The sequence below is a fragment of the Juglans microcarpa x Juglans regia genome, chromosome 1S (genome assembly GCF_004785595.1).
Source record: "Juglans microcarpa x Juglans regia isolate MS1-56 chromosome 1S, Jm3101_v1.0, whole genome shotgun sequence".
Classification (NCBI taxonomy): domain Eukaryota; kingdom Viridiplantae; phylum Streptophyta; class Magnoliopsida; order Fagales; family Juglandaceae; genus Juglans; species Juglans microcarpa x Juglans regia.
In genome coordinates, this window is record NC_054595.1 from 21,425,797 (window position 1) to 21,497,885 (window position 72,089).

Sequence of the window (72,089 nt, forward strand, 5' to 3'; positions counted from 1 at the left end):
TAAAGTAACTGTAGATGTTTTGTTCATGAGAGAACAGCGTTTTTAAATTTTCACACCGAAAATCTCATTCTTTTCCCAAATAATAATAAAAATATCAAATTTCGTCGTTGTATATTGCCTATATTAATTCGAGAACGAATATATTCCAAAATAAAAAATAAAAAAGAGTTTGAGCTTTGAACGCCATATATGCGTGTTTTAAGAGTTGCCCCGTGAAACCGCAATATACATCCGATCGAAGGACGATGCTACTCACAGTTACTTACCACAAGGTTTTTGTTTGGTGACTTGGGGTCGAAAGTTTTGTTTTCCATATATATATATATATATAGATGCTGCCTAACATGAGGGAGGTTATAAGTAAGACTTTCAGTTGAGTTTATATGTGTGTGTGTGTGTGTGTCATACATACATATAAGAGACAAACATTGGTGCGTATATGACGTAGTATTTCAAAATGTAAGAAGAAGAAGAAGAAGAAGATCGAAGACAATTAATGTAGTATTTGTGGAGCTAGGCCATATTTTGACGTTGTATATTTGCTTGGTTTCAGAAAGGAGAACAGATGAAACACATGGCTCAGGCCGCAGTAGACAGCGTGAAGAGCACTCTCGGAGTGGGTGACAAGTAATGTTGATAATAGAAGATCCAACATCTACATATCATAGTCCGTTGTTGTGATAGTATATCGTTTAACATTCTGGGTCGCTTGTAAAAAACCTTCTCCTTTTTTGTTTTTTGTTCTGTTTTGCATTTTCGATTCATATATAGCCATAGCGGGAGATGTAATAAAGGCTTAATTACAATATTAATGCAAATAAGAAGCTTTAATTTGTCTCACCTTCTTTATATCTGATCTAGCTTTCTCTAGATGCATAGCCATAGCTACTTAATTTGCCCTGCAAACACCAGTTTATGTAGCATCTATTATATATTGTTGATTGGAAAACAAACGCATGCATGCACCTAATCGAATGAGGAATTTATTAATTACCAGCCACTCCAAAGTAGGTGTGATAGACATCCACAGCATCATCTGGCCTATCAGAACTACCCCCATTTTCTGTATCCTTAGATTTTGAAAACTACAACATCTTAGAGAAATTTAAAATCCTTCAAACTAACAATGCATAACTAAAATACAGGATCAGCACCCCAGAATTTGTAATAAGAATAATCTGAATCTACAGAGTAGCTCGTTCAGACCTGGCAGTCTAAGATGAACTTAACAAGCTTTTCCTTGCTGATCCAATGAACCCTGTCTATCATGATCAAGCTAGAAAGAACCCACCATGAGTAGCAAACCTGAAGTGATGTAACAAAATTAGTGAGGAAGACTGCAAACATGGAGTGGAAGACCAAGTCTCAAGTTTCTATATACACCTACATCAGGAAGTTTCTCAGGACGGCCATTAAGACCCCTTGCTTTAACTTGCCGCTTGCATAACCACCACCCAAGAAGGTCCTTGTCAATATGATGCAATGATCCCGTTATAGCAAGTGCACCCACACAACAGAAAACTGCGGAGGACATAAGATTTTCACTAGATTCCAAGTCTAGATTTGACATGGAGAGAACTAAAAAGGCATAAATTGTTCACAGGATCTTGAGAAACTATATCACAGAGTTTGTGAATGTAACTGTTGGGTTCAACATGCAGACAACCAAAAGCAATATTTTCAGGTCGAAATTTGATATCCAGATCACACAAGGGCGTAATTGTTCAAATATTTTTTTGATAGATGGTTCTTCAAATATTAATTCTGTAGGTGAACACTAATATCTACCACTAATAATCAGATTCACCTTGAATTGATTTATATTCAACACTGTTAAATCAACTTACTAGTTCAAATAGCTTAAGATTTCCCATTTTGTAAAATGGCATGAAGTGCTTCAAGCATTTTGAGTGACTCGCAAATTTCTAACATTAGCGAAAAGTTAGGCACTTCACAAGGAAAACGGAAAAAGGCTACAAAACAAACAAAGCTACTCAAACTTCATACAATATTAGCTTGGTAGGGAGCACTCAGGTAACTTAAGAATAAGACTTAATTTTTACTCTTGAAAAGTTGAACCAGTCAAGCTCAACTAGGACCCAGCTCAAGAAGCAGCTTGCTCAACGTTGCATATGAGATAAACAAGTGAGCTTGAGCAGGCCTGTTACTCAACTCATTTGCTGAATGCAAGCCTAAGCAACCTCCACTTCAATGTATTGAGAGAAACAAAAGAAATGGGAGGGAGGTGGGGAGCTTCTATCTAACATGGAGGTTTGGTCAACCAAGAGGCAAATTGCAAAATTCACAGTTGATAGACAACAGTTGAATCTAAGAAATGAGCAAGACTTCTGAGAAAAAGCTCAATGCATTTTTTATCAGATGCAAAACCTGAACATATTTTTCACCAGATAAAGATAACAATTAACAAAGAAATAAAGAAGACAATGGAAGTAAAACACACACTTGATTTATAATGTACAAGTCAAATAGAAAACTTCATAATTAGACTGTTAAGTTAAATGTCTAACATATTTTCCACCATCCAAATTTTTGCAACCGACGATGTATCCCACTGCCTTCTCCACATTGATTTTATTCAAATGATGTAATATTGAGGGACAACTGATACGAATATTGAAGGGTCCATGATATCACGTAGAAGAAGCACAAGAACCAGCAAACTAAATGTCAAGTTGGCAGACTACGTTGTTTGATGCGTGGGACTTGATCTTTATTATCATTTACTACTTTATTTGTTATTATTAGACTTTTCCTTGATTGGGTGTTTTCTTCTATTGGTTAATGTTTTTCATTATTATGGACTTGTTTTTGAGGTTGTAAATGGTCGCCTATATGGAACCATGTGACGTTTTGGAATGGGGATGGAATCAGTTTGCAAACTAGTGTTTGGTATTCTCAATACCGTGAATTGAGAAAAGGGTCGGTTCTGCACCGTGAGCAGAGCAACGAGTGTTCTTACCTATCAATTGGTATAAGAGACACTACGATTCATTCCCTTCCGCTGTCAATGGGTGATCAAGTAAAAACCAACAAGGCTCTTTTGGAGCAACTTGAAGGAGCTGTTTCCGATTTCCTTCGCACTATGCAAGAAATGAGTGTAACTAATCAGTCCATTCTTCAGGAGTTGGCTAAATCCAATACTCGTTCATCAAGTCGGGATGAACATCGTCATCGTAAGGGTTCTTCCCATAATTAAGTCTCCTAAAAAGTCGCGATTGTCGTCCTCGAGTTTAGAGGATTCCGAGCCCGTTGATTCTGTTGAGGGTGAGAGTGAAATGTCTTTTTCCTCTCAAGCGTCCGACACAAGTTCAAAAGGTGATAACACCAGGGAGAAAGAGAAGAATCCTACCTTACGATTGCATTCTCGGGTGAAACTTGATTTTCCACGATTTACAGGTGAAGACCCCACTGTTTGGCTCGATTGCGCGAAATAGTATTTTTCTACTCAGGAGATTCAAGGTAAGAAGAAGGTGGTATTAGCTTCCTTTCACTTAGAAGGTGAGGCAAATCAATGGTGGCAATGGTACAACCGCTCCTACCATGGAAAGACCATTTCGTGGCATCAGTTTGAAAAAGGAATCCTTCGTCGTTTTGGACCAACAGATTTTGAAGATTATGACGAAGCACTTAGTAAGATTTCACAAACTGGTTCTTTTCGGGCTTATTTGCAAGAATTTGAAAAGTTGGCTAACCGGGTGACGGGGTGGCCAAAGAAAGCCCTACTTGGTGCTTTTATAGGGGGTTGAAGGATGAAATTGCAGTTGAGGTGCGTATGTTTAGACCAAAGAGTTTACAAAGAGCCATTGATTTGGCCAAACGTCAAGATGAGAAGTTGCAACAAACTAAAAGAGCTGCAGGCAATTCTTGTTCCACCAATCGTACTACGGGGTCTACCACTTTAACTACTCCCAATTCTGCACCCGTTCATATAAAGCCTCTACCAGTTTCGACAATGAAGCGATTATCATTTGAGGAGATGCGATTGAAGCGTGAGAAAAATCTCTGTTTTAATTGTGATGAAAAATTCACCCCTGGTCATAAGTGTCAAGCTCAGACATGTTTGATTGAGGCTGAAGTTCCGATGGCACTAGAAGCTGCAAAGGAAGAAGACTTGGAGCCTATAGACTCTCCAACCGATCCTCTTATTTCTTTGCATGCCCTGTTGGGAAGTTTGGGTAATCGTACCATGCGAGTTCGAGCTGTGATTCATCACCAAGAACTTAATGCGCTGATCGATAGTGGTTCAAGCCATAATTTTATCAACCAATCGGTGGTCAATCGATTAAATCTGGTGGTTACTCCTATTACTCCATTTTGTGTTCGTATTGCTAGTGGCGAAAAATTAGAGTGTCATGCGAGATTTGATAAGGTCCCCATTTCAATCCAAGGATTCAATTTTGAAACTACTTTATTTGGACTTCCTATCCGGGGTTTGGATCTCGTCTTGGGTTATCAGTGGCTTGAAGGGCTGGGATATGTGGGGCATAATTATGCACAACAGTCAAAGCAATTTGTCGTGGACAATCAACAATATCTCATTAAGGCCGAATCAGTTGGGCCTTCTAGGGTGGTTGATGCTAATTCTTTATTTCACGAATGGAAACAGGGTGCCGAGATGTTTTGTTTAATGGCTATTGAGGATGAATTGACATTTCAACACTCTAGTACACCACTTGTTGCTGATGAAATTAAGCATTTGTTAACAGAGTATTCCCAAGTTTTGGCGACACCAAAAACCTTGCCCCCCGTGCACGAGTATGATCATCGTATTTTGTTGAAGGATGAATCTACTCCTGTAAATGTGACCCCTTTATCGATACGCCCACTTCCAAAAGAATGAGATCGAACGACATGTTGAGGAAATGTTAGCAATCGGTTTGATTTGTCCGAGTACGAGTCCTTTTTCTTCACCAGTTTTGTTAGTAAAAAAAAAAAGGATTGTACATGGCGATTTTGTACAGATTATCGAGCTTTAAACGAGGCGACTATCAATGATCGTTTTCCTATTCCGACCATTGAGGATATGTTGGATGAATTGTTTGGTGCGGCTTATTTTTCCAAACTTGACTTACGAGCGGGCTACCACCAAATTCGTGTTCATTCCGATGATGTTCACAAAACGGCGTTCCGGACTCATCATGGCCATTTCGAATATTTGGTAATGCCTTTCGGATTGTGCAATGACCCTTCGACCTTCCAAGCTGTTATGAATTCAATTTTTAAGGTGCATTTACCTCGCTTTATTCTCTCTTTTTTTATGATATTGTAATTTATAGTAAATCTTGGGCGGACGACCTTGTACATCTTCGGATTACATTAGATATACTGGTTGCACAATCTTTTTACATAAAGCCTTCAAAATGTATTTTTGGCCAAAACAAAGTGGAGTACCTTGGACATATTATTACCACGAAGGGGGTGAGAGTTGATCAGCAAAAAATAGAAGCTATGACTCATTGGCCACGACCAAAAATAGTTACTGCACTATGGGGTTTTCTTGGCCTCACTGGATATTATTGCAAGTTTGTGCGCCATTATGGTCTTATTGCTCAACCATTAACTCAATTGCTTAAAAAGGGGCAGGTCACATGGACTGATGAAGCCGAAGATGTTTTCCACAATTTGAAAAGTGCTATGACTTCTACACTAGTTTTGGCACTTCCTAATTTTTTGGAAGAATTTCTAATTGAAACAGATGCTTCTAGATTGGGTGTAGGCGTGGTGCTCTCTCAGAAGGGGAAACCGATTGCTTTTCTTAGCAAGGCAATTGGTCTTGCAAAAAAGACATGGTCTACGTATGAAAAAGAAATGTTGGCTATTTTGGAGGCAGTTAAGTTATGGAGACCATACTTGTTGGGAAGGAAGTTTAAAATTTGCACTGATCGACGGAGTTTATGTTATCTACTTGAGCAGCGCATCGCTACTTCTGAGCAACAAAAATGGATTGCTAAACTTTTAGGATTTGATTATGAGATTATTTATAAACCGGGAAGAGAAAATAATGTGGCCGATGCATTATCTCGTAGTGGGTGGGATTCTGAATTATCTGCTATATCGGGTCCTATTTGGGAAGTTTGGCGTGCATTAAGGGTTGCCACTGAACGTGATTCAATTTTGGGTCCCATTACGCAGCAGTTGAAAGTTGATCCATTATCTGTAGAAGACCATGTGTTGAAGGATGGGTGTATTATGCGTGCAGGTCGAATCTTAGTACCTGACTCTCCAGCTCTTAAGAAATCTCTTCTCCATGAGTTTCATGACAGTCAAGTGGGCGGGCATGCTGGCCTTCTTCGTACCTATGAACGTTTGTCTCTTCTTTTTTATTGGCGTGGCATGAAACAAGATGTTCGATTACATGTCCAGCAATGTGATTCTTGTCAACGTAATAAATATGATACCCGCTCCCCTGTCGGCCTCCTCGAACCATTGGGTCTTCCTTTGGGTGTATGGACTGATGTGTCCATGGATTTTATAGTTGATCTTCCCAAGTCAGCCGGTAAGGATACTATTTTTGTAGTCGTCGACTGCCTTATAAAGTATGCCCATTTTATTGCTCTTGCCCATCCTTACAGCGTCAGGGATGTTGCTGATATTTTTGTTAGAAATATTGTTAAACTCCATGGTATTCCTACATCAATAGTCTGTGATCGTGATCAGATTTTCATGAGTCATTTTTGGCGAGAACTCTTCCGATTGCAGGGTACAACATTGCGCACTAGTTCGGCTTATCATCCTGAGACCGACGGTCAGACCAAAGTTGTCAATCGGTGCTTGGAACAATATCGCTGTTGCTTTGTCCATGCAACACCAAAACGTTGGGAAGCTTATCTTGCTTGGGTTGAATTCTCGTATAATACTTCCTTTCACAGTTCCATCCACATGACACCCTTTGAAGCGTTATATGGTCGCCCACCACCCATCTTGAATTCATATGTTCCTGGCATTATTGCCGTAGCTGAGGTTGATAGCACTCTACTTTCTTGAGATGGTATTCTTCGTCAACTGAAAGTTAACTTGGAAATTACTCGTAATCGAATGAAGCAACAGGCTGATAAAGGTCGACGTGAAGAAGTTTTTTCAGTAGGAGACTGGGTTTATTTAAAATTACAGCCGTATCACCAACATTCTGTTCTTAAGCGTCCGTATCAAAAGTTGGCTAGCAAGTTCTTTGGCCCATATCAAATTCTTGAACGGATTGGTAATGTGGCTTACCGTCTTCAATTGCCTGCTGATGCAAAAATTCATCCTATTTTTCATGTTGCTCTCTTGAAGCGTTGAATTGGGGACCATGGGGTTGTGCAACCAACTTTACCTCCATATGCTGATGATGGCTTACCATTGTTACAACCTAATGCTGTTTTGGGTGAACGTTGGGTTCAAAGTGCGAGTGGTCGCATAGGGGAGGCTTTGATTCGTTGGAATATATTATCTGAAGAGGATGCTACCTGGGAGCCTATTTCTACTATTGAAGAGCAGTTTCCAGACTACAACCTTGAGAACAAGGTTATTCTCGCAGGAGGGGCGAATGATACGAATATTGAAGGGTCCACGATATCACATAGAAGAAGCACAAGAACCAGCAAACCAAATGTCAAGTTGGCAGACTACGTTGTTTGATGCGTGGGACTTGATCTTTATTATCATTTACTACTTTATTTGTTATTATTAGACTTTTCCTTGATTGGGTGTTTTCTTCTATTGGTTAATGCTTTTCATTATTATAGACTTGTTTCCAAGGTTGTAAATGGTTGCCTATATGGAAACATGTGACGTTTTGGAATGGGGATGGAATTAGTTTGCAAACTAGTGTTTGGTATTCTCAATACTGTGAATTGAGAAAAGGGTCGGTTCTGAACCTTGAGCAGAGCAACGAGTGTTCTTACCTATCAACAACATATTCAACCAAAGATGCTACCATCCAAAACCATGAGATGGCAAATAATAAAGCAGCAATGGAAAGAATACCGTGTATCAACTTCACCCCATTCATCCCCTGAAAATGATCCATCTTCATTTTGCAATCCAGCAATATCTGAATTAAATATTTAGCACGAAGAAAACGAAGATACATGCCATTTTACAACACCCAACATGGAATGTCAACATGATACACAACTTTAGACTAGAAGTTAACTAGCTTGAATTAACTGGCTTGGATACCTGAATGTAGAAAAAATTGCAATCGTTGTAATAATTGTAGCTACAGCAAATTTTGAGAAAAAAAAAAGTATTGTTTGATATGATATCATGTGGAAAGAATTTATCAGAAAATCCAGCGCTTAGAGTATACAGTATGTGAGGGTCATGCCCAATGTTACCACCAAACCCACCTGCAAAACCGAATGTATTATCATCTACCCCATTACTATAGTCATCTCCATATTTCTTTCTTTTATTTTTATTTATTTGTAATGTAAATCATTACTTAGTCTTGGGTTATAACCATCCGAAAAATCAAATACATCAAAGAGACGTTTTTTTTTTTTTTTTCTAGTTTGAGGGGGTGGGGAGGCATCACCCAACAGTTTTTCACTCATAATATACATAGCAGAATGCAACTTGACAATGCATTTGATGAAGTAAGAAAAGTAAGCATCTATGAAAACCTGATTCGTGCTGGCATTTCATGATCCATGAGACAACCTCATCCACATCTACAGCATCAAGCTTCCCTAGAAGATCTAGAGTGGTCAATCCCCAGTATGCCCCATTCATTCTCAGATATTCCATTGCAACAGATATAAAGTCATCTTTCCTCTTGAGTGCATTTTTGGTATAAATGACAACAGAATCATGTCAGTAGCTGAAGATGTACTTAGGTAACATAAAAAAGGTACATAAACGAGAGATATGTTAAAAATGAAACAAGAATAACAAGAACTTGAAATGAATTTTCAATATGGAGAAAAACAGATTCTCATTTCCTTAAGTTAAGTTGATACACGGTTCTGCTACATATATATATATATATATATATACACATTACAGAAGGAAAAACCAAAGGATCCGAAAGGAAGAGTCCTAAAGTTAACTTTTTATTTTCTACTGTTTTACAAGAAATCTGCTGCAGTCAGTTTCTTTGATATTGTTTTTCATCACTTTATTTGCTTTTGTGTGTAATCAGTGCAGCCTTTAAGGTTGACCTGTCATGCCATGCTTTCCTTTTGTTGTTTTACTTTTCTGTGCTAGTGCTTTACACTTTTCATCTACTGCATTGTGCTTTTCATCAACTTGCTTGTTGCATGGTGTTCTCTGCATGCTGTGGTGTACTTGTGCAGTGTCTTCATGCTTCTTTTCCTTGCATTCATTTTCTGCTTCGTGAGACTCCCTCTCAAGATGGGCATAGATATTGAGTATTCCCATCTTGGACAATAAGAACTGAAAAAAGAAACTGTCAAGGCCTTAGTGAAGATGTCTGCTAGTTGAAATTTTGAGGCAACGTGGATAGGTGTGATGACTCCTGCCAAAACCTTTTCTCTAACAAAATGGCAATCCAGTTCTATATGTTTAGTTTTCTCATGGAAGATAGGGTTCTTTATGATATGGATGGCTGCTTGGTTATCACAGAGCAAAAGAGTAGGTTGTGTATGGTCAATGCTGAGTTCCTTTAGCAGACCAAGGAGCCAAACAATTTCACAACTTGTAGAGGCTAATGCTCTATATTATGCTTCTGCTGAGGATCTAGAATAGTCACTTGTTTCTTTGATTTCCAACTTACCAATGAGTCCCCAATAAAAATACAAAAACCTGTGACTGATCTCCTAGTTTCAAGACAAGCAGCCCAATCAGAATCACTATAGGCTTTCAAGTGTAGAGATGATTTTGATGACAGAAAAATGCCCTGGCCTATAGAACCTTTTAGATACCTGAGGACGCTATAAGCTGAATGTAGGTGAGCTTGTGATGGTCTGTCCATAAACTGGCTCAGCACATTTACTACATATGTAATGTCTGGCCTGGTAATGGTCAGATAGATGAGCCTTCCAATGAGTCTTCTATAGATTGTAGGGTCTTGTAGGATCTCATCTGTGGTATGACTCAATTTGTGATTTAACTTCATAGGTGTGGAGATAGGTTTGGTGCCAAGTAACCCTGAGTCTTTCAATATTTTGAGGGTGTACTTCCTTTGACAAACATTTATTCCAGCTGATGATCTTGCAACCTCTAGTCCTAGAAAGTATTTGAGGGGTCCAAGTTCCTTGATTTTGAATTTTCCATAGAGGTGAGCTTTGAGCAGATCAAGTTCCTTTTGAGAATTGCCTCCTATTATGATGTCATCCACATAGACTAAGAGTGCTGTGAAGGCTCCTTTTTTATTCCCTTTGGTGAATAAAGAGTAGTCAGATTTGGATTGACTAAAACCAATGGCAGTGAGTGAATCGGAGAATTTCGAAAACCATTGCCTTGATGCTTGTTTAAGTCCATAGATGGACTTATTCAGCTTGCATACCAGTTTCTCCCCCTCAAGCTGCTCTCTGTGAATGTGGTAACCAGGCGGTAGATCCATATAAATTTCCTCATCAAGATCCCCATGGAAAAAGGCATTGTGAACATCCATTTGAGATAAAAACCAGTTTTGTATGGAGGCCAAGGCAAGAAATACTCGAACTGTGGTGAGCTTGGCCACTGGACTGAAGGTTTCTTGGAAATCAAAACCTTCCCTTTGAGTGTATCCCTTTGCTACAAGCCTTGCTTTGTGTCTTTCAAGTGAGCCATCAGATTGGAGCTTGACTTTGAAGACATATTTGCAACCAATTGCTGCTTTGTTAGGAGGAAGAGAAGTAACAGTCCAAGTGTTGTTCTCTTCTAAGGCACTGAGTTCAGTGCTTATGGCATCCTGCCAATGCTTGAATTTAACAGCTTCACTATAGGAGGATGGTTCAGAAAATAATGAAAGGGAAGCAGAAAAAGACTGGTGGGATGAGGAGAGGTGTTTGTAGGTCAAGTGATGGTGGAGTGGGTGAAGAGTTGAAGGGGATGTGGAGGCTGCTGTTTGACAGTGATATTGATGGAGATATGCAGGTTGATGTCTTTCTCTGGTGGATCTTCGAAGGGATGGGGTGATAGGCAGCTCATGTTGTTGGGGTGAAGGAGGAGGTGAATCAAGGGAGGTAAGGGGCTGAGGTGTTTCAGATTGTGAGATGGATTGTGTCATGTGATTAGGTGGAGGTGAGTCATCTGTTGGGACAAGTTGTGACATGGAAATGGGTGAGAATGTGTCATCTGGTAGTGCAGGTGAGAGTACCAGATTTTGAGGGAATGAGAAAGGAGGAATGAAGGTAGGAGATTGGAATGGGAAGACAGATTCATGAAATATGACATTTTTGGAACTGAATGTGGAATGAGTTTCCATGTCATAAAGCTTATAACCCTTGACATTTGCAGGGTATCCTAGAAAAATGCAGGGTTTAGCACGTGGCTCAAACTTAGTTCTGTGGTGCTTGTTAGTGCTAGCATAACTCAAGCATCCAAAGACTCTAAGGTGAGAATATGAAGGTGGTGAGGAAAAGAGTACTTCATAGGGAGATTTATTTGAAAGAAGAGGTGTGGGTATTCTGTTGATAATGTATGCAGCTGTTAGGACTGCATCTCCCCAGAATTGAGTGGGTAATGCAGCTTGGAAGAGAAGAGCTCGGGCCACATTTAAAATATGTTGGTGTTTCCTCTCAACAACACCATTTTGTTTAGGGGTATACATACAAGACTTTTGGTGGACAATGCCATGATCTTTATAAAAGTTAGCCATATCAAACTCAAGACCATTGTCAGTCCTGATTTTCTTTACTTTCTTATTGAATTGAGTGTCTATGAGTTGGAAAAATGATTGTAAAATGGATCTTGTATATGATTTTAGTTTCATCAGGAAAATCCAAGTCACTCTAGAAAAGTCATCCACAATAGTTAGAAAGTAATGAAAACCTTGAAGTGAGGCTTGAGAATATGGTCCCCATATATCACAGTGTATTAAGTCAAAAGGGAGTGAACTACATGATACACTTGAAGGAAAAGAAAGATGTCTTTGCTTGGCCAAATGACAGATTTTGCAATGAGAATGATCCTTGGACTTTACATTAGGAATATGAGATTAAATTAAACTCATCCTTTGTGAAGATAAATGACCTAATCTAAAGTGTCATAGATCAAAATCTTGTTGTGTGGCAGCTTGATTGACTCGAGTTTGATTTGAGAGATTTGAAGGAGGGTTGATGTTGCTGTCATGAGGACGATGCAGCAGGTAATATAGGCCAGCATGGACTTTAGCAAGTCCAATCGTCATCCATGAAGAGAGGGCCTGAATGAAGCACAAATTATTTGAGAAAAATAAGCATATATTTGGTTTCTGAGTGAGCTTACTGACTGAGATCAAATTAAAAGTAAACGAGGGTACACATAGGACATCAGTCAGGATTAATGATTGTGAAAGTTTGACTGTTCCTATGTGTGTAACTTGAGCCTTTGTACCATTAGGGAGTTGCACAAAGGCTTGTATGCAAGGAGAGGGTTTGTCAAAAAATGAGGTGGAGCACACCATGTGATCAGTGGCTCCTGTATCCTTGATCCATGGTGTGTTATAAACATCAGATTGTTCATTTTGAGAAGGTGAGTTGTGTTTGCAGTAGTTTATGGAATGGAATTGTTTAACAGGTAATGAGAGAGTGGTGAGGCAGTGATAATTACCTGCTAAGTTTGAGTAGGGTGTGTTTGAAGAGCTAGTTTCAGTAGTGTCTGGTTTGGCAGAAGCAGGAGTAGGCAGAATTGGTTTGGCTTGTCCCATGTTTAGCTGAGGAAATTGAGCATTGACAAGAGCCATGAGATGTTGTGCTTGTGCCTGAGAAAGATTCAACTGAGAAGCAGCTGGAACAAGTACTTCCTGAGGTGATGAGACAACCTGTGCAGCAACTTGATTTGTAGAATATGATGCAGTAGGATTACTTCCAAATTTAGTTTTTGTAAATTTAAAATTTGGTGGGAATCCTACTAATTTATAGCACTTATCCTTCCTGTGTCCAACCTTACCACAATGGTGACAAATCAGGTCTGATTTTTTCCTTTTCTTTGGAAGATTTTGGTAGGCTAAAAGAGTAGAAGACTCTGAGATGGGTAGTGCTGTATTTCTAGCCTGCCTTTGTCTTTCTTCTTGCAAAATCAGTGAAAAGGTCTTGTCTAATGAGGGTAAGGGACTTAGTAAAATGATTCGCCGCCTCATAGAATCATAGCTATCATTTAAGCCCATTAAAAACTTAAAAACATAATCTCCTTGTTGGACCTCACCAACAGTTTTTAAAGCATCACAAGCACAGTTTTAAATTTCGTACCGTACCGGACGGTACGGTCGAAATTTTTCGTACAGGCCGTCCGGCCGGTACAAGTACTATACCCGTTTCGTACCGGCTAAAATACCGGCCGTACTCGTCGGTACCGGCCTCAATTTCAGCCTGTACCAACCTGTACCGGCCTAAATTTCGACCTGTGTTTTTTTTTTTTCATTTTTTCAAACTACAAGCATATCTTTTAGCCCCCAATTCAGACTAGACTATTTATAATTTATATATATGTATTTATATATAATTTATTTATATATAGACTATTATTTTGGAATATAATTTTTATATATATTTATATATATAATTTATTTATATATCGACTATCCCGAAACGTTATCCCGAAATGCTATCCCGAAACGGTAACGGTATCGAAATATTTCGTTCCAGTGCCTTGACCGGTACGGCGTCCGGTACGGTATTCAAAACATTGATCACAAGTGCACTTTCCACAAGAACAGCAAGGAAGTGGTCTGTAACTGTGTAATTCTTCCCAAATAGCATTAAGTTGTGTGAAGTAATCACTTACAGAGAGGTGCCCTTGAACAATGCTATTGAGCTTGTGTTGGAGGTGATAAATTCGAGCTTCATCAGTTTAAGCAAATCTTTCTTTGAGTTTGTCCCAAACTTGCTTGGCTGAGGTCATGAAAAATACATTAGAACTAATATCCTTTGAAATAGAATTTAGGATCCAAGCCAAAAAAATGTTGTTGCATGTCAGTCATGACACATATGAGGGATCTGACAACTCAGGAGTGTCAATGGTGCCATCAAGGAAGCCCAGTTTGTTTTTAATTGAGATGGAGAGCAGAAATGACCTGCTCCAAGATATATAATTCCAGCCAGTTAATGGGGGTGACACAATGACAATATTGGCATTGTCACTGTGATGTAGGAAGAATGGACTACTTGGGTCCTCAACAATGGAAACAGGAGAAGAGGAAGAGGAAGATGTCATGGCTTAAGAGATTAAATTTGTTTGCAGATTTAAGCAAACACAGCAGGACAAATAGCCTGCTTTGATACCATGTTAAAAATGAAACAAGAATAACAAGAACTTGAAATGAATTTTCAATATGGAGAAAAACAGATTCTCATTTCCTTAAGTTAAGTTGATACACGGTTCTGCTACATATATATATATATATACACATTACAGAAGGAAAAAACAAAGGATTCAAAAGGAAGAGTCCTAAAGTTAACTTTTTATTTTCTACTGTATTACAAGAAATCTACTGCAGTCAGTTTCTTTCATATTGCTTTTCATCACTTTATTTGCTTTTGTGTGTAATCAGTGCAGCCTTTAAGGTTGACCTGTCGTGCCATGCTTTCCTTTTGCTGTTTTACTTTTCTATGCTAGTGCTTTACAATTTTCATCTGCTGCATTGTGCTTTTCATCAACTTGCTTGTTGCATGGTGTTCTCTGCATGCTGTGGTGTACTTGTGCAGTGTCTTCATGCTTCTTTTCCTTGCATTCATTTTCTGCTTCGTGAGAAGATACCTTTTCAACTGACAAAATGTATTGGACATGCTTCTCAGTTGCAAGCTCCCCCATCTGCCAATTACTAAGCACATCAATCTAGGAATTTGCAGTTGGAAACATTAAGAATGTATAAGTTATTAGAAACTTAACATCTCTTGAAAAATGTAGAGTTGGGTTTTTTATCTGTTCTTGTCTCATACAAAACCACTCAAACCATTACTTATACATTCAAATTGACTGTTAAAGCACTAGAATTGACAACAAATATAAGCGATCTGGAACTTTTACTTTCAAAGGTAAAATCTTCAAGTGATAAATATTGCATTAAAAAGAAGCTAAGGCAAGCTATCCAGCCGCTGGAAACTGCTTAACAATTCCAAGGCTCAGCTCACACTGCGAATTTCAGTCACAATTTTAACATCGAGAAAAGTTTATTGCATAAAAAACTATGAACTTCAAGGGAAAGGAGATAATTGCTTTCAAAGCAAATTGAAAATGTAAGACAAGATTTTCTACAAAGCTTCACACTTAAAAATTCCATTCGAATATTAAAGAGCCCCCGGTTTACATGCTCCAGTAGAATGCCAATTGAAGACATGATGAGCAATCAACGTAGCATGACAAAATAATGAAGCTATCACACAAACAAATATTTTTTCCCCTGAAAATTCCAGAGTAACTGTTTCCAATCAAAACAAACACACCCAAATATATGGTATCCGAGTATACATGTTAAGCATATATATATATACATCGAATGCCACAAAACACTCAATCAAAGAATAATGTAGAAAGAAAGACCAAAGATAAGAGTACAAGATATAATTATACATACATATCTGATAAAAGAACATGATACAAAAGCAGGACTTGCATGAGATGTATTATAGCAGGTGAATGACAGTGATCTCTTTCAGGGAGTTAAAGTTGTGTTATCGAATAGTTTTCCTAATGTAATGGCATCTAGGGGCTCTGACAGAGGGGCTTTAAGACTATGAGTTGATAGCTTGTGAGAGATCTGTTGCATGCTTGGCCTGGATTGTGGGCGGGGGTTGAGGCATGCAAATGCTAGCTTAGCAATGGTGACCACTTCCTCAGTTACTCGACCTCTAGGAGGTGAGAGGCGCTGGTCCAACACTTCCTGCAGTGTTATATTCTAGATAGTTGTTGTCGTTGATGATGATGATAATAAGGAGATGAAACTGCCCAGATGCCTTGCCATCATCACTTCCAATGTTACCATCCCAAAGCTGTATACATCACATTTCTCATTCGATTCCATAGTGTAAGCAAGCTCTGCAAAGAAAATATCAGCACATCTATATGTGTTATATACTTTGATCATAAAATAAGATTTTAATTCTCTATATGTAGAAATTTGAACATGGTTCATTCCCACTAGCTTTTGGTTTGGGATAAAAGAGCAGCAACAGCTTGTCCATTCACCTATGCAATATTCATGGGTGAGTCCATGATCACAAGTAATTGAAAAGCTTACCTGGAGCCGAATACCCAAAGGTGCCTGCACATGATGTCCAATTGGGTGAGTTAGGCTTCAAAATCCTGGTTGTGCCGAAGTCGGAGATGTGATCTTCATATTCCAAATCCAACGGAATGTTGTTACTTGATATATCTCGATGAATAATTGGAGGTGAGCAGTCGTGGTGCATGTAGGATAAAGCTTTGGCAACACCTCTTACCACGTTAACCCTCTTGATCCAATCGAACTGCATTGCTTTCACCTCACTACTTATACTCTTTCCCAAGCTTCCCCCTTCTAAGTACTCATACACAAGGTATGAGTATCTTGCATGTGAACAAAAACCATAAAGCTTTACAATATTCCTGTGTCTCACTTCTGCTAAAGCAGTAATCTCACTTGTAAAGGCTCGGTTGGCCACTTCTCCATCCTCAGATTGGTGAAGTTTCTTCACTGCAAAAACTTGACCCGTTGACACCTCTACTTTATAAACATTTACAGATCCTCCCTCTCCAATGCAATGTCTTGGGTTGAATTTTTCTGTCGCTTCAACAATGCTTTGATGTGCCATTTTCCCATCATAACTCCAAATCTCAAACAGAGTTTCATCTTCTGCATCCCTTGGCTCATGATCTGGCTTTCTCATATTCTGGAAGCAAGCACAGTAGATTGTTGTTATGATATAAAAAATAATAACAGTGCCAAATAGAATAACAGTGATCAAAATAACAACTCGGAGACTTATCTTTCCATGAGGTCTTTTGCTCGACAACGAGGGGCAAGCCTTCAGAGCAGTGTTGTTGCCGCACTTACCTCTATTATGTTCTAGAGCTCTCATTGGCACCTTGCTGAAAGCTTTGTTGTCAGGAAGAGGACCCTCCAATCTATTGTATGATATATCCACCCATGTCAAGCTTAACATTTCACTAAAAGTTGATGGTATCGAGGCAGACAGATAGTTGTGGGAGAGGTTTAATAATTCTAAGTAGTGTAATCGTCCAAGCTCCCGTGGAAGCTCTCCTGTGAGCAAGTTTTGGCTAAGATCAAGATACATGAGAGAGCATATACTGCCAATCTGGGGGGTAATACTTTCCCAAAATCGGTTCATGCTCAAATTCAAGTCCAAGAGTTTTGAGCACTGTGCTAATTGCTTGGGTATTGATCCACTTAAATTGTTAGCTGCTAGGTTGAGTTGAGTAAGCCCGGATTGTCTTCCTATTTCCTTTGGAATACTGCCTGAAAGTTTATTTTCATTCAGTTTAAGAGTGAGCAGTAATTTCAAGGCCCCCAATTCCTTTGGAATTTTTCCTACGAACTGATTTCGGGACATGTCAAGATATCCAAGTTGACTTACTTTATAAAGATCATCTGGGATTGTACTTGAAATTCTATTTTCTGAGATCTTCAAGCTTGTTAGGTTTTTGCTTTGCCCCCAATTGATTGACAGCTTACCATACAACTTGTTATGACTCAGATCAATGTAAACCAAACGTGGGCATATGCCAAAATATTCTGATATGTCACCTTTCAGTTGATTTCTTTGGACCTGAAACCTGATTAAGTTGGTACAGTTTCCTAAACTTTTTGGAATGGGACCAACGAAGTTGTTTCCACTGGCAGCGAAGTGTTCCAGTAACCCATTAGCGCATATGTTTGGTGGTAAATAGCCAGACAAGTTGTTCTCGGCCACTAGAAAACCAAGCAGAGATGTAAGATTATTCATTTCTCTAGGAATGGAGCCACTGAGTTTATTCATAAAGAGACATAAGCCAGAAAGGGAATTAAGTTTTCCGAGTTCTGGAGGAATATGACCAGATAAATGATTCACACACAGCATCAACTTTGTGAGGTTGTTCAAGTTCCCTAGTACTGGAGGGATGTTTCCTGAAAATTGATTCTCTGCAAGATCCAAATAGTAAGCTTGGTCAAATTTCCTACTTCCAGAGTTATGCTGCCAGATAGATGATTATCATCAAGTTCCAGAACTATGAGCTTTGTCAAGTTTCCTATAGAATTTGGGATTGACCCTATAAGATTATTTTTTTGCAAATTCAGCTCAGTTAGAGAACTAAGCTTTCCTATTCCTTGTGGTATAGATCCATTTATCTGATTCTCACCCAAATAAAGGTGTTGAAGACTGGTCAGCAGACACATTTCAGGCGGAATATTTCCAGAGAAACGATTAAGAATCATGTCTAGATGAGTGACTTTTGAAAGATTTCTGAGATGGGAAGGAATAGCTCCATAAAGGGAGTTGTTAGAAAGTTCAAGGCTGGTAAGATTCGGAAAGGACGAGAAGCTGAGATGTTGAAGTGTACCTCTCAAACCTGTGTTTGCGATGTTTATATGCGCGACAGTTCCAGCCTCATCGCATTCGATTCCAACCCACTTGCAGGGGAGCATTAGAAGAAAAAAAAAGTAGGAAGATGAAGTAAAATTCCGGGGAGGAAGACTAGTCCAGGAAGGAAGGAGCATTTGAGTTGACATGTCAAGGCTGTTTTTCCATGTTAGAAGAGCCTCTGCTTGTTCTTTTCTTGGAGTCGCAGAGGAAGAATCTAGTGCAGAAGCAACTCGGAAAAAAAAGATCAAGATGATGAGGATGATGTGGGTTGAGGACGACGAGAACTTGAACGGAATAAGCAGGTTAGAAAGCGGTTGTTTAAGCTGCAAAACTGACATGATTTTGGCTCTGGGGCTCTCAATTAATTGGTTTGCTGAAGCACAAGTGATGAAAAGGCTTGACGTCGTATATGGGGTACTTAGATACAAAACCAACTTAAAAGTTGCGGTTTGGATAGTGAATTGATCTTAGAATTGAATGTTGAATAAAATATTATTATAATATTAATTTTTTAATAATATTATTATTTTAAAATTTTAAAAAAATAAATTTTTATTATATTTTATATAAAAATTTAAAAAAATTATAATAATCAAATGAAATCACACACTTATATATTATATCCAAACGTGTCGTCGGGATGACTTTCCAAACACTAGAGGTCTCACTCGTGCTTGTGAAAACGAGAAAAACCCTCTTATCAAACGTTTCCTACCATTCGTGTACCTTGACCAGGGACTAGGCTAGAAATTTAATTTAGGGGCTAAGGTATATGTAAGAATTTGTATAAAAAGCATGACATAACTCTTATATATAATAAAAAAAATACATGTTTTTTATGTACAAATTTGAATGTATAAAATAAAATAAAAATAAACTATAAGCAGTTATGTTAATTGAGCTCGTCAATCTTTCATTGAGTAACATTTATCAATTATAACATTGGTGTTAAATCTTTCAAACAATTTTTAATTGATTTACATTTAAAAGAATAAAATGTTAAACAATAAAGTTTAATATAACAAAAAAAGTGCGGTGAAATATATATTTAGGCACTGGTGAAAGAAAATATAATGTTAAAGGGTTCCACAGTCCGCACTGTAGGGGCACTTGTTTTTATCTTCCTTCATTTTACTCCTAATTTTGATCATTCATACATTTAAATTTTTTTAATTATTAATCAAAAAAATAACTATTAGTGTATTAATATTTTTTTATTTTTTAAAAATATTTAAACATATTTTAAAAATATTTAAAATAAAAATTTAAAAAAAATATAATTTACATTAGGAGCACACCAAATAAGCAGATTGAGTGGGTTTTTATTTTGAGAAATGCTTGGGTCCCATTTTGGGTCCCATGCATTTATAGCGATACCTTTAAGTAATTAAATAAGTATTTTTTTATTGAAATTGTAATTTTTTAAAAATATTTTAAAATATAAAAAACAATACATTAAAAAAAAAAAAAAAAAAAAAAAGACATTCAGCCTTCTAAGTGGGCAGTGCTAGAGCCTGCCCTTTTAATTTTTATGTTTTTTAGAATACTTGTTTTTAAAATTTTGTTCGTAAAAGTTTTAAATTTTGTATGTAAAAGTTGGACCCATTTTATTTTTAGTATTGTTTAGATAGTGAGTTGAGTTGAGATGAGATGAATTGAGATAAAATTAAATAAAATATTTTTAGAATATTAATTTTTAATATTATTATTATTTTGAGAATTAAATAAATTAAATTATTTATTATATTTTTAATAAAAATTTAAAAAAATTATAATAATAAAATAAAATGAGATAAAATATTTTTATTGTACAAAAAGTCCTAACACGACGTTTAGAGTTGAGTGCCACATGTACTCATACGCAAGGCAAATGATTTTGGGCAATGTCAGAGTTTCAAATGACAAAGAAATAATTGCATCATGAGTCTGAGTGGAATTAATGGCCCGGTGCGTATCAAGCTTCTGCCTTCATCGAAATTAAAGAATCTTTGAAAAAAGCAGTAATCATTGAAGATTAAGAGGCGGTTACATGTTGGGTTGAGTTAAAGCTTTTATGAATAGTAATAAATTAAAATAATTGAATGAGTTTTATAAATTAATTTAAGATGAATTTAAATATATTTAAATATTAAGATAAATTTAGATATATTTATAAAAAATTGTAAATAAATATTGTTACATTTATAGATAGTTTTTACCGAAATTCTCTACAGATAAGTTAAAAATTTTTCTTTTTATTTTTTTACTTTTTCTTTCACATTTTTTTAAACTGTTTAAATATTTTTTAAAATAAAAAAATCACATATTTGTTTTAAAATACTTATTTAACTATTAAGTAAAAAAATTTTAAAAAATTTCGGTGGATCCTCTGTGAAACTAGTGTTTGCCGATTGTTTGTAAAAACATGAGACCCATCTAACATGATATGTCAGAGCTAGCACAACAGGTAAATAAAAAATAAAAATAAAACCACGCAGCTGCGTTTCATTTTTTCACATTTATGTGGCGTACAAAGACACACAAGTATCTAAAAAGGACCACGGAAGTTCGGAACCCTTTTTTTTATTATTTGGGGGGCTTACGATACCAGCATTGTTGAAAGGGACACTTTCTTGCCTTCTTTTATATTCTGATTGATTGGATAGCAATCTTATAGGCACGTGCATGGCATTGGAGAGTTTCAAACCTGTCTCCTGTAGAAGGGAGGCGTGTGTCGATCCATTTGACTAAACTTGAGTCTTGATCGTTGAATGAAATCTGATTCTGTTTAATTGAGTTGAGTTGATTCATAAGTTAAATTAAGATTATAAAATATTATTTTTATTATTATTTTAAAATTTAAAAAAATTAAATTATTTATTATATTTTATATTAAATTTTTAAAAAATTATAATGATAAATTAAGATGTATTTTAGTCTAAAAATACCTCTTTAAACTAATAACTATTAATTCAAAAGTTATAAGTAATGGGTTGTGATCTTTTATAAAGTACCATTTCATTCTATATATAATGATATCACTTCCCAAACATGGCCATGATCTTTCCAAATTTATACGTGTTTGTATATAAACATATTATTAATTATAAATATTAAAAAAACCAAAAATATAAATATTTGTTATACTAGTTACCATGTTTATAAATGGGTAAATAGACGGGTTTTTTTTTAATTACTAGTCTGCTTAATGGGTAAATAAATGATTTTATTTTCATTGAAAAAATTATAGTTGATGATCAAATGTGTTGGGCAGTTCATAAGAGAGTTACAGTTACGGCAAGTGCAAGCGTTGTAGTGTTTTCTAATGGTACTGACACAAAGGGACCACAGTCAGCGCGGGTGATCGGACGCAATGCGTCACCGTTCTTGTTTTAGGCGTTTTCCTCCTCCCCTCGTGTCTCCCAACTCTCCCCTCCTCTCCTTCCACTCTCTCTCTCATATATATATTTGTTGAGAACACTAGCAATTACAAAGAAGTTGGAATTCCATTCATAGATTCTTGAACTATCTAGCCATGACGCATTTTCAAGCCTTCACCAAGAGCTTTGCTCGTGCCTGCTGCAGGAATTACCATGTCCAAACAATATTACCACACCCACACCAGGTGTTCATAAACCACCGGGGGCCCGATACCAGAAGAAACATTTCTGGTTTACTCTACGACAACCTTCTCCGACTTGGGCATAGGCCTTTCCTCGACTACCGAAACATGAAAGCCGGTGAGAAGTTGCAGGAAATTATTAATACCGCCATTCGAGATTGTAAAGTTGGTGTTGCAGTGTTTTCGCCCAGATACTGTGAGTCCTTCTATTGTCTCCATGAATTGGCTCTTCTAATGGAATACAAGAAAAGAGTTGTTCCCATCTTTTATAATGTCAAACCGTCCCGGCTTCGGGTTGGGGATATATACAATGGAACTGGCCGCCGTGTTTCAGAGAAAGACCTTGAGAGATTCAGCAGAGCACTTGAAGAAGCTAAAGATATTGTTGGACTTCGTTTCGATTCATCAAGAGGGTCTGTTTATAATTTTTCTCCCTTTTCCTTATTTTGAATGCTCATTTTAATGACCGAACAAATAGTTCATATACATATCTAGACATATTTTTGTTATCTGGTTCGTAGAATAGAATGTGATCTCTAATTTTGTTCGATCATTGTCTTTTCGGTTTTCAGATATTGGTCAGAGTTCATACGAAGTGCTTCCGATGCCATCATAGAGCAGATTGATAAAAATGATGACGAAAGGATTTGAAGGAAGCGCAAGGACTACCGAGTCCCATCAAGAATGTCCACATAACTCTGTCTTGTTTGGTTGAAACTCTTTTAAGATTATTATTTGTCCAGCTAGCTTTGTCCAGACAAAGTTATCTGGACAAACTCTTCTTGCTTGATGGGACAGATTATATATTATTTGTCCAGATAACTTTGTCCTTTCAGAGACCAAATCTTTTGGTCTCAAAAGATGTCTCAAAAAGTTTCGCTTGTTTCGTTCCAAAAAAACAAAATAGAATTTTAGGGATGAAATCTGGCCGAACTGTTCGAATGAAAATTTCTTTTTGGAGACGATACAATTTTTTTCCAAAACGAAGTTCGAACGGTCGGTTAGCTATTCGAACGTTCAAATTTACTTCAAACGAAGCGAATTTATATGATCATGTTTGATCGTCTTTAAAATAATTATGAATGATTAGTCTAAATACAAACTAATTATAAATTATATAATTATTTAATAAATTTGTTTTCTAATTCTTATTACCAAGTACAATTTTTAATGTGATCTTTCTAACTACTAATATATAATCTGTATAACCAAACCTCCATTGAAAGTAGATACGAACAATATTTAACTTATATTTATACCAATTATAAATCAAGAACTGTCGACAGACCAATAATAAAAAAGATAATTAAAACTAATTAATGTACACTGTCGTCAACAGGCACTTAATCACCCACTATCAAATAATCATTTAGTACCATTAGGGCACAATATCACTAGGAAAAAGCAAACTGGACAGAGCCGGGCGCCCACATGCATGACAAGCTAGCTAGGAGTAGTCAGACATAAACGAAACAATTCTTATATTCAAATATTTTAAGTATTTCAGAACATAAAAGGAAATCATATATGTTCCTGACTAATATTATGCTAGTTGCTTGAATCCTTATTATATAATTATTCGTATATTTATATAGAAATTATATAAAGAGACTGACAAAATTAAAGTCAAAACTACTTATTTGTCAAAATTTGTAAACAAAATTATAAGATACAATAAGAATTATATATATATATGTATATATAATCTATTTTTCAATCGGAAGGACTTTATAAACATTTGAACGAACTGCACGGCCAGCGCCATTTTGAGACCGAAGCATGACATGAACACAGAGATCATGATCTCTCGCGTTTTTCGATGTTTCTCTTTCCCAATATAATTAAATAGATTTGTTTCGTTCTCAAAAAATAAAAAATAAAAAATAATCCAATATTATAATTATAAAATAGATTTGTTTCATTCTATGGTACCTGCAAAATGTACAGAACCATGTTTCCCGGCCCCGACCATGGAGATTATAAGTGACTTAGATCAATTCTATACCTTAATTTATGAGTTTAATCTGACAAATGCATGCACTGGAAGGCATACCAAGCAAGCCTCCGTAGTATGGTCTGTATTTTTAAGATTTTTGTCTAAAACTATAAGGCCTTGTTTGTTTTCGAAAAACATCTCATCTCATCTCACCTCATTATTACAACTTTCTCAAATCTCCACAAAAAATAAAATAAAAAATTTAACTTTTTCAAATCCCAAAACAAAAATAATATTAAAAAATATATTCTAATATTATTTTATTCAACTTTTTAACTTTAATCTCATCTTATCTCATTTCATCTCTGAAAATAAACGGGCCCTAAGAATCTTATATGTCCTTATTTTTCTACAGCAATCACATATATGGTTCAAGTTTTGAGGGATTATATATATACACGATGTGTGGTTTTTAAGGTATATTCACGATCGTTAGGATATGTAGGTAGAAAATTTTAATAATTAAATGAGATGAATTTAAAAAAATTATAAAAATAAACGAGAAATTAATTATTTCCATGCAGGAATGATGACAGTGATACGTTATATCATCAATGGCGGCAGCTAGCGTAATAACAAATCCTTCATTAGCAATTAATGAGATTAGGTCACACTCGCGTGAACATATGTATTCCCTTTTCCACACCGAAGCTTCCGATCCATAATATATTACAGGGCAATGCAACTCTGCCGTCAGCATTTATCCGCCCAGTTTTTTTTTTTTTATATTTTTTTAATATATTTAAATATTTTTAAAAAATAAAAAAATGTATACCAATATATTTAAAAATACTTTCTTAATTACTAAATAAAAAAAAAATTTATCAAACAATCGAAAGGAGCATTCAAGTTGAAACGGCATACTACGTTTTCTTATATTATATATATATATATATATATATATATAACTCCTGCCCTAATCGGTGTTCACTGACGATGTAAGGCACACGTGAACACATTGTGCCGACAATAGGCTTTTTTTTTTTTTTTACTTAATAATTATAAAATGATTTTTTTAAATTATTTAAGAGAATTAAAAAATAAAAGTACACTTATGAGACACCTCATCGGGACAATATGTTGACCGTTGACCACCCACGTTAAAAAGCCAGTCAATTTCTGGGATCAGCTCCAAGGTATTTTGGGAGAAAGAGAAAAGTCTTCGCCCCAGGCTTCTTTCTTTGAAAAAAATCTTGACAACTTCTTAATATTCTACACTCTATATTTTTTTTAATTTTTTTTATCAATTATTTATTATATAAATAATAAATAAAAAATTTGAAATAATTTAAAAAGAATAAACTCAAAAAAAATATTAAAAAATTTAAAAATTTAAAAAAAATAGAATGTGGAGTGTGGTGCACTACAAGAAAAAGCTATTTTTGCTGCCAAAAACAATTGAGGCGAGGCATTTGTCGTCGTAATAGACTATGATATACTGTAGCGGCATTTTTCTGCTGGCGAAAGGAATGTTCGCCATAAGATGCATCTTTTTGCGGCGACATGAATTTTTTCGGCGATATTATGTCGCCGCAAATAAACTCCCGTGAAATTTTTATCCCCCGCTGAGCGTAAAGCGTGCGAGTCGACGGAAAACCCTAAACCTCTCTCCGCAAAACTACATTCCACTTTTCACCGCAATTGTACCTTCCTCTAGATCTCTGTCTTCTCTGTGACACAGATCAACTTCCCCTCCGGAAACCATCCATTTGCTGCACGCCGTCGCCTCCTCGCGGTCGTCGGTAAGTCTCCTCTGTCTCTCCTTATCTTTCACCGTCCCTCTCTCTCTCTCTCTCTCTCTATTTCTATAACTTTCACTCACTACCACTCTCTTCCTCCATGATTAGGCTGCCTCACCGTCGCGCGCGACCTCCTTCACTCGGTCCCTATTTCAGCAAGTTTTCTCCCCTCTGAAACTTTGTGGTATTTCTCTCCCTCACATTGATACTACCTCTCTCTGCTTTGGGTATCTGTATTTAGCTAGTTTTTTTTTTTTTTTCATTTGCAAGTGAAAGGTGTTTGCATTTACATACAAATTATTAGATACTAGTTTAATTTTTTCTTTTTCTTTTTTAAATTATACTAGTTTAAATTGGTTGTGAATATGTTATAAATTCCACTGCTTTATCTACATTACGAACTTTTTGATTCTGAAGGATGGGTTTTGATCAGTTTTAAAATATGTTGATTTATAATTAATTTGGGACTTTGGGAGGTTTGGCGAATGTTGTTTTGGGTGATATAAATCTGAGTGTTCATGTATGTGGGTTTCATCTGATTTTGGTTAATATGAGGATGATCAACCCAATATGGATTTTGATTATTATGTTGGATGCCTTCAATATTAATGTAGCTCAAAGATGGTATTTTGTTGTGTAATTGACTTTTACTTTTTGTGAAAACAGGGGTTCCATGTTGTTGGAATCCTTGATGGTTGAAATCACATGCATTCCATGTTTTAACGGTATAAAACAAATAAGAAACTTATATGTTTTGAAACTTTAGTAAAAAGAAAGCTGCCTCCCCAGTTAGTACTTGATGAATGGCCGATTAACATGATGTTATTAACTTCATTCATACCACTTGAAGGTGTCATTTGAAAAGATGGAAAACATGGCCGTATGGAGGGTTCTGAGAAATAACCCTCATTTATTCATGTATATGATCTGCCTAGCTAGATCACCTACAAGTATATGATCTTTCTAGTTTCTCTTTCGCCTTTATCCTTCTTTTCATTGTCACCCTGTTGTCTCTATGACCCAAGCTAATGCTCTACCACTCTTTAAATTCCTAGCAATAAGTAGTGGTCCTCCAGACGATGTTACAACTACTTCCTTTTCTTGAGCCTTTTTGCAAGCGTATACACTAAGTTTTGTTGTGCCACATTTATTTTTTTATTAGTTGACTGGTACGTACTCTCATCTGTCCCATTTTGGTTTCATATTGGTTAAGCACTATCTCATGGCTTCAACCTAGCTAGAATCATCAAGTACCGCATCTATGATTTAAAACTCAAGAACTTGTCCAGTGCGTTTTAAGTTTTTTATATGTCCAAGCACAATATAATATAAATATATATATATACATACACACACAGCCCCAGCACTACTCCATTATCAATAATATTGGTTTATATATGTTCATCTAATTATACTTATAATAGGGGTACTGTCTCAGATAAACTTCTAATTAGAAAAACAACTTTTAGATGGTAACTATGGTGGTGGTACAGGTACTTGATTAATCTATAACAGAATTTTTTTTTTTTTCTTTCCACTATAACAAAATTTTTACCAAGGGAAATGCATAGATTTCTTTTACCCTCTGGTGCAGGATATGAGTAATTAGCATGAGCTTATATATATAGCTTATATATATATATATATGTTAATATACTTTTTATAAACTATCTAATCTTTAGCTATGAATAGGGGTACTGTAAGTTAAGCTATTTAAGCAGAATGCATGCTTATGCGGCATATGTATCAATCCTCAAGCACTCCCAATTACAAATCCACAAGTAGCTAGAGTTGATACATATATCAATTTCCTGGAAGAAAGTTGTCGACTATAGTACTCTTAACCATTGGGAAATTCATAGGTGAGAATAGAATATTCTTTAAGCTTTTTTTTTTTTTTTATGGTAATTAATTGGTAAAAAATCATAAACTTTCTTATGACAATACGTGTATGAGAGAATGACGCCCAAAACAATACTAAATCATTCGGAAATACTCTTGCACTATTCTTAGCTTAATATAGTTGACATTTAAACACCCTCTCTGATCTTTCTCTAGATCTCTCTCTTGCTCTATGGGTAGGTAGTGGGTTGAACTCAGTTTTTTCAGTACCTTTTGGTCTGAATACTGACATGGACTGTACTTATAAAAAAACTCATGCTCTTGTGTATCTAAAAATTTGTCATGAATCGTGGGCTGCTGTCTGTATTCATATATTTTCCTACTTCTGATCCAAGTAAAAGCCTGGTCAGCCACTTCTTTCAAAGTTTAAACTCCTTCCTCAAAGAATATTTTTGTCCCCCCATGCCACAAAAGACACGTACCATCACATGCCTGAAACTTGAATATTAGTCCTTATTCACCTAATTTTAAATCAAATTGTATTCAGCCACAACGGGAGACACAAACCAAGAGGCATTTTCCCTACCCGTATCTCTATCTTCACCCTTGCTTTGAAGAAATTAATCAAAACATATCTCGAAAGGTTTTCGTCTTTTAAGGTTTTTCACTTGGCAACCTTACATCATTGAATGCACAGTAGCCAAAGTTTCCCCCGGCCTAGTCCTCAGCAGGCTCTCTCTCTCTCTCTCTCTCTCTCTCTCTCTCTCTCTCTCTCTCTCTCTCTCTCTCTCTCTCTCATTCTTTATTCGCTTCTTTGTACTAGATGTAGAGGTTGACATGTAATCTAGTTTACATGTCCATATACTTTTCTTGTTGCCACGAAGCTAGCCTCAAATGAATGCTTCAATTACCTAGTTTGTATAATCTGGTTTACAAACTTCTTCCTTTTTTCTCTTTCTTCTCATCCTTCAAACTATAATTCTACAATATGACTGCAAACTATCAATATTAGACGTCCTGTAATCATGATATTTCTTCAGTTTAAGTAGACAACTATCCAACTCCTCTATTTTCATCTTACAGTGATTTTGACATGGAAAAAAGCTGGATGCAAATTATTGACCGATTTAGGTCTGCAGAATATAGGGAAGGGGTATATCAGTTCATGTCAATGGCCCAAGCTCATGCCTCAACAAACAATATAAGGTGTCCTTATCGTACTTGTCGGAATAACTTTTTCCACCCTATAGACTTGGTGAAAAGACACTTTTTCTTTCCATACTTAGGCTGATGCTATCGTTCCCTTCCCTTTTTCTATTCTAATACCAATCAAGTGTTTTTGTTTTTTAGTTCTGAAATAGGTCTGTTGATGGAGACTTTATGTGCATAGATAAGGGTTGTGAACCAGAAATAAGCTGTTTATGTGAAAACATATATGATTTCTACTCCATTTAATATATTTAGTTGATTATTTATTTATTTACTCACACATTGCATCTTTCTTTTTCCACAGTGCTACTGAGCTTATTCTATATAAGCTGAAACTGGAGGGGAGGATAACTGAAGTCCACAGTGCTGCCGAGTTTTTGCATTAGTTTAAGCATAAATTGATAGAAAGCTGATAATTGCACTTTGACATTTCACTTGTAAATTTGTAATGGATCCGTTTGAATATTTGGATGTTGAACCGTCTGGTTAAATTTGCTCTGTCTCCGATATAACACATGGTCAATCATCTACTTTTGAAGGTGACCATAGTATGGAAACAACGTAGATGATTGTTTTGTATACGTGTAAGAAGTACTTTTTGGAAAATCAGGTTTTCTTGATGGATATGTACTTGATCTTGGGATTCTTTATCTATTAAATATTGTGAGATATACTAATAGATGCAGGTGATACTCTTGCACTATTCTTCAATTACAATTGCATGCTATATATTCCGTCGTATAGTTCAAAATAAAAATTAAGAGAAAAGAACAAGTCGCATGCATGCAATTGTGTAGTCTTTAATTGGCACGATGCATGCTAGTGCTATTTGATAAGTACTACTGCTGCTCGCTTTGATTAATTACCTAGAATTTAAAAAAATTAATTATACCCTCAAAACTTACTAGAAAAGGCCGATGAGCAATATTGTTGTCATCACCATGAGCCTATTTTTGTTCTGTCCCATAACAATAGTTGTTATTGTGCATTTTAAGTAGTTTTATAAGTCAACAAATTAAAATGATGAAATATATATATATATATATATATATATATAAAAGAACGACGACGTATCAACTTGTATGACTGAAGATGATAAAATCTGTAATGCTATATAACATTTCTCAAAACAAACTTCTAGCTAGATCATATAATAAATATTTTTAATTTAGATAAAGATTGAAGATTATTCTTTACATGATTTTGTAGAATAATCTATATTGTTTTAAATTCAGCGGTACTAGATATATATATATATATATATATATATATAATTTCTAAATCAATAATAGATGATAAGTACTAAACTAACTAGCTAGCTAGGATCCATCAACAAAATTTTATTGATGCATCAATTCGTTTGATTACTATTAATTCTAGCGTACGTCTTGAAGAGATATGGATGAGATGTTAATTTCATCAGGTAGCTAGCTTGCTCATGAATGGTGTTAAGAAATAAATTGAAGAATAATTTCCGTATATTTTTCATTGATGATCTCATACACATATATACATGAGTAGATGATTTATACATGGAAGAAAGATAATTTAGCTGTACGTACAAAAATTATGTAACTGTCAAATGACTGATTTGGTGGGATTGCTGATCATGGATTTGTGGGATCTTGGTGCTAGCTGTAATACATGGCTCGCCCAGTATGGCCAAATCCTTCATGTAATTTGATTACTTTCCTTGCCTTTCTCTTTCTCTGTTGAGATAATATATTTGCAATCATAAATTATATAACTGTCGCATTTTGAAAAGAGAGAATAAAATATGAGAATAAAATTATAGAAATTAAACACTAGAAAATCTAACGTCCATGTATGTATTTTTTTATATATATATAATTTAATGATTTACATTTACATTCAATGGAATAACATTGAAAGGCCTGAATTTAAAAAAAAGGGGTTGTTTTTTATGTTAATGTAATAAACGGGTTGTTTGAAGCTTTTTTTTTTTTTTTTTTCTTGAGACAAGGGCTGTTAATTGTTAGAGAAGGAAGAATGGTTTCCATATCCGTGTGTACATGGGTCCCAACGTCAGGAGGAAATAGTGAAATATCTTTTTATGATGGGAAGTTGTTATACGCGGGATCACGAAATATTTAGCAGAAATTGGGGGGAAATAAGCTCTACTTTTAAAAGTATATACAAATAAAGTGACTTTCAGCCCACTACACAAAAGTAGCGCAGTACACAGAAAGTTAAGAGTTATCTCATGGGTGGAAAAGGCGCAAGAGAGCCTTGTATTCAGACTGACCTTTAAGCACCAAGAGAGCCCTGTATGTATTTTCCTACATCTTTTATTCATCCATCTCCACTACTTATTATAATAAGTAGCTTCTTCTGTATGAAACTATTTACGAGTTTCACAAAAATGGGGTTCCTGAGTTTATTTCCCCACATTATTGGGGTGAAGCTAAACTAAACTACGCTTTTGGATTTTCTCAGTTGAGGTGAACTCAGAATATCTCACACAAATATGGTGTTGGTTGTTTGCAAACTAAGCTTATAATCTGGTGAAGAGGCCAGTTTAGAGATGATTGCAAATCATCAACTTATTTCACAAATCTCTTATATGGATTTGCACAGTTTAATAGGAGGTGAAATGACCTTATTTCACCTCGGTAATAGAGCTCAAACTGGGGTTTAATAAACTGACCTTATGTCATCTTGGTGAAGGTAAGGAAAATATGAGGAGATAGACGTGGAATTGCAAGGGAAATCCATATACCCAGTTTTGTTCTTTGTGCATGAAATGATACTAAGTATATTTATCAACTTGTCTACAACCATAAACCAAACATGAATGATTTGCAGAAGTTTTTCTTGTTGCCATTCAGATTTCATGAAAAAAGGTTTCTTTATGGGTCTACCAGCATGCCTTAATCATATTGGGGTTCCAAAGATTGTTTTATTACCCACATCATCCAGCTTTATCATAGAGGAAGAAAGAAAGTAGACTTTATGGGCCTGTAGAAATGTTGCATTTTCACAATGATTTGTGTAGTGGTTTATATATCTAATTTCACATGACAGAAGCTTTTACAATACAGTTGCATATAGAATTGATTTCCAAGCATTTGATCCAACAATTTGCCATGAGAGGAACAAGAAGAGGACTTGGTGGACATGCCTGAATGACACAAACTCGCATACGCGCTAGTGAAGGGTGCACATGGAGTGGTCCGACACTTCAGTCGCAACCGTGTAGGTGGACACGAATGGTTGAGCAAAACTCATCATCGGACGACTCAACACAGCCACCGGATATGGTTTTGGGTACTGAGTTTCCTGAAATTAGCAATGATCCAAATACAAGGCCTGAGAACAATGGTAATATGTATTGTTTTGGTGGAAATTGTGCAGAATTTAATTATTAACGGCTCTCAGATTTTTGTACAATATTTATTGTTTTATGAGGTGGCTGGACAATGTACAATGTTGGTATGCATGCTGCAAGAATTATTGTTAGTTGCATTCAACATACTTATTCACTGGAAGTTTCTCTTTAGGTTGAGTGTTGAATTGGTTTGACTTTTGAAATTCATTCCCTACTCATTTAAGACTTTGTAAAGGTCCATGGAATGAATATAAAAATTTCAAAGATGGTGAAAGTCTGGAAACACTAATGACAGAGCATCCTAAAAACACATTAAATTTCAACTGCTAGGTACACCCAGTACACCACTACACATTGGTGATCAAAACCCTGTTAGGTACACCCAGTACACACCTTTTGGACAGGCTATATACTTGCATATTTTTAAGCCTCAAATGTAGTGCATATGATATAGTACTTGGATATCATATCATAGGAAAGAAATTTGGACAGGTTTGCAAATTTGTGCGTTAGGTGTGTGCCATATGATATGTAGTTTTAAGTCACATATATAGGGTTGAAAATTGTATCCACCCTATCGATGGTTTGAGTTGTGACTATTGTTAAATCAAATACATGAGGCCAATTGGTTTAGGGTTGATATGTTCTCCTCTTGTAACCCATGCCTCAAAACTGTTATGTTTTACATTGATAAACAGAGAAGGGTATTTATTCTTGACCCTAGAGCAGTGAACTGGAAAAAGTTATGCCACTGCCTGATGCATCTTCTATTTTCCTATGAAATATGGATGATATAACAGATTTTAATGAATTATTGGAGGCTTTTGCTTAGTTTAGTTTGTTCATGTAATGAGTGGCATAAGTTTAGTTTGTTGATGACATGATTGGCATGAATTATTGTCTGCTTTAGTTTGTTGCAATGACTGGCATAAGTTTAGTTTTTGGTTGATTCTTTGTAATTTGCAGGTAGACATCAGCAATTACTTCAAGCACATGAATAATTGTTTGAAGCATGTGTATTTTCAGGTAGAAAGCTGCTCTCATATGTTGATATAAATCACCCAAGTGGAATTTTTTGATGCGACACTACAAGAGCCTGCTGGATGCAACATATGTGGATTCACTCCCAGGTTTAAATTAATGTATAGCCATTTTGGTTAATGTATAACCATGTTGACAACAATTCCAATGAGATGCACACATTCTTCATCAAGTGTTTAGTGTCACTAAATGGAGATAGGAATTTAAGTAATTGCATGACAATTAGAAGGAACCTGCTATAATGTATGATGTGAAAGTAAATGAAATGTTCACATTCAAGCTTTTTTGTATGAAATCTGGATGGCAATGTACATGATAATTATTGGAAAAAGTGTATGGTGTTTGAATTATATTAAATCTAAAACAAAAGTCCTCAAATACAGGTTTGGCAGAGTACTAAATGAGAGGAATCTCAAATATAATTTGCCATTGGTAAAGCTTAAATTCTTCCTTGGCTACATACGTTACTACTCTTTAGACAGAATCTTCTTGAACTTCTTTATTTTTTCTGAGTTAGTGTGGTGTAAAGAATGCTTAATCTAATTAGATCCTGTTACCACCAATTGCAAAGTATAGATATGCAGTATCTAAATTTCTTTAATTCCCCTGTTTTTTATAAAGAATAATCTATATGTATAGAATGATCTGGACGTCATCTTCAATTTCTAAATTCCCGTGAAGTAGTGGTATATGCTAATATATGCTATTTCCCTAGCTCTTATTATATATAATATTGCTCCAAGGTTGTAGTTTATTTTTGGCATTTTATTCATGAGTCACAGAGTACGTACTGAGCTATTGGAATTTGGGATATATATAAATTAGATGCATCTACATGATCTATCTAATTTTCTGATCATGATCTTTAAATTAAAGAAGAAGAATTTTTTATGATTGGTCATTATAAATTCATGAAACATATACTGGGGCAAGGAATCAATATAAATAAAATATATTTAATGATTGGTGGAGAATCAATACGCATGCCAAGATGCTATACAGGAATTTATGCGATAGAGGTTGTTTCAATTCAGATTGAGTACATATTGAATGATTTGCAAACTAACCTAGGTGAAGAACATCAGCTTTAAATAACGTTAACGTGATTTGAAGCCAGCGAATCCAAAAACCCATAAATTACTGCAACGACGTGCTGCATCAGTGAACCCAAAAACCCATAAATTTGCTCTGATCAACTATTGTTTGAAGCCACCGCTCAGAAAACCCATCAATCTAATTCTGCGAGTGGGTTCTTATAATTTATTCACCGCATATCCATTAACCCACACAGCTGTAAATTTGTAAGCAAGCGCGCGGTGATATTAATTGGCATTTCCTGCGCCATACATGCTCACCGTATTTAAAATCCATCTGAGATTGCGGTGTGGTAATCTAATTCACCGCATATATAATCAAAACCAAATGCGGGGATCTCGCTATTTCACCGTATGGATCAGCACCATCTTCTTGCGGCGCGATAATCGAATTCACCGCATGTTGAATAAAAAGAATTGCGGGGATCTCGATCTTTCACCGTATGTAAAATCCTTGAATTTGCGGCGTCTATAAATTCACCGCAACCTTGGGAAGAAAGCTTATTTCCGCCAGCCCCAAATTCGCCGAATTCTGGATTTTACGGACCCGCAAAATCGCCGTAAATGGCCCCAAATTTGCGACGCCTCATCAACGTAATTGCCCTTCTCCCAAATTGGCAAGACGATTTTGCTGCGAGAGATGAACCGCCGAGTTAGGTGCAGCAATTGCGGCCGCCCATGATTTATCACCGAAAATCCACTGAGCAGACGTTTTACTTTCGACCGATTAGCGAAGAGTAATTATCGCAGTTTCTGCAAATTTGCTGCGAGAAAACAGGGGAAATGCGGGGATTTCGCTCCCGCGAGAAGGAAAATTTCCTGTAGTGGTGAATGTTGTGTAGCAAAACTCATTTCTTTGCTCCTCTCACTTCTATGTAATTTTTTTTTTATAAACCTCATTTCACTGATGAAACTGTATCATAACAATTGTTGAATACAGTGGGGGAGTTTCCTCCATATTCACTATACATTGTGATTCCACAAATCATTTTTACCTAGTGAATGTGCTATTACATTGCCTTCTTTATGGATATGTTTAACATTACAAATATCAAAACATAAGATTCTTGATCTAATTTTTGATATGATCATACCAAAATAACTCTCATCTACCGGTTATTTCTGAATATCCATTACTACTTTTTTGGAATCACCTTCTAAAATTATCTTTCTCATTCATAGATAAATTCCAAAGTTTACTGCTGTGACAGCTCCTTTTGCTTCTGCTAATAGTGGATCATGAAGTAGAGCCCGTTTCTTTCTCATGGTGGCCAATATATTGTCTTCCTCATCCATGACAGCAATTCCAATTCCAATCATACATTGATTTTTATTAACTGACATGTCCCAATTGATCTTACTAAAACCTGGTGGTGGATTCTGCCAAGTACCACTTCTTTCTGTGTTGCTATTGTCTTTATTGAATACCCTTCTTTCCATTGTTTCAATATCTTGTAACATTTGATGCACCCTGTTCAGTACTGATTTAGGATCAATCAAAATGTTTTTGAAAATAAATTCATTCATTCTCCACCACAAATTCCAAAAAACTAGAGACAGTTCTTCCATTTCTTTCTTTTGCATGTTACTGAACATATCTTCTAATAGTACCTTTAGACTCTTACATGATGCCTTGCTTTTTTGAATCTTCATTGAACATTGTCCCATGATATCATTTGCTGAGATGCATTCCCATAGAATATGTTCTGTGGTTTCTGGTTCTTTTAAGCAAAAAGGACAAATCTGATCTTCCAATATCTTCTTGTTGCACAAGTTCACCTTTGTAGGTAAAATGTTGAGACAGACTCTCCACAAGAAATTCTTTGCAGCAGGAGGGATATCTAGTTTCCATATTATGGTCCAATCTTCTACATTATAGGATTTTTATGAACTTTGGCCTTTCTTTTTTTCTTTCTTGAAGCTCTCCTTGTAGATAATAAGCACTCGTAACTGTAAATATCAATGTTTTGAATACCGTACTTGTGACCGTTTCGGTCGAGTCATTGAAACGAGATATTTTGATATCAGTACCGTTTCAGATATCATTTAGGAATAGTTTATATATAAATATATTATATACATAAATATATATAAATTATATTCCAAAAGGATAGTATATATATATATATATATATAAATTATAAATAGTCAGGTCTAAATGTGAGGGTCAAAAAATGAGCTTGTAGTTTGAAGAAAAAAAAAAAGAAAAAAAAAAAGTAAAGCCCAAAATATCGGCCGATACGGGCCGAAATATAGGCCAGTATGGACAGAAACATTGGCCGATACAGCCGATACTGGCCAAAACAGCTGAAATTCTGATCGGTACGAAACTATACCCTTTTTTGTATTGACTACGTCATAGAAACGGTATATTTCGATCGTATAGGCCAGTACGGTAAGAAATTCAAAACATTGGTAGATATACCATTTTTTGTGCTTCTCTACATCAGTTTGTTTGGCTTGTTGTAAAGGCTAATACGAATCTGGCTTATTATTTCAGCATCTTCCTTTGAAAAGACTTCTTTTATCAGATTGTGGTTTCATTCCCTTATTTCCTCGTTGATTAATGCCTCTACCCTTGCATCTATTCCCAGTATGTTCAAGCCACTTTGAGGTATGAAAGTATTCGGTTTTGACAACCATTTATCATATAGTAAAATAATGGTTAGTATGTAGTTGTCATTGATCTCTGTGTGTGTGTGTGTGTATATATATATATATATATATATGGGCAGTGCTAGCGTGCCACCCAGCTTTGACCGCTGGGCGTGCCCGCTAGCACAAATCTCCCTTTTTATTTTTTTCTTTTATAAGTTTTTTTAATATATTTAAATATTTTTAAAAAGTAAAAAATATATATATCAATACACTAAAAATAAATTCATTAATTATTAAATAAAAAAAATTTCAATACGTGAATGGTCAAAATGAGGAGACAAAGTCAGGCAGCATACTAGCATTTTCCTATATATATTATATACGAGCCATCTCCCCCCCCTCCCCCTCTCTCTCTCTTAAAAAACCAAGAATTCCGATATGATTTTCATCAGAGGAGGTCCTCCCTCTCCTCACTTTTCTCTCCTTTGTCCATCCACCCACCTAATCTATCAATGTAATTCTTTTTGCTTAATTTTATTTTTCGTCCATCCACCCACTATTAATGTAGTTCTTTTTGCTTAATTTTATTTTGCTTCCTTCAAGGCCAAAAAGATCGATTTACAGCTTTTAGACAACTCCCGAGAGATACACATGGCACAAGTTGACTCTCAGGCCGCAAATCGTTCGGAGGAAAGTGGCAGTTTTGCAAAAATCACCACGAGTGGACCGCACACGCTGCCCGCATCTGCACATGGTCCTCACGCGCCACCCCTTCTAGTAGCTCTTATCTCCACATGTGCCAGATCACCGGACTCGCCACCACTAGATATTTCAGATATGACCTTTGTGGCAGAAGATAGACAAGCATGTTGCCTTCGCGGCCGTCACAGATTTCGAAATCTACTAGAGTTGGTCCAAATTGTAATATATCATTTTTCGCATCTATCGTACTACGTTCTTTTTTTGTTTCCTTATTGTTAATTAAAATAAAAAAAGAGTTCGTCTCTCGGACTTTTGTTTGTAGAAGTTGAGTCCACTGTTTTGAATCTCGTACTGTACCGGCCGGTACGGTTGATATTTTTCGTACCAGCTGTTTGGCAGGTACAGGTACCATATCCGTTTCGTACAGGTACAGCTGTACCGGCCTCAATTTCGGCCTGTACCGACCGATATTTCGATCTTTGTTTTTTTCTTTCAAACTACAAGCTTATTTTTTAACCCTCAATTCAGACTAGACTATTTATAATTTATATATATATATGTATTTATATATAATTTATTCATATATAGACTATTATTTTAGAATATAATTTATTCATATATCGACTATCCCGAAACAGTACCGATATCGAAATATTTCGTTCCAGTGCCTTGACCGGCACGTCGTTCGGTACGGTATTCAAAACATTAGTTGAGTCATCTCTTTCTATGAATGGTGAGGTTAAGCTTTCTCTTGAACGTTTGTCTGTAGAGAGTATCAGCAGTAGTAAATACTAAACCAGTCAAAAAAAGAAATAGTGTACAAGTGAAGCTCTAAATACATTATTTTAATTTATGATGTTATGTTTGATATGTGGACATCTCAGAATATATTCGCTCATAATGGATGTAAGTTTCTTGATGAACGAATGATTACAATTTTCCTTAATATATATATATATATATATATATATATATATATTATACACACGGAGAATTTTCTGTAGATCAGTAAGAATCTTAGATAAAAAAAAACAAATCAACAGGCAACCACACAAGCACAAATCTCAACTTTTGGTTTAATTCTAAACTTATTAGTTACTGGTCAGTTATATATAGATATTAAGGCCTTAATTATGTTAACAATCCATACCCAGAACATATTTATTTATGGATCCCATAGATTGCATCTTTGGTTAAGATAAATAATAAATATATATATAATAATTTATCTCTTTCCATTAACTATAAATGATAAATGTACAAAGTATCAAAGCATAGATGATCTTAAATTCAAATCTTGATTCTATAGCGTGATCAACTTTAGCGCATCAATCATACGAGAACAATTTAGAATTATGAAAATTTTTTCATGAGTATTTATATTCAACTTTTTTTCAAAGGGCAATTCTGGGACTTGCAAACTTTATCTCTATATATAAATCGTGGAAAACACTACTTTCACCGAAAATACCTATCGAAATTTTGTACTGAATTAATATTGCATTATATTTTTAATTTTTTACTTAATGGTTAAAGAATTGTTTTATTAATGAGTTTGTGATTTTTTTCCAATGTTTAAGGGGTTTAAAAAATGTTTGAAAATAAAATTTTACACAGTCGGTAGAAATTTTCGGAGAATTTCTTCTATGGCTCTACCATATTGGCCCATTCATCATTGAGAAACACAACTACTCCCACCGAATTTGTCTATCAAATTTTTTTAACGAATTTTATTTTATTTATTTTATAATTTTTCTTTTTATTTAATGGTTATGGAAGTGTTTTTTAATAAGTGTGTAAATTTATTTATTTTAAATGTTTTAAGTGATTTAAAAAAAATTTGAAAAAAAAAAGCAAGTAAAAGGATAAAAAAAATATTTGCACTGTTCGGTACCCATTTTTCGGCGTGAGCAGCACCATTCTAAATCATTTTCCTAATTTACTGCCACTTCTCTCTCTCTCTTGTGTATATATATATGTATAAAATAAGGTAATTAGCACCATTTCCCAACTATTATACGAAGATGGCTTAGAGGAAAATTAAAGAAAAAACCCTAAATGCCTCATTCCCTCCTCCTATCTCATAAAAAATCAAGGGTTTCAGATATGATTTTTACTAGATGGGGAGAAGGCATCGGCTTCTTCTTCCTCCTCCCTTTCATTCCCTCATTCCTCCATTCACTTACCTCGTCTATCAAGGTTTATTTTGTTTAGTTTTATTTTACTTTTTTCAAGGTCGAAAAAGACAGATTTATAAATTTTCAGCAACTCCTGAGAGACACGCGCAACACAAGCAAATTTATAGGGCAAAAATTGTTTGTAAGAAAATGGTAGTTTTGCAAAAATTGTCGCACGTGGTTCTCACGTGCCACCCCTTTTGGTAGCTCTTCTCGATACATGTACCAGATCACCGAACTCCCAACCACTAAACCTTTCAGATATGACATTTGTGGCTGAAAGGAGACAAGTATGTTGCCTTCGCAGGCCGTCACAGATTCTGAAGTCTACCAGAGTTGGTCCAAATTGTAATTTATTTTTTTCACATCTATCTTACTGCTTTCCTTTTTGGTTTCCTTATTGTTACTTAAAAAAAAGTTCGTCTCTCAGATGTTTATCTATAGAGGTTGATTATCTCTTTCTATGAAGGGTGAGGTCTAGTCTCTCTTTAGGCAAATATTGTTATCTCTTGAACGTTTGTTTGTAGAGGGTATCAGCAATAGTGAAGACCAGACCAGTCACAAAAAGAAGTAGTGTACTGGTGGAACTCCAAATGCATTATTTTGATTTATGATGTCATGTTTGATATGAAGATATCCCAGAATGTATCTAGTCATGAATGTAAATTTCTCTGATTAATGAATGATGACAATTTTCCTTTAAAAAATTACAAAGATGGCTTATAAAATTGACTGGTCAAATTTAATTTTTTAAAATTATATATACATTAAATACGTAAATATATATAAAAATTCATCATATGAATATATGTTAAAAATCCTTCTTATGGATATGGATTATGTTTTTTAGAAATGTTTATTAGAACTCGTCATTTTATGTTACAATGAAAACTCTAATTAGTTGGATAAAAAATAAAAAGCTATATTTTTACATTTAGTCTATTTTTGTTTCCTCTATGTTTTAAATACTAACCACTGGGTTTGCATATCAATCCCAAGTGTATGGCAAGTTTTTTCTCCTTTATGCCCTTCTTTCTATCTTATTTGAGACCACACACACACGAAAAACACTCTCTTCATGTCTAATGGGTGTAACGAACCAGCCAATATTTATAAGGATAATTTTATTGAGCCTAAATTACGGTTGGTAAACTATATTGGCATGCCCAATTACAATTTATTGGATTGATTAGGATAAGGCCTCAAAAATTTATTTTGATAAGTTATTGATTTTTATATTGGACTCGATAATTAGGTTAAAGTCTAATTAATATTTGTAAACAAACGGGTCCTATTTAATTGATATTCGGCCTAAAAAATTATTTAAAGCGTAAAAATGTTTCTTTTACAAGTTGTGCTCATTTCAAAATTTAATATAGTGAGGACTGCTCTAGTCTGTGTGTGTGTGTGTGTATACACTGTGCGTTCATCACCTTCATCACAGAACTAGGGTTGCCGCACCAAAGCCTCAAGCGATGACCCAAGCTCCTCCACCTCTCTTCCCTCAGCCACAGCACACGCCGGCCAACCACCAACTAAGAGCCATATGTTAAATATTTTTAACAATAGCATTAATAACTGGATTTTTGATTTTCTATGATCTACAATAATAAATAACAGTAGTAAAAAGACGTACCTTTCTCCATCTATTTGATGAAGAAATCAATCTGACAATGAGAGAAAGATCACCCTAGCAACTTAGCCTCACTAGTGTCTTCCGATGGCTAGAGGCACTCTGATGTTGTAAGTGAGAACCCTTTAATCCTTCAGTGCTATTTATAGACTTCTGGCATACCTTTCTCCATCTGTTTAATGAAGAAATCAATATGACTATGAGAGAAGGATCACCCTAGCAACTTAGCCTCACTAGTGTCTCCCGATGGCTAGAGGCACTCTGATGTTGTAGGTAAGAACCCTTTAATCCCTCAGTGGTATTTATAGACTTCTGACCATCAAGAAATCTAAGTCTTTGTGTTTGACTATAATTAGAGATCTAGAGTTAATTTTATCTCTTTGGAGTTTTTCTTATCCCATTATAACTCATCTATTAACTGATAAGCTTTAAACTATTTCAAACTTTATCAAGATGGGTGAGTGAGACACAGAGTTTAAATAGAACTCTTACATTCTCCCACTTGGTCCATACGCCCATAAATAATATTTTTCGTTCATAAGTTTATTACAGGAAATTAACCATACTGCGCAAATTCATTTCCTAAAACTTTTCATAGCTCAAAAATACATTTCATGAGTTCTGTAATATCAATGTCAAACTAGCTACTAATGCGAGTCATGGCAGTCTTCTGTTATATAATCAACAAATTTCCTTCCATGTATCACAATACTAGTAACTTAATTTAACATGATCTTTGATTGGGATAATTAAGGCTAATACTATAATGCATTGGGTTTTAATTCATGTATATTGTAGACATTATCTTGTCATCATTCATCCACACCATTTAATGTACATATAAAGTGGAAATACAAAAAAACAGAAACAAAACAACCATAATAGATATCATTAAGTGTCCAAATAGAATTCAAAACATCTACAAGCTCATTAACATGTTCATATCATAAGACCCATTCTATCAACATGTTCTTTAAACTACTTCGCTACTAGACCCTTTGTTAATGGGTCTGCTATCATAAGCATAGTATTAATATGCTCTATGGACACTGTTTGTTTCTCTACTTTCTCCTTAACGCTTAGGTATTTGAGCTCCATGTGTTTGACACCTTTAGAATACCTATCTTTTTTGGAGAAAAATATTGCAGAGGAATTATCACAATAAATTCTCAGCGGCCTGGCTATAGAGTTGACAACTCCAAACCTTGAAATAAAGTTCCTCAGCCACAAACCATGTACTGTGGCCTGAAAGCACGCCACAAACTCAGCCTCCATTGTAGATGAAGCAGTGATTGTTTGCTTCATACTTCTCCATGAGATCGCTCCACCAGCCAACAAGAAAACATAACCTGAAGTGGATTTCCTGCTATCAGAGCAACCAGCAAAATCAGAGTCTGAGTATCCAGTTACCTCCAAACTGTCAGTTCTTCTGAAGGTAAGCTGGTAATCCTTAGTTCCTTGCAAGTATCGCAATACCCTCTTTGCTGCTTTCCAATGAGACATCCCAAGGTTACTTTGGTAGCTCCCAAGCATGCCAACTACAAAACTAATATCTGGCCTCGTGCAAATCTGTGCATATATCAAGCCCCTTATGACTGAAGCATAGGGGATTTTTGCCATCTCTTTACGCTCTCACTCAGTTTTAGGACATTATAATAGGCTAAACTTATCACCTTTTGATATTGGAGTGTCCAGTGATGAACAACTTTTCATGCCAAATCTCTCAAGAACTCTTTCTATGTAACTTTTCTGAGACAATCTCAACAGTCCTTATTTTTTATCTCAAAAAATTTCAATTCCGATCACAAAGGATGCCTCACCCATATCTTTCATTTCAAAATTCTTAGAGAGAAAACCCTTAGTTTCATAAAGTAAGCAAAGATCACTGCTAGCTAACAAGATATCATCAACATACAGGATCAAAATTATGAACTTACTCCCACTGACCTTTAAGTATATACATCGATCAACAATATTTTCTTTAAATCCAAAGGCAGTAATGGTATCATTGAACTTTAAGCACCATTGTCGGGAAACTTGCTTAAGCCCATATATCGATTTCTTAAGCTTACATACAAGGTGATCTTTGCCCTTTTCTGAGTAGCCTTCTAGCTGCTCTATGTAGACCTCTTCATCCAAACTTCCATTTAAAAATGTCGTTTTTACATCCATCTGGTGTAACTCTAAATCATAATGAGCCACCAATGCCATAGTAATCCTGAAAGAGTCCTTTTTAGATACTGGAGAAAATGTCTCTCTGTAATCAATGCCTTCTTTTTTAGTGAAACCCTTGGCAACAAGTCTGGCCTTATACAGTTCAACATTGCCTTTTGAGTCGCATTTGGTCTTAAAGACCCATTTACACCCGACTCTTTTACTCCTTTCAGAAAATTCGACGAGATCCCAAACTTGATTTTGATCCATGGATTTCAACTCTTCTTTCATGGCATTGATCCATTTACTAGAATCATTTCCCTTTATGGCTTGTGAAAACGTTAGTGGATCTTTACTTGTCTCAATATCAAATTCATATTCCTGGAGATACACCAGATAGTCTGCTGAAATAGCAGGTCTCCGATCTCTCTGAGATCTGTGTATGACAATCTGTTCTGGTGACTCCGAACTTAGTTCGTCAGTATTATTATTATTCTGGGATGGGTGATCATTTACATGTTTCAATGTATCATCATGATGATCAATTAGAGGAACCATTATCTTTTCTAAGGATGTAGGTATAAGGACATCTACCTGTACTTCCTCAATGATCACATCTCTGGATTCAATTGGCCCACTAATCTCACCAAGTTCAATGAATTTGGCATTTCCTGTTTCCACCACTGTCGGATTATGATTAGGATAGTAAAATCTATACCCTTTGGATCTCTCTGGGTACCCAATAAGTACCCGTATACTGTTCTAGGATCCAATTTCCTTTCATGTGGATTGTAAAGTATTGGTTCGGTTAGACAACCCCAAACATGCACGTGTCTTAAACTTGATGTCCTACCAGTCCATAACTCGAAATGAGTTTTTGAAACTGACTTATATTGTCGTCTTAATAGTTTCACCCCACAGTGATTTAGGAAAGGTAGAATTACTTACTATACATCTGACCATATCCAATAAAGTCCGATTACGCCTTTCAACAACACCGTTCTTTTGTGGCGTCCCCAGATCGTATACTATGCAATAATGTCACCCTGTTCAAGAAGTTTGGTGAATGGGCCAGGGTTACGACCCGATTCGTCATACTTTCCATAATATTCTCCACGTCGATCCGACCTGATGATTTTCACCTTTCTATCCAACTGCCTTTCCACCTCTATGAGAAATACCACAAGTACTGAAACAGCTTAAGATTTCTCATGTAGTAGCTAAATGTATCCAAACCGTGAAAAATCATCAATAAATGTGATAAAATACTTTTCTTCACCAAAACATTCAGTAGAGAATGGTCCACATATATCGATGTGAATTATTTCAAGAAGCCATTTACTTCTTGTGGCACCTTTCTTAATATGTTTGGTTTGCTTTCCTTTAATGCAATCCACACATACTTCAAAATTAGTAAAATCAAGATGCGGAATGATCTATTCTTTTACAAACCTTTGTAACCGTTCTTTGAAGATGTGCCCCAATCTTTTATGCCACAAGTCATAAGAATTTTCATTCATCATTTTTCTTTTAGTTCCAACACATGTTTCATGGTACTGGGTATAGGTACTTTTAATAAATATATTATGGAGGCAAAGTCGATAAAGGCCATAGGAAAGAAATCCATAACCAATAGATAAATCATTTCTAAACAAATTGAAACTATCATTATGAAATGAAAAAGAATAACCATCAGTATCTATTCTGGATAAGGAAATCAAATTACACCTCACAGAAGGCACATATACTGTGTTATGAAGGTCTAAATATTGACCAGTACTCAAAACCAAACGAAAAGTTCCTATGGCTAAAACTTCAGCCTTATTATCATTTCCCATAAAGATAAATCGTTCACTGGGGCTTGGTGTTTGGCTTGTAAGGTATCCATGCATTGTTATGGAAACATGAACATTAGCACCTGAATCTAGCCACCAAGAGTTAGTCGGAACATTTATAAGGTTTGATTCAAAACATACAAAGGCAAGTGGCTTGCCCTTCTTTTCAAACGAAGCCTTACGTTTCGAACACTAAGCTTTCATGTGTCCATGCTTCCCACAAAAGTAGCATTTGCTACTGTCATGTTGAACCTGATTAACTTTCCCAGACTACTTTCCTTTCAGTGGTCCAGTTCGTTTCATTTTTCCATAATAGTGCTTTTTCTTTCCAGCTTCTTTGGTCACAAAATTAGCAAAGTAATGTCCTTGTTGTTTCAGTTTCGCTTCTTCCTGAACTACCATACTTGCCAACTCATTCACATTCCATTTATCTTTAATAGAATTATAATGCATCTGGATTGGACCATACTGAGGTGGCAATGAGTTTAGGATAAACTGAACAATGAAGGACTCCTCTACTTTCATTCCTAGGGTTTGTAATCTTGCGGCAATACTTGTCATTTCATGCTCTTGCATTCCTTTAGCACCATCATATTTCATGGTGGTAAGTCTAGCCATAAGTGTTCCTGCTAAAGATTTATCTGCAGGCCGAAACCTCTCCTCAACATTTTTCAAAAAAGTTCGGGCTTCCTCACTACTAGGGAGTGAATTTTTTATATTTTCAGCTATAGTCATTTTCCTGAATATTAAGCTCAGCCTGTTTGATCTCTCACATTGTTTAGATGACTCTCTTTGATCTCTGTTACGTTTTTTAGTGATGGGTGGTGGTTTTGGACTCATCAGTAATGAGTCCAGGTTAAGGACTCCTAAGGTGAACCTGACTCGCTCAACCCATTCAAAAAAATTAGAGCCAGTCAAAACAGGAACATATGAAGTCTGTGAGTGTGGTGTGTAGGTACGCATACTGCAAGAAAATTTTGTCACATAATACTTTGAGTTAGACACTTATAAATAATAATCAGAATTTAAACAATTATGGATGAACTAATAGTGTCATCAAGACCCTCCTTTGGGAGTAGATCTTGATACACAAAGTGTTCTCACCAGTATTAAATTCTATGGATGAACTAGTCATATCATCAGAATTCTCCTTTGGGAGTAAACTCTAACATACAAAGTGTTCCCTCCAATCTTACTTTTGATGGATAAACTAAAAGTGTCATCAAGGCCCTCCTTTGGGAGTAGATCTTGACACACAAAGTGTTCACTCCATCATATCTACCTTACTATGGGTTTAATGATTTGTCACCAAAATTTAAGAAAATCTTGTACCTTTAGGCAACCAATATTTTCTTAAATTTTGACGTAAATCTTTTGCCCTATATTGGATAAAGAAATATGCTTGACATAATAATAGCTAAAATAAATAATTCATACATGTATTTAATAATAATATGCATAAAATCTAATTTAATACATATATATACCAATAATAACATGTTAATAAAATTTAATACATGTATTTAACAATAATAACATGCATATAACAGAAAAATAAATTTCAGATTTTTTTAAATAATATTAAAATAATAATATTATAATATAATATAATTTGATCGGCATGGGTTTGGACCAGACCTGTACAATAAACCGGGCTAAAATCCGATTCATTGGTGAGGTCGGTTAACATAAACCTTGGTTCGGGCCTACTGTACAGGACACACTGGCCCGATTTGGGTTGGTGTGTTTTTTTTTTCTTCTACCAGGCTGGGCCACAACAGTGGCCCGTTCTTTTCAAGGCCCACGACCTAAGCCCCTTATAAGTCAGAAGAAACCTTTAGGTTTTCTTCTCTTCTACCCTCAATCACATAGCACCTCACTATTCTTCTTCCTTCTATGACAGCGCTACAACTCACACAGTCCCAGCCTCATCCCACAAGGGTGGACGTCGCTGGCAAGGAAGAGATGGTATGGCATCCCCAGCCTCATCCCGCCGCCGATGGCCACCTCCATACAAGCTTCCCTTTTTTTTTTTTTTTTTCCTTTTCTTTTTGTTTTTGTTATTGCCACAAACTGCTGCGACCAGTGGGCTTGAGAGCCCTCTACCGCCGTTACAAAGATGCCGACGAGGAGGCTCCCAGCCTCGTCGCGGCACCGACCTACCCTTAACCGGTGGGACTTTATTTAGGCAAGGGTGGCACCCATTCGGGACTTCACAACCCCATTGTGCCTTCCTGGCCACCTCCTTTACAGCCGCGTGTTGAGACACCGACCACCACTCACCGTGGCTCCACCATATATACATGGTGGTTCCTCAACCCCATTACACAGCACAGATATAATACAATCAAGGGAGAAATACACATGGTTTCTCAACTTTCTTCGACAGTGTTATCGGGTTTTTTTTTTTTTTAAATTCCCAACACGCATCAATGTAAACAACGCACAATATGTGAAATACGCCCAATCAAAGGCAGATGCAAATTATAGAAATAGGTATACAAAATCGAAATACGTTAATAGTTGTCAATGCATCATAATTTCATGACACAGAATCAATGTTTAAAACATTATCATAAAATTTTTCTCTCAGATCGTAAAACCAATATTTTTAATCTTTCGCAATATGATAAAATATAATATACGAAAGCACATATTCACTGTATATTTTATTGAGATCATAAAAATCTATAACTTGAATATTTGACACCACATGTTAAATATTTTTAACATGAACATTAATAACTGGATCTTTAATTTTCTATGATCCACAATAATAAACAACAGCTGTAAAAAGATGTACCTTTCTCCATTTGTTTGATAAAGAAATCAATCTGACTATGAGAGAAGGATCACCCTAGAAACTTAGCCTTACTAGTATCTCTCGATGGCTAGAGGCACTCTGATGTTGTAGGTGAGAACCTTTTAACCCTTGAGTGTTATTTATAGACTTCTAGCCATCAAGAAATCTAAGGCCCGGTTTAGATACATAAAACCATCTCATCTAATATTATCTTATCTCATCTAATCATTACAACTTTTCCAAACTCTCACACAAATTATAATAAATAGTTCAACTTTTTCAAATCCAAAAATAAAAATTATATTAAAAAATTATATTTTAATAATATTTTATTCAACTTTCAACAAAATATCTCATCTCATCTCATCTCATCCGAACTGCATAACCAAACGAGATCTAAGTCTTTGTGTTTGACTATGATTAGAAATCTAGAGTTAATCTTATCTCTTAGGAGTTTTTCTTATCCCATTATAACTCATCTATTAATTGATAAGTTTTGAACTATTCCAAACTCTATAGAACACTGAGTTTAAATAGAACTCTTACGCCACACAGTCACAGAAGCGCTCCTCGTAGCTTCTTTCTACGAGTCCGTTGCCAGGTCATTCACTGTACACGTCCAGAAACCCACGGTTGCACCACACCAACAGCCTCTCTCTGCACCATTGTCCAAACCACCGCGGAACACACACTGCCGAAAGCCACAGAGACTACGGGTCAGCCACTTTTCGTCAGATTCTCACCGTCCAGTAAGCCTAGGCTGAAATCTCTCCCATCTCTCTCGTTTCCGTCGTGCTTCTCTAATCGGCAGCATTGTTGTTTCATCCTTCATGACCATGCACAGAGAAGGTCGCCTAGTGCCTTCGACCTCAGTCCAGCCACCATCGCAGCTCGTTCCTGCCCTTCTTCCCTCGGTATTGCACGGTGTCGTTCCCTCGTGGTAAGCCTCAGACATCTGTTTCTCGATCCCTTTTGTTCTCTAGATGGTTAACCCTTTTAAATGGAAGATGGGCCTTTCGGCCTTAGCCCTTGGGCCAAGAGAGTAGGCCATTCTATCCTATAATATTTTAAGTGGACTGAATTTCACGTGGGTTTTAATGTTTAAGTTGGGCTCCAGTTTTAATTCATCATTAGCTCATAAACTTTATTTTCCAGAAACCTTATTTTTTCTATTGAAAATATTTAAAGATTTAAACTGCGTTATTAAGTATTAATTTTTTATATAACTACATTAGTAAGAGTTTAATTTTTATTTTCGGTACTTTAAATGTGATTTAAGTCTAACTTATGAAACGAATGCCTGTTGTTCATTTTGTCGAATTTGATAAAACTTGTTCTATTATAGTTATAAGAGTAATGCTGCATATAGTCGTAGAATGCACAAACATTGTGCAGTTACTTTAAAAAATAGTAGAGTTTACTATTAAAAAATTAATTTTTCTTTTCATGTAGGTCCTGTATTTATTCATTTATTTTAAAGTGATTACGCAGCGGTTTCGCACTCACGATTGCAAGTGCTGTCATTTCTCTAGTTATAATTAAAAAATAAAGAAATATGTTAAGAATCTTTATTTATAGTATTTATTAGAATTATTTTACAATTGAATAATTATGTTAATTACAGGAAATTAAACTTTTCTTAAGAATTGGGATTTCATGACTTATTTTAGCAGAGTTGAATAAAGCTACTAAATTATAATTTCAAAATAAAAATGTGCTATTACAATTTAAATAGTTATATGAGATTAGTATTCAATGATTTTGGTATAAACAAAATATTTATGAAGTTATTCTCTATTAAATTATTAAATAGAATGCCACGACACATTTTTTTATAAAATTTAGTAAATTAGAATTATGACATGTTAGTTAGTTAGTTATATTATTATTAAAGTCCGTCATTTGATAGTCAATTTTTATGTATTACGCATGTCATGATTATACAAGCATGTAATTTATTATAGTACATAATCATGTTAATTCCGCATTACGTTCTATTTAGCAATTTATAATTATGCACGCATTATGTCATACATTTCACGTTGCATAAAATACGCAAACTTTTTTAGAATCAAGTGTAATATAAGATCAGATTAGTTTAATCAGATGATCATTCAAATGTATGGTACCAATGCAAATTCAAGGTGGATGAGAAAGTCACGAACTCAAGCGTGGTCCACCGTAGTGCTAGGATACTACTCAATGCCTTCCCTTCCAATCGTGGGATGTGGGGTCAGTGCACACAACCTTGCATATAGGATTAAGTTGTTGGCCAGTCATACTAGTCAGTTAATTCAGATAAATTAAGACAAGTCATGCATAACATAAGCATGAGTATGAACAATTATGATTTTAAATCTCTCACACATGAAATTTTTTATGAAATTCTTACGTTTATAAAGTTTATGTTGTAATAGGTTTCTTATTGAACCTTCATATCATTAGTTTTATTTCATATTTTTACCCATCTAAGAGAGGATGATAATTATGAGCAGGTGAGTTAGGTTTAGAAGAAATAGACTAGGAACCTTAGTGGATTCTGGTTTATGACCATCATTCCCATTTTAGATGGTTTGGGATTATGACTATGTTTTGGTTAAGACATGGTTGACTTTATCAACTCTTTTGTGTGATGAACAATGTTTTTTTTAATTATGCAATTCTTTTATCTGACTTTATTTACATAATTATGTCACTACTCTAATCTAAGGGAAGGTGGTGTTACACACTACAAGAGAATGTGTTTTTTGAAACAAAAAATTGTCTCAAAACATACAATTTTTGTCCCAAATTATATTTGGAGATGAAAATTTTCATGTCTAATTTGTCTCAAAAAGACCGTCTCAAAAAATTTTTGAGGACGAAAATCAAATTTTATCTCAAAAAACATTTTTAGAGACAAAATTGGGCGAATCTAGTCGAAACTGTTCAAACGGAATATTTTTTTTAGACGAACCGATTTCTTCTCAATATATTGTTCGAATGGAATATTTCTTCGTCCGAACCGAGACGTCTATTCGAACAATATGAAATATTCATTCGAACTAATGACCATATTTGATCCTGTTTGAATGAACCGAGTGTTCGAACAGATTTTATGCGTTCGAACTAATAAATTTTTCAAACGACTTATGTTCGAACAAAAATTATGTTTGTTCGATGAGAAATTTTATTTTCGAAAATTATATCCGTTCGAACGGAGTTTTGCATATTAATTTTGTTCGAACAAATAATTTATTGTTCGAACGTTCGTATTTCTCGTTTGTCGTTCGAATGTGTTAGTTTTTGCTCGAATGAGTCTGTTTTGGTTCAAATGTAATTACAAATGGTAATTAACCGTTCGAATTGGGATCATAATTTAATTAAAATACCTAACTAATATTACACAAATTGTAAGTCAAACATTAATTGTTCAAATATTTTAGAATATCATAATATAAATGTAATTAAAGAAAAGATAAATTTTAAGACTATGGTGGTGGCATAAAATTTTGGGACATGATTGACTGGAATTGTTCAAACATTTTTTGGTTATTCAACTTCATCCTCTCTTTTAATCTCGCCTCCAAATTCTCTACTTGATCTAATCAAGTCAGCAACTTTTTTTCCTTGGACCCCAATCGTTCTATCTCAAGTGCTGCTTCCTTCAATTTCTTAGTCTTGTTACCATTCAATCTGGCTCGAGAATAGGATGATGATGATGAGGACGGTTTTACGCAACGTCCTAAATCCCTCAAATATCTAGAACGTGATCCAAGAACTTGAGAAATGATTTGAGTGTCGTTGACAGATGATGCATCAGATGGATTCGCAGCAGTTTCTTTAAGAGATATTATCTTGTCCTACAAAAATAAAAATATTAAGATTAGTATAAATAACAAAAATATTATGTGACAATGGAATTAAAAAAACTTAAACTTACATAATTTGCCTCTGCTTCGAGACTGACCCAAACACCATCACAATTTTTGTGTTTTAGCATACAATTGGGTCAAATCATAGTTAGCGGGACTTTCTTTTTTTTGCAAAAGGAAAATCTATATTATAACTTAAATCAGAAAAGGTGTATTATATAGTAATATTTAACGAGTACTAAAATAACTTATCATTTTGTTAGACAAACGATGAAAAGATCGGAAACCTGCATGATGGTTTATCTTTAAATTTGATCTATTTGCTTTGTTCATAGTACTCCGTTGCTAAAAAGAATATTAGTCTATATGTTTAATACATCTATGATATACTACTATAAAAAGATAGTTGCGATATTACCTGATAAGCAGCATCTTTAAACATATCATAAACATTCTCCCATTCGTTTGGTGGAATTGTTTGAAATGGATTTTGGCACGCCTCTATTGTAGTACTGAACTTCTTATAATGTGCATGGCATCAAATTTTGTATCTCCAAAATGCATTCGACATCAATTCTTCAACCGTTAATCGATTCTTTCTTTGGCCAAAATTAAACTCAAATTCATCCTTTATAAAATTATAAACAATTAGTATAAATACAAAGTAACTTGAAAGTAACATGTTATATACTTAGTTGCTTAAGATTTAGCTTATTACCAAACAACAGTTTTTGATGTGGTCTTTCACATCTTGGGGTGCTTTAGACCAAGAGGATGTAGCAATCAGTGCAAACGTGCGAGTAAGTGTACCAACATAAGAAGCAAGCCACGCTGCCGAATCTCTGGAGTCGTCGGTGTGATCATCAGAAATATCAACCTTGATTTTACCCAATTTTCTTACTTTCTCTATACAGACACCCCTTATAGTGCCTCTACCTCAGCGCTTGCTTACAACAGCTATATATACAGTAATTAAAACATAACTTTTTAATTAAATTAATTTATTTTATAGATGTATTACTTAAATTGAGTGTAAAATATGATATTTAATTTGATAAAATATCTTATTCTGTGTCTGGTAATGTTGGCTCACTATTCATGACAAGTGAACCACACGGGGAGTCAGTAATGGATGAGAATGACACACGTGTTGCTTTACTTTGGGTGGCATATCTATTTGAAATTGTAACAAATTATTATTTAAACAAACATTACATTATAGATATTTATATGTTAATATTACTTACAAAAATTCATGTTTGAAATTCATTCACTATCCGTTTTGTTGGACCAGTCGCCTTCATCCTCACTAGACACTTCAGTTGATTCATCTTCTTCCGATATTTCACCCTCAATTACTTTGGGTTGAACATCTTCTCTACGCAATGAGACCATATCATATTGGTTTAGATCAACAAATAGATTGATGCCTACTTCATTTTCTTGATATGCTTCTTCATTTGCTGGACTATCAACTTGTTCATGTGGTTTGTCTGCATCTGGAATGTAATTATATACATTTCTTGGTACAAACTTCTCCACTACCTGCCATGGGTTTCTGTATTCCATATCATCTAAATAAAAAACTTGATTCACTTGGCAAGCGAGAACGAAATGATCATCCTCATACCATGTGCGAGATGTATTGACACTCACAAAATAATCATCGTTGTGCACCCCCAACCTAGGATTTGAGACATCCCACCAATTACATTTAAATAACTAGACCATATATTCCCCACGTACTTTAACGCTATGATATCTTCCACAATTCCGTAGAAGTCAATATTATCATCCCCATGGCTTCCTTCGACTACGACCCCACAATTTTGAGTTTTTCTATATCGTTCTCTATCAATTGTGTGAAATTTATATCCACGCATCAAACATTTTGAGTACTGGATGGCCCGCCTAGACAAACCACATGTTATAGCATACATTTCTGGTGAGATTTCAAATTTTCACCATATTTTAATGAAACCTATATCAATAAATATTAATATATAGAAAAAAAGTAGAGTTTAATGGTATGAAATTCGTATTATAAAATGGGACTTAACAGTAATACCATATGTTCAAGCCACGAGGCAAATTCCTCTTCGTGTGTCTTTTTTACGTCAGTTACATAATTTGAGCGAAGTAATTATATATATTTGCTATGCATGTTCATGTGAATATTTAATTTGTATAAAGTTATATTATATTATTATATATAAACTTATAGATAATATTGATTTAGAGGATCATCACTAATCTCAAGTAATAATCAATCTCTATGCAGTTATTTAAGATATACTATCGAGCCCTTTCAAACTCTCACGCACATAGAATATAGTCCCTTTGTACGCCTATGGCAGGCACTTTGCGAGGCCATTGTGGCTGGGGGGTTTCTTGCTAGCCAACGCCTATCCCGCATGGGAGATATGTTGTCCGCATCGGTGGAGTAGGTTCGAGCATGCCATGGGGTGAGGAGTGCCATATCCGCGACACAAATCGCCTCCAGTGGTTTTTGAGGTCACTCCCGATGGGCCCCGTGCCTAATGGCGCGCCGACTCCACCCTCGGTATTGAACATCAAATTTACGTGCGTAGTGCCATCAATGCACCAACGGAAGGAAAAAAGGGCTGAAACGTAGTTTTCTACCTCAAACAAAATTTACTGTTGATAAGGCGATGGGAATCATGGGATAGATATATAAAAGAATATTTGATGAAACACAACAATCAAATTGCTTTGTACTAAAATAAAAACTAACCAATGGTAGAATAATCACTCGTTACCGCTTCGGTGCACAGGATTTCAGGAAAATAAATATTCATTCACGGTACTACTGCAGCCATGATTGACCAAACGAGTAATGCAAGCTTTATACACCATACTTTCATCTACTTTCATCCTATTAAATAAGATATAATACATTTATCACCATTAAATAATAAAAAAATATATAATAAATAATTATTCAATAATAAAAAATATATCACATCTTATTTAGTGAGATAAAAATAGAATGGCAGTATGATATATAAAATTTTCTTAAAAAATAATATACTTTTTCTTACATTATCTTCTGAAATTGAAATTCGTCAATCACTAAGATCCACAAATCCAATTACCCATAATAGCTAGCCTTCCAAACGTAGCAGCAATTAATGAAATTCAATCTTAACGACTAATACTACTTAAAATCAACATAGTAAACCAGCCTTTAATTTCGAGATTACAGCGTAGGGACGCGCATATATATGTATGTGATGTGTGGAAATGATGAGTATAACTTTTCATATATATATATATATATTTTTGATAAATATATATACATATTTTTTTTTTCTTCTCCCGTAAGCTGCGGCAACTGGTCCTCCACCACGTCGGGTCTGAAGTGAAAAAAGCCTGTGAATTTATGGGATCAACTAAGTATATTCTTGGAGGAAAACAAATCTTTGAAAATATAAGTAGTAAAGCAATAGTTAATTAGATGTCAATTAATACATGCAGAATCTCTGGGAGAGGCGGTGCGAGTCATTAGAATATTCATTAATCATTCTCTTTCTTTCCAAACAACAAATTTTACCGGTGCTTCGATCGCGTCTGAAACCACAAGATAAAATTATAAATCCATCCGATCGAGCCACATATCCGATCGAGCCACATACTTACCACCAGGTTTTGTTCGATACCGACAGTTTTGTTTTCCATTTCCACTCAAAATCTTCTTTCTTTTAACTTTCACGCATTGCAATTGTCATGGAAGATGACGCTTTGATTTGAACGCGTACTGGCCGGCAGGCATAATATTACTCTTACATTACTGCTGCTTAGGCTATTGATGTACTTAAGAGTAATGCTAATCGCAGGAAAAGTAGCGGTGATAGCAGCCACGTCGAGGTTACAAGCTTTTTCCAAGTGCTTTGCTCGTCCTTACTGCAGGCCGAACCATGTCCAAACAGTACCTGTACCAGTACCCCCACACGACGTGTTCATAAGCCACCGGGGGCCTGATACCAGAAGAAACCTTTCTGGTTTACTCTACGACCACCTTCTCCGGCTTGGGCATAGGCCTTTCCTCGACCACCGAAACATGAAAGCCGGTGACAAGTTGTCTGAAAAGATTGATACCGCCATGCGAGATTGTAAAGTTGGTGTTGTAGTTTTCTCGCCCAGATTTTGTGAGTCCTCCTATTGTCTTCATGAGTTGACTCTGCTAATAGAATACAAGAAAAGGGTTATACCCATCTTTTATAATGTCAAACCGTCCCAGCTTCGGGTTGGGGATATCTACAATGGAACTTGTGTTACAGATCAGAAAGAGCTTGAGATCAGATTCAGCAGAGCACTTGAAGAAGCTAAAAATATCGTTGGACTTGACTTCAATTCATCAAGAGGGTCCTTTTCTTTCTTTTTTTCTCCCTTTATCTTATCTTGATTGGTCTTTTCAATGACTGAAAAAATATTTCGTATATTTTGTTATCTGGTTTGTAGAATAGAATGTCTCTAATATTGCTCTATCTTTTTTGTTCTCTTTTCGTTTTCAGATATTGGTCAGAATTCCTACAAAGTGCTTCTGATGCCATCATAGAGCAGATCGGTCAGAGTTCCTGAAAGTGTATAAAAAATATAGTATGGTACGTCTGTCGAAAACTCAAGTTTCTGATTAGATACCTGTGATTCTGTATCCCGGACCTTGGGAGTTAAGCAATTTTTTTTAAGTTGTTGGGGGATTGCACCCCAACCTTTAGACCCCATGGCTTCCCTGAACCAGCGGGTCCCTAAGAGCCGGGAGTGGTGCACTGGTGCCATTCGGCCTAAGGGCATAGTACACGAGCCGCGATAGAGATACAGATCGGAGACAGGATTCGGAAAGGCAACGGTATCCGGATTTTTGCTCACGCACTTCTGCCTTCTCTGCGTCCAGTGTCCTTGAAAAATTCCATGTCCGAAGCATTAGTATTTTCAAGTTTCTCTCCTTTTCTGGCAAACCAAACAGAACATATATATATAGCTTCGAATCACACCTCGAAAAAGATTTGGTTGGGAGCGTATATAGGGGAAGAGAATAATTAGGAGCAGATCGAAGCAGAATATTAATACTGTTAAGTATATAATACACACACGCGTATAGTGAAACGTACGGTTTTATTTGAAGTTTTTTATTTTTGATGATCGGGTAGAAATGTGATTGCCTTGAAATTAAATTCATGTGTCACCTGTGCGAGAATTTTATGGTAGTTGCAGATCTGGTAAGAGGACCAGCTCTTAGTATCATAAATTATATATATGATCAATGTGTGACAATCTATTTCAATGTTCATTTCAGAATGTATATATCATGTGAAACGCAACTGGCTGCTTGTGTTGGATGGAGATTCCCAAAGGAGGAAAGACGTAAAACGCCAATGTGCCTGTTCGGCGGTTCTCTTTCATGGGACCTGGATGCGTTTTATTATTTTGTCAATCTTGTAAGTTAAGACTTAAATTATGTATCTACATTTGGATCATTGTGATCGAAGACGTACGTGTAGAAATTAAGTCATGTTAAGTCGTTGACTGTTCGCTTTCGACAGCTAACTGTCGACCATGTTGGTACTTTTTACCAGATTTTTTTTTTTTGTTTTTTTATGATCTGATCTTGTTGACCTCTGTGCTTGTTTATGTATATGTAAATATACTAAACCACTTGATCATTATGACAACGAAAGGAGTGATTAAAGAAGCAATATTTAATAGCTAGCTAGCGAGGATTTCCGCGGAAGTTCGATAGGCACGGCGAGCAAGAATGTCCAAATTAATATATGCCGTTGACTGTTTTAGTGGAAACTCTTTTAAGTTATCTCCCAATTGGATTTGGAAGGCCCCCAAATACGCGAACTTTCCATGCCTATCTGGTTTTTTATAAATTTTTTTCTTTTCCCTTGAAAAATTTAAGTGATAAGTGTTAGAGTTTTGTATTGTTGGTTCCATCGTTGTTAATTCACTACAAGAGATTGTATTTTTTGGGACAAAAACTTGCATCCCAAAAAATACAATTTTTGTCCCAAAAATTAATACATTTAATACAGTTATATTGCAATTTTTGTCCCAAAAATGTAGTTTTATTCTAGAATAAAATGAAAATGTTAAATTAAATGTATTAATGTAATACACTTAACCACTCTGCTAGTGTTGTGTAGAGCCTCTTGCGGCGCTGCACTGCACTGGACTGCACCTCTACGTGCGGCGCTGGACGTTGGTGAAGGGCAAACCCATGAGCAACGCAGCACGATGCTGCCGATAACTCTAGCCTCTACCACTCTGTTGCGCTATCAAGCAGCCCTCCATGGCAACGATGTTGGTTCATTATCTTTGTTCCACCATCGTGCACTCACCTCTACGTATGACGGAACAAGTCACGAGCCACATCTCGAGCTTTACGGCACTTTGCACCATTGATGCTCATGGGCGCGATGCGCACTAACACAACATTGTGTGGTGCTCTTCTTGGTCTACGGCATCAGCACCTCAAGTGTATGCTGCAATCCTCCGACACGCACAACACCAAGGTAATGGCCACTACATCGGTGTTCACAGCACCCATGGTTCGCTAATGTCTCTTGTGGCGCTCATAGCACCGGGGTGCACAATACCCTCTAGTGCAGTTGCGGCCTCATATGGCCACACCCGCTGCCTGTGCAGTGATCCTTTGGCATCCATCAAGTGGCGAACATTACACGAACCACCTCGCACGGTGGTTTGGTCAAAATCACTCGTGCACTCAAAAAAAAAATTCTTGTCATAGAAAGAAAAAAATTCGAAAAGAAATCTCTACAGGCACAAGAAAAAATAAATCGGGAACAATCGATAAATACTTTGATACCAATGTTAGAAATACTATATCAGAATAAGTACCGGAAGCGATATTACTTAGTTGGCAAATCGTAGATCTATTGTTTCATAGATTCTCCATTATCGTTGTTGTTCATCTGAAATCCTCTCGATAATGGTGGAGTGTGCTACGTGGTAATATACCAGAGGAACACTCACATATTCCACAGCCTAGATACCAAGACTGGACATAATTCTTTGAGAGAGAGATTTACACCATTTTGTGTTACAAGCTTGATTAGCATCTCATACAAAGGGGGGAAGGGTTATGTATATAGCCCCTCTAAACGTAACTCCCGACTGGTCATTAAGGGCCAGCCATCAAGTCTCATAAAGTAACTCTTACATAACCCTTCAAGAGAAGGGGAAGGAGTTCCCACTATGGGTGCCCTTTCTTACGCTTAGAATCGACCATTACATCGTTTACAATATATGGTATCCGAGTATACGTCAAGCATATATATATACATCGAATGCCACAAAACACTCAATCAAGGAATACAGTAGAAGGAAAGTACAAATATAAAAGTACAAGATAAAATTATACATACATATCTGATAAAAGAATGACGCAAAAGCATGTCTTGCATGAGATGTATTATAGTAGGTGAAAGATAGTGATCGCTTTCAGGGAGTTAAATTGTGTTATCAAATAGTTTTCCCAATGTAATGGCATCTAGGGGCTCTGACAAAGGGGCTCTAGATGCCATTAGAGCCCATCAGACCCGTAAAATTCAGGTCGGGTCGAAACCGTTCTTCACGCGTTCTTCTTCTCCCCACCCCCCACCCCCTGTGGCATCTAGGGGCTCTGACAAAGGGGCTCTAGATGCCATTAGAGCCCATCAGACCCGTAAAGGAATCTTCTAGGTCAAGGTCTAAGAATTTAATGGGGTATCAATTTGGCATGCATGAAGAGAAAGGGAGAACTCTTACTAAATGTTCATGCAAGTAACTTTCCTCACCTGCCACAAATCTCTAATTGAGACAACGGTCAGAATTTATCAAGAGTCACTTCATAACTCCCAAGAGAAAGTGAATGGGTGTCTAATATGGGTGAACTTTATTACAAGATCAGATTCAGCAGAGCACTTAAAAGAAGCTAAAAATATCATTGGACTTGACTTCAATTCATCAAGAGGTTCATTTTCTTTCTTTCTCCCTTTATCTTATCTTGACTGGTCTTTTCAATGATTGAAAAAATATTTCGTATATTTTGTTATTTGGTTTGTAGAATAGAATGTCTCTAATATTGCTCCATCTATTTTGTTCTCTTTTCGTTTTCAGATGTTGGTCTGAATTCCTACAAAGTGCTTCTGATGCCATCATAGAGCAGATCGGTCAGAGTTCCTGAAAGTGTATAAAAAATCTAGTATGATACGTCTGACGAAAACTCAAGTTTCTGATTAGATATCTGTGATTCTGTATCCCGGACCTTGGGAGTTAAAGCAATTTTTTAAAAGTTGTTGCAGGGGGATTGCACCCCAACCTTTAGACCCCATGGCTTCCCTGAAGCCGGGAGTGGTGCACTGGTGCCATTCGGCAGGTAGGAAGCATATATAGGGGAAGAGAAGACGTACGGGAACTGTGGATAATTAGGAGCAGATCGAAGCAGAATAATCTATTAATATATATATATGATCAATGTGTGACAATCTATTTATGTTCATTTCAGGATATATATATATATATATGTATGTATATCATGTGAAACGCAACTGGCTGCTTGTGTTGGAGATTCCCAAAGGAGGAAAGACAAGTTAAAACGCCAATTACGTGCCTGCTTGGCGGCTCTCTTTCATGGGACCTGGATATGCTTTATTATTTTATCCATAAAGGCTTGTAACTTACAAGCGGTTTCGCTCTTTAAATATTAACACTCACATAATTTTTTTTATTAAAAAAGTTAAAACAAAAAATTTGAGAGAAGAAAAAAATTTCTATCTCACGAAAATTATTTTCGTCTTCAATTCGTACCGTTTCAATAAACAAATATTTTATATTTAATATTAGTGCGCGATTTAATTGTGTCTAATTGTGTCTATTATATTGGTACTTTTTATCATTTAATACATCTGGATAAGAAAGAGAATGGCGAGAAAATAAATAATGAATACAATTTTTTTTTATTTTTAATGTTCTAATCTCGTGACTTGTGTTGACCTCTGCGCATGTATATAAATGGGTACTGTTTCCTTACATCGATATTCATTTCTCATTCTAAAATCTTCTCTTCAAGGGAGTGCAAGGAAGAATATACCTCTATTCTTGAGGAAGTTCAGGCCCATAAATCCTGTTAACTTGTAAAATTAGAATTGATGCAAATCAACTATCGTTAAATTTTTTGAACATTTTACCTAGTTTTTTCTTTCACTATATCTTCGTCAATTTGCAAATGAAGTGTGATATTCAGAAAGGTTGTCACTATCAAATATGAAATTATCATGCTTATGAAACTGAATCATTCTTTCAAACTAAATAATTGTTTGAGTTTTAAAATTTTTAAATTTAAACATCCTTTAAATAAATAAATAAATGTTTATATTTCCGGAAAAGAAAATCCATCTAATTATTTACGGCTAAAACTTCTTTGAATAAAAAAAACAAAAAATCTAAACGAAAATGAAATCATGCTAAACTTCTTTGCAAGCACAAGGGAGTAGGGACGCTTCAAAAGTTGTCGAAGTCCACGCACGTATTTTCAGGGATGTCATTAATTAGCCCGAGAATCTTCGTAGGGTACAGCTTCGATTGGATTTTAGATTTATAACTTCCCTTGATCTATTTCAATTCATCATTATAATTTTTTTAAATTTTAATATTAAGTATAATAAACAATTTAATTTTTTTAAATTTTAAAATAATAATAATATTAAAAAATATTATTTTAATAATATTTTATCATCTTAATTTAATTTAACTCCACTCCTTTTAATATCCAAACAAAATTAGCAGTTAACAATAACTATCACGAGTTCTCGCTGACGCTGACAGCAACCCAGTATCCCTATGACTTTTCGAATTGCACTTCCAAAACAACCCCTTATCCCCATTATCCCTATGACTTTTGGAAGTGTCACCCGCTTTTGGAAGTGTAATTCCAAAAGTCAAAAGTCATATCCCAAGGGAATCACTTTCAATGAAAACAATTCTAGAAGACTCAGGACAAGGATATGAAGCATTCGATCGGTAGTTGACCAGAAACTTGCGATTAATTGTTGGGAAATCACAATGCAGTCACCGGCCTGTATCACTATATTTTAAAATAAAAATAATATTATAAAAAAAATTATTCATCATTATTTTTCTCATGTCATCTTCCTCTCATAAGATAAGTTTACAGATGCAACTTAATAAAATACAAATACAAACGTGGTTAAGTGGGTGGATGGATGTGTATGTACAAATGCTTAAGACATGAACTTTTGCAAGGACATCGGACGCAGAGAAGGCAAAAGTGCGTTAACAATAATCCACCTTTGCCTTTACGCGTCCTGTCTCCGATCTGTATCTCTATCGCGGCTCGTGTACTATGTATTATACGTTCGATTGTTCACTGGCTGGGACAGCCAATGGCCCTTGCATGGGCCGAATGGCATCACTCACGGCTCTTAGGGACATCCTGGTTCTTAGTGACCACGGGGTCTAAGGTTGGGGTTCAATCCCCCCAACTACGTTCAAAAAATTGCTCAAACTGAAAAGAAAAAAAAAAAAAAAAAAAAACCATTGTAGGGGCTGGGAGAAGGTCCAGAATACAGATATCTAGTCAGAAACTGGAGTTTTCGACAAAAGTACCATACGAGATTATTGAAACACTTTCAGGATCTCTGGCCTAGCTGCTCTATGATGCATCAGAAGCACTTTGTAGGAACTCTGACCAATATCTGAAAGCCGAAAAAAAATAAACAAAGGAGCAGTATTAGAGACATTCTCTTCAACGAACCAATATTAACAAAATATATGAAATATTTGTTCAGTCATTGAAAATAAGTCCAACGATATTTTTAGCTTCTTGAAGTGCTCTGCTGAATCTCTCAAGCTCTTTCTCTAAAACACAAGGTCCATTGGATACGTCACCAACCCGAAGCTGGGACGGTTTGACGTTATAAAAGATGGGTATAACTCTTTTCTTGTACTCCATTAGCAGAGCCAATTCATGGAGACAATAGGAGGACTCACACTATCTTGGCGAGAACACTACGACACCGACTTTACAATCTCGAACGGCGGTATCAATCTTTTCGGACAATTTGTCACCAGCTTTCAAGTTTCGGTAGTCGATGAAAGACCTATGTCCCTGCATGAGAAGGTGGTTGTGAAGTAAACCAGCAATGTTTCTTTTGGTATCGGGACCACGGTGGCTTACGAACACGTCGCGTGTGATAAAGTGTTAAAAATTACGTGATTAAGTTACTAAAATGAATGATTTGTTTAACCAAAAAATGAATTAAACACTTAATTATATAGTAAAGTTTAATGCTTGACTCAATGTTAAATTCTGATTAATATCTCAAATTTTATTCTAATATTTTTGTTAATGATTGCAGGGCATTGTGGGAAAGTTGTTAAAAATATGTGGGTATTCTTGGAATTACCCAACTGACACAGCAACTACAAAGAATGCTCTGAAAACTCACGCAAAACACTAGTGACTTGAGGGGCAGACATGCGGATAGTAGCTTCCAGGAGACGCAGCACGCAGGAACCTGGGCTGGATCGAGCGGCTCAAGGCGCGCTGCAGAGGCTGGAATGGTGCAGGGCACTCACGCGTAAGAGGAGCAGCTTGAGACGCGAACTGCAGAGGAGGATTGGAGTCAAAACGCAAGGGGCTGCAGATGAAACGCGGATCTGTGCTGGGCTGGCTCAAAACGCAGTAAATGGAGAGATGAAATGCTCACGCGGGGTTGACCCGAAACACATGAAAAGGACCCGCGACTCACGCACGCTCAAAAGGCAGAAATTGGTGCTGGGCAGAAACGGACAGCAGCAGGGATGCACGAAGTGGAACGCGGGAGCTGAGATCAAAACGGGAGCTAGTAGACGCGAAATGCACAGCAGGGACGAAACGCGCAGCAGAAGGGAGAGATCAAAACGCACGATCTGCAAACGTGAAACGCAGAGAGGGAGAGAGTATAAAAAGAAAAGATTTTTGGCCGAAAGGGTCTGCTGGTTTTTGGGACTTATTTTCGTTCGGCGTTCTTCTTCTTCTTCATTTTATTTTTCAGTTCTTTTTACTGCCATTTTATTTTATTTTCCGCCTGTTTTTATAGTTCTGAGTTTCGGATTTCAGCACATTTTAGGGATATAGTATATTTTTCATTCAGCAATTTTCCTTTGAAACAGTATTTAGTGATGTTGGATTTTAATCTTCTTGAGCATTTTGTTAATCTAGAGATGATAGGCTAGATTTTTAGCTTGGGATTCAATGAGTAACCCATGACTATTTGGGATTGGATTCTCTTCAACAATTAGTGCTTTTGATGATTAACTTGATGGATTATATTTCAATGTGCATCTAGAAAAGATTAGAGTTCTTTGTTCTTGGTTTAGATCAATTGTAGACGTAAGGCACAATTGATACTTGAACAAGTAACATGACTTTGATGTTTTTCTTTCATTTTTCTATGATTGTCATATAATTTGTCAAGTAATTTTATTAAAATAAAAATTGTGGTTTATTGCTATATTATCCGACCATGATCTCTAGGAATGAAAGAATGGCTGAGAGAAAATGAAAAGAGAAGTAAATCCATCACCAAATTAGTGGGTGAAAATTGCACCCCAAGTGTTTGTTTAATTGCTTCTTACAAGTTTAAGTCAACTTCCGCGCATTTTCTTTAAAGCTCGATTCTTAGCAATTTTAGAAAAAAAAAACAAAATAGATTCACTTTTATTTTCAGTTTTACTATGTTTGATCATCCCGACAATTTCACTCATAATCCATTCCACACTCTCTTAGTAAATAGCCCCATTTAGATGTTAATATTGTTAGCGGTTAATTTCTAAAATTTATTTTTCTTTTCTTATTATTATTCTTTTGTTCATTGCTAGCTCATTTAGTTTAATCTTTTCTTATCATTTTAAACTTTCGTGTCACTCCAAACGGTAATATGTTGTCTTGCGAAAATGAAATGTTTGCTAAATTCTCATTGTCCCTGTGAATTCGATCTTGGAATTTACTGTTGTATTACTTTAACAGCTTCTACGCTTGGAAGTCAAAATTAAAAGCTGATCAGTGGGGGTACTGGTACTGTTTGTACATGGCTCGGCCTGCAGTAATAACTAGCAAAGCACTTGGGCCAAGCTTGTAACCGCGACGTGGCTACTATAACCGCTACTTTCAATGTGATTAGCATTACTCTTAATTACATCAATAGCCTAAGCAGCAGTTATGTAAGAGTAATATTACTGCCTAACAGTATGCGCTCAAATCAAAACGCCATCTTCCATGACAATTGCAATGCGTGGAAGTTTAAAGAAAGAAGATTTTAAGCGAAAATAATGGAAAACAAAACTTTCGACACCAAGTCGCTGAACATAAACCTTGTGGTTATAAGTAACTGTGAGCAGCATCGTCCTTCGATCGGATATATATTTTGGTTTCAGGGGCAACTCTTAAAACGTCAAGCATGGGATTCAAAGCTCAAACTCTTTTTTATTTTTTTTATTTTGGCCTGCGGTGTGGCGTTTAAAGTCGTTTTCGAATAGGAAAATGCTATGCCCACAGAAATGTTTTACCGAAACCGTCCGCCGAATTTTTATTTTTACTTTTTTTTTTACACAGTGATTAAGTAAATATTTTTAAATGAATATGTGATTTTTTTTATTTTTAAAAAATATCTAAATAGTTTAAAAAAATCTGAAAAGAAAAAAAAAAAAAAAAAAAAAGAAAGATTTCTACTGATTGGTAGAGAATTTCAGTAGATTCTCTGTGGTCGAATATAGCCACTAGAACTTTACTATTTATCATCTCTACACATTACACATTAAATTTATTTTTATTTTTATTTTATTTATTGTTTTATTTTTCTTAAACTAATTGATTTCTTTTACTTTTTATTCATATATCACATATTTGGTAAGAGAAAAAAATTTAAAAAAAAAATTATATGTGGTGTTTGGTATGAGAATAATAAGTAGAACTTTTCTTTGTTAAATGCTTGAATGTGATGCGTACAGATCATGACGCTAGTGATAGGAACTTTCTTTCCTTCTTTTAAAACTTATAAAACTGAAGTTGAAAATTGGTTTGAAAAGAAAATTATATACTACAAATAAAATGAATATTTGTGATTTTTTTTTATCACGAAATGATTATTTACGATGAAAATATATTTATTTTAATTAAAAATAATCATTTTATTAAAAATAATTGATAATAAATTATAAGTTTTCTTATAGTGTTAGGCCGTTAAATCTGACTGTAGTAATAAATACTATGGTAAATATGATAAACAATCTCTCGGACCTTTAGCGATGTAGTTAGGAGTATATGGCAATGACTGCATGCATGGCATTGGAGAGTTTCAAGCCGACGTCTCCAGAAGAAGGGAGACGACAACACGTGATTCTTGATCTTTGAATGAAATGTTACTCATTAAACTAATAACTATTAATTCAAGAGAAATGATAATTACTTGTAATCCTGTATACACAAGCGTCGTATAATTATTTTTAAAAAAATAAATAAATATAGGATTAATATGAAAAGAAAATTAATTTTTTAATAATAAATTTTACTCTTTTTCAAAGTAACTATATGGTATTTGTGCATTTCACGACTGTATATAACATATCTCTTAATTCAAAAGTTATAAGTATTTTATAAAGTATCATTTCATTCTTTATAAATAGAAAAATGTAACCCACAAAATTAAACATTATATTCTTACATTATTTCCAGTCACGCAATTTTGTAGAAAAATTAAAAAAAAAAAAATTCACAAGTGTTATCTGTACGTAGTCAGTGACTTTGTTGTATCTTAAAAGTAATTGCTTGTATTATGATAGAAGAACTCTTTTAAATGAAAACAATTATCGCCTTAAAATAATATTTTTCACGTCTAAATATCGCATTCATTTTTCATATTATTATATCCACTCATTTTCATCAACAGAAGCTACGCTTATGAACACGTCTGTAATCTTTGACCACCATTAACGAATGATAAGGGCAAATACGATGAATCTTAACTAGCTGATCATATCATTGACCTGCATAAATTAAGGGCTACTTTCGGATTACAAGTTTTCTCAATTATATATTTTCAGATTTTTTCTTCTTAAAATTCATTTCAATATATAATATTTTTAAATTTTCAAATTTTTTATTTAATCATTACCTTATCAATGCAAAATTTCCAAACTCCTAAATAAAATACAAAAAATAATAAAATAATTTCAAATTTTAAGACAAAAATAATATTAAAAAATACTATACATTATATTCACATCACACTTTCATCCTAATATAGAAGATGTGGCACATTTATCACTATTAGATAATAAAGAATTATCTAATAAATGATCATCCAATCGTAATAAATATACTACATCTTACATAGTGGGAAGAAAGTAGGATAGTAGTATATTGTATAGAATTTTACTAAAAAATTATATTTAGAATTTTTTTAACTTTATTATATTTTTATCATTTTTTTTCTCTCTTTTCCCAAGATTCAATAAAATATTTTAACTCAAACTATTTTACTACTATTCACATATATTCGAAAATATTCGTGTCCAAACAAGCCAGATGAGTAATGCTTAATATAGTTTTAGAGTGTGAATGTCTTACGCATTTTTATTAAAAAAGAGTGGAGTCCATCATTTGAAAATTAATTTTTTCATATGAGTTTCATATTTATCTACTTTTTTCAAACGGAGTGTGTGAAGTTTTCACACCCTCGTACTATAAATATTATTTCTTAATTAAATTCATGCAAATTAAAGTGACATCTTAATATAATATAATATATATTTATAAGTCTTATTTTTTATGCACTAAACACATCGCTAATATGAAAACTTTCCATATCAGTTATGTTAAAAAATAATTTGTGTTTTAATTTTTTTTAAAGTTATAATGAGTCCTATTGTAAGTGGTGTGTTGGCACACCAACTTATGTGTAGCAAAAGTCTAATATAATATATTAAGTATATGTTTGGGTAATGAGATGAGATGAGATAAAATGAGAAATCTGTGAATAGTAATGAAATAATTTATAATAGTAAAATGGTTTGAGTTAAGATGTTTTATTGAGTTTTGAAAAATATGAAAGAAAAAGTTGATTAAAAGTATTAAAAAAATTAAAAAATTGTTTGAATATAATTTTGTAATATTATACATTACAACATAATTGTTTTTTAGTGACGGTTGGAAAATTGTGACAATTCCCAAACCATCACTAAAATAGCAATATAACAATAATATAACAATATAATCGTCAATGGCTCTTATACCAAAGACGTAAATCTCAGGAAATAAATAGATACTAATAACAGTTTAATAATAATAATAGGCGGTATAACCAATCATATACATGATGATAACAATTAATACAGGCAGTATTACCAACCATATGCATGATAATGTAAATAAAATAGAAAAGATATACAAAACCAATTTCATTAAAGACATAATACTTATACGGAGATAAATTCACAGAAGAGTTGGAAGCAAAAGACATGAAAAAAGGAAGGTTTACAAAAGATAGATTTTAAGGAGTGAGGAATTGGACTAGAGTGATTTGGACAAGAGAAGAAGAGGCTTCAGATGAGTTTCCGAATGTCTTTCTTTCTTTACAGACTCCCTTATATAGATACTAGAATAGTACAGAACAGTAATTCTAGTAATCCATGAATAGTACCAACACGTGAATTATAACAGTAATTCTAATAATATATGAATAGTATATGCCAAGTCATTTGTCATTTTCCTGAATAATAATCTTGAGCAGCAACAATAATCTGACATTAATAGTATAGATAATAAACTAAGGGGTGAAAAGTATAGACGAAGTTCTTTGTTTTTATTCTCCTGAGGAGATAATATTTTGACAACTTCCATCTGTCATGCTGACTAATTGAGAAAGTAGTAATCTTCTGGAATCACATAATCTAAGGGTCATAGTTTGCTAATTCCAGATCGAACGAGTCTTGGGAATCCATCAAATGTACTAGATGGTAGAGTGAGTAATCTAGAGAAGGAGAGGCGGTCGAGTTGCCCTGAGAATGAGAGGCCTGTTGAGAATGAGAGGCTTGATGAGCCGGTGATAATGCATATTGTTATAATGGAAATAATCTGACTGGATGCTGCGCATCTTCTTTATCATCCCTATCTGAAACTTGTGATATTTCTTCATTTAATTTTTTCAAATCTTTCTTACTGGTAATGAATGCTAATTGTGCCTGAAATTTACTTCGCTGGACTAGAACTTCTGGAGCTTTGATAATTTTTAAAAACATGATCATAATTATATTTTTTCCACCATTTGACAGAAATTTGGCTGGCTAAAAACATAATGTTTTTTAGAGAGGGATGAGGTTTAATAACGTATTCATATTTCATAATCCAATTTAATTTTGTCTAGAGTAAGAAAAGAAGAAGTGGTGAACAATGACTTAATATTGGTGGACTATCATCTTGCGAAGTAAAAATCTGAAGACTTTCCTGGAGGGAGAGAGGAAGGAAGAGGTTCGGGTCCATAATGGTCTCACTATAGTAAAAATCATTTTGAGAGTATCTTGATTTCTTGTAATTTGTCAAAGTGAAGGAACCACGAATGGTGCAAATTTTTGTTTTGTTTTAAAAACATTTTTGTCCATGCCTGGTAATAATCATAATAATCATAATATGGCGGATCATCAGGATGAGAAAACTTTCTTGTTAAGTAAGGATTTTTTTCCCATTGCTTTAAAGTGAGAACCTATTTAATGGTAACTTTATGAAAAACAATAATTGGAGATGCAAGTGGAGAATGTTGAGTTTGAAGAGAACAAGGGATTTCAAAGAGAGTAATTGAATTGGTGTCTACTAATATGAATTCATAAACATGTTGAGTTTTCTTAATGTTTTGTGAGACATAATGCCGATCTGGCAAAAGAAAAGTATCAAGTAATTTTTGAGAGTCAGCTAGGTGTTGAATTTCAGACTCGATTGGGAAGACTATGTGCCAATGAGATTTAATGATAATAGGAGATGTAGAAGGCTGAGATAATAATGGAGGATTAATAATTTGAGAATGAGAAGAGGAAGAAGGGGAAACAACTTTAGGGTTTGTTAATAATTTTGGAGAAGCTAATGATGAGAATGAATTGTAAGATGGTCTAATATTTTGTGGTTATGACTCCAATACTGAATATGGTCTTCGAGTTGCAGAATGACAAGGTGAAGGATAGGGAGGAGATGGTGGTCGCACATAAGAAGATTTAAACTTTACTTTTGACTTTGAGGATGACATGATTTACAATCTATTCTAAATAAAAAATTTTAATTCAACAAATCAATTTTGAAATTTAGAAATACATAATACAATAGTTAAAATTTCTGTTTTAATAATACTATAATTCTTTTGAGCAGGATTCCAACATCCAGAATGGAATCGAACAATCTGTTCCGAATCCGTTGATAATTTTTATTTCATAATTCCTTCATAACTAAGATCAGAGGCATCTATTTCAACAAATTTTAAAGTATGAGGAGATAAGAGTCCTAGATATGGTAATTTCTTAATATGAGCCTTAATTTATTTTATAATATTTGTATGTTTTTCTATCTATGAAGGTGGATTTTTTTTTAATCTTTTAAATAATGGCTTACATAATAGTCTGAATGAATGATAAAAATATGCAACATAATTGAGACTTTCCAAAAATCTTTGTAGTTGCTGCTTATCTTTTATTTCATCTAGAAATTTGTCAGCAAATTCTATTGATCTGCTAATTGGTGTAATAGTTCCCTGATAGATATCATGTCCAAAAAATCTAATTTTGTTATGAAATAATTTTATTTTTAGTGATGAAACAACTAATCCATTTTGTTTAATAATTTGAACAAAAGTATTTGAATATTTTCAATGTTGTTCAATAGATGAAGAAAATATTAATACATCATCTATATAAACTATTGAAAAATAGGTAAAATTGGTAAATATTTCTTTCATAATATTTTGAAATTTACTATGGGCATTTTTTAATCTAAATGGTATAACATTTCATTTTTAATGTCCGAATGAGACTGTAAATGTTGTCTTATACCAGTCTTTTTCAGCAATTTGTATTTGTCAAAATCTGTTTCTTATGTCAAATTTTGAAAACACTGTAGCATTATAAAGACAAGATAACAAATCTTTCTTATTGGAGATTGGGTATATAATCCATTGTAATAATTTATTTAACGGTTTATAATTGATAACTAGCCGAGGGACTCCTTTTTCTAATTTTGTCTTTTTTTAACGTAAAAGGCATCACAACTCCATGGTAACTTACTTTTCCTAATTAATCTTTTTGTTAATAAATCATAAATTTCTTTTTTACAAAATAATAACAATTCATTATTAATTTGAATTGGCCTAGCTTTAGTTGGAATATTCTTTACAGATTTTTTTTTTTTCATAAGGTAATTCGACTATATGTTATTTTCTATTCCAAAAATCATTAGGCAGGTTAGAGCATACTTCATTTTCAATTATAGTTTTAAAGTTATAAATTTTTTGAGTTATTAATGGATCTTTTAATTATTCTTGGATTCTTTTATATTTTAATTCTTGTTTTAGGAAGCTTATCTGTTTTTCTTTCCTTTTAATGTTATTTTTTGTTAAAAAATTAATTTTTTTGGTTAATGAAACTTCTTTTAAAGAGTTAATTTATTTTGATACAGGAGAAATAAGAGTTTAAATTGAATCTCTCGTTCAAATATTTTAGTAGAGAATTATTTTTCTATTACAGAGAAAGGAT

At 35.0% G+C, this 72,089-nt stretch overlaps 4 protein-coding genes and 2 long non-coding RNA genes across 7 annotated transcripts; 3 read left to right on the forward strand and 3 right to left on the reverse strand.

Annotated features, from left to right (window-relative positions):
• Positions 1-986: 986 nt before the first annotated feature.
• On the reverse strand, positions 987-14,898 carry LOC121244393 (geranylgeranyl transferase type-2 subunit beta 1-like). Its single transcript, XM_041142460.1, has 9 exons — positions 14,845-14,898; positions 8,628-8,778; positions 8,226-8,351; positions 7,979-8,053; positions 2,529-2,635; positions 2,458-2,462; positions 1,388-1,544; positions 1,207-1,305; positions 987-1,070 (listed from the first exon to the last, which is right to left on the reverse strand). Exons 1-9 carry the CDS (start codon positions 14,896-14,898, stop codon positions 987-989), a joined length of 858 nt encoding a protein of 285 aa, XP_040998394.1.
• A 716-nt stretch (positions 14,899-15,614) lies between these two features.
• Positions 15,615-16,975, reverse strand: LOC121244385 (MDIS1-interacting receptor like kinase 2-like). The gene is made up of 2 exons (XM_041142448.1): positions 16,325-16,975; positions 15,615-16,122 (listed from the first exon to the last, which is right to left on the reverse strand). The coding sequence occupies exons 1-2, from the start codon at positions 16,950-16,952 to the stop codon at positions 15,983-15,985; spliced, it is 768 nt and encodes a 255-aa protein (XP_040998382.1). The 5' UTR covers positions 16,953-16,975; the 3' UTR covers positions 15,615-15,982.
• Positions 16,976-22,161: 5,186 nt separating this feature from the next.
• Positions 22,162-22,899, forward strand: LOC121247411 (TIR-only protein-like). Its single transcript, XM_041145766.1, has 2 exons — positions 22,162-22,661; positions 22,821-22,899. Exons 1-2 carry the CDS (start codon positions 22,162-22,164, stop codon positions 22,897-22,899), a joined length of 579 nt encoding a protein of 192 aa, XP_041001700.1.
• Positions 22,900-30,494: 7,595 nt separating this feature from the next.
• LOC121246684 lies at positions 30,495-35,346 on the reverse strand. Of its 2 annotated transcripts, none has more exons than XR_005937158.1 (2): positions 34,492-35,346; positions 30,495-30,737 (listed from the first exon to the last, which is right to left on the reverse strand). It is a non-coding gene; the product is annotated as an uncharacterized LOC121246684 (long non-coding RNA). The 2 variants fall into 2 exon arrangements; XR_005937159.1 differs by lacking the exon at positions 30,495-30,737 and adding an exon at positions 32,005-32,334.
• LOC121246685 lies at positions 31,195-33,743 on the forward strand. Its single transcript, XR_005937160.1, has 3 exons — positions 31,195-31,322; positions 31,492-32,376; positions 33,410-33,743. It is a non-coding gene; the product is annotated as an uncharacterized LOC121246685 (long non-coding RNA).
• Positions 35,347-56,085: 20,739 nt separating the features above from the next.
• On the forward strand, positions 56,086-56,876 carry LOC121247412 (TIR-only protein-like). The gene is made up of 2 exons (XM_041145767.1): positions 56,086-56,660; positions 56,810-56,876. Exons 1-2 carry the CDS (start codon positions 56,104-56,106, stop codon positions 56,874-56,876), a joined length of 624 nt encoding a protein of 207 aa, XP_041001701.1. The 5' UTR covers positions 56,086-56,103.
• The last annotated feature ends 15,213 nt before the right edge of the window (positions 56,877-72,089 follow it).

Bases quoted from the DNA above. Each gene is read 5' to 3' on its own strand.
- LOC121244393 (XM_041142460.1), bottom strand. From the start codon at position 14,898: ATGGGGGAGCTTGCAACTGAGAAGCATGTCCAATACATTTTGTCAGTT. The intron at 8,352-8,627 runs GTTTTCATAGAT...TCGGTTTTGCAG, and splicing joins GAAATGCCAGCACGAATCAG to GTGGGTTTGGTGGTAACATT. The intron at 8,054-8,225 runs GTAGCTACAATT...TATTTAATTCAG, and splicing joins TTTTTTTCTCAAAATTTGCT to ATATTGCTGGATTGCAAAAT.
- LOC121244385 (XM_041142448.1), bottom strand. From the start codon at position 16,952: ATGAGAAAGCCAGATCATGAGCCAAGGGATGCAGAAGATGAAACTCTG. The intron at 16,123-16,324 runs GTAAGCTTTTCA...TTTTCTTTGCAG, and splicing joins CTTTGGGTATTCGGCTCCAG to AGCTTGCTTACACTATGGAA.
- LOC121247411 (XM_041145766.1), top strand. From the start codon at position 22,162: ATGACGCATTTTCAAGCCTTCACCAAGAGCTTTGCTCGTGCCTGCTGC. The intron at 22,662-22,820 runs GTCTGTTTATAA...TTCGGTTTTCAG, and splicing joins CGTTTCGATTCATCAAGAGG to ATATTGGTCAGAGTTCATAC.
- LOC121247412 (XM_041145767.1), top strand. From the start codon at position 56,104: ATGTACTTAAGAGTAATGCTAATCGCAGGAAAAGTAGCGGTGATAGCA. The intron at 56,661-56,809 runs GTCCTTTTCTTT...TTTCGTTTTCAG, and splicing joins GACTTCAATTCATCAAGAGG to ATATTGGTCAGAATTCCTAC.